Genomic DNA, 72,089 nt, shown 5'->3' with positions numbered 1-72,089 from the left:
AGTTTACAAATTAAAAATTCACATGAAGACCACGTGGTTAATTAATGAAGAATTTTTACACTTTTTTATTAGAGTAAAGCTTAGGCTCTAAGCATTATGATTTAACTATTTTATCCTAATACTTTAGGAGTAGGGGCCTAAACAAAAACGCAGTACAAACGCTATGGGGTTTTAGACGGAAACAAAGAAGAATAATAATAATAATAATAATAATAATATGTTCATGCTGTTCGTGCATGCTGTTCGTGCATTTGCAGGCATCGCACACAACTTTCTTAAAAAAGAAAGAGGACTGACAATCGAAAAAGAATACCGTATATCTGATGGTTGTGCGGCTCAATACAAGAGCATAAACCCATTCGTTGACATAAGCATGTCTCAGAAGGACCTCCAATGTAACATTGAAGCGTGCTACTTTGGTTCAGAGCATGGTAAATATGAAAGTGATGGAGCCACAGCAGTAATAAAGAATAGCCTTGAAACAGCAGTGAAGGGAAAAGTAGCAGTGATGCATAAAGCAGCAGATGTGTATGATTTCTGCAAGGAAAACCTCTCTGAAAACACATGCAATCTAAGAGAACTTTTTTCCTCGTGAAAAGAGATGAAATCAACCGTGATGACAAAAGATACAAGTTCAAGACGGTGCAAGTTACAAGAAACCTACATGTAGTGAAGACTGATCAACAGAATAGCATCAAAGTGAGGAATTTGTTTTGTGTATGCAGAAATTGTTTGAGAGGAGAGGCAGCCAATTGCTCAAGTCAAAGCTATGTTCAAGATTGGAGAAAAGTTAAGCTGGTATGCAAAGAAAAGGGACAACACAACAGGCGAGTATTTTGACCGTGTAACTGTAGTCTTAAAACTCACATACTTTAACAGGTATTCGGTCTCAGCGCTTAAACCAACTGTTAATAATGTGTTTATTTTAAACAATAGTTTTCTTTTTATTCTTATTTCAGGATTCAAGATAAGAAAACCTCCTCTGTTGACCCTGGTGCTGCACCACTGAGTAGGGATCAAACTTCCCAGAAGACATCTGTATCTGTAAGTTTGGAAGCTAGAAAACCATTTCACAAAGATCTTTAAATGTAACTGGTATTTGAATTTAAATAAATTACAAATAAATCTTCTTTTGAATGATACGCCACAATCAATCATTAAGAAAGATAATTATAAACAAAATAATGTTTTGCTAATATGTTCCCATATCTTCAGCAGTCTTCAATTTTCAAGCCAGGAATATTTGTTGCTGTGAAAGCAGGGCCCACGAAATGGTATGCTGGAAAAATCGTCACCATTGGAGAGGAGAACAGTGAAGCAGAAGTCAAATTTTTGCGTAAGGAACCTGGTAAGAAAAATGTAGCTGTTTCTGTAATTGTGATCATGACTTTGATTACTTTATCAATTTTTGTTTTAACTATTTTCCTCTTAAACCAAAGATTATTTCATTTCTTTACATTCAGGTTGTAATTACTTCGTATGGCCAAGTGGAGAAGAGTGGAAGTCATCATGGGTGTCCATGGGAATGATGATTCACATACCGAACCCTACAATGACTCCAAGGGGTGCACGAAAGTGGAGCGCTGATGATGTGGTGAAGATCAAACAAAAGCTGGCAGAACTGTAAACCATGCACTTAGAATACACGTAGGCCACGGGAGCCATGGCCTCTAATGCCCCTGGTTGTGGCCTTGGTACCCCTCCAAAGTTTCCTATTGACTTAAATGTTTTCAATTGAAAGACAATTTTTTCCAAATAAAATTTAATGTTTGATGCTAAAAAAAGGGCAGTATCCCATTATCTTCAAGTAGGCTTGTCGGTCCATCCATAGCAACAAGAGCGTGACACGGCCCATATCACAACCTACGTCTTGTGTGTTCTATGTCATGGGCTAAGTTTGCTTGAAGATAAATAACGTTTTCACACGCGCGCGCTCTTGGAAAACGAACAAATGCTTCTGCTTCCCATATCCATTTCTACCTTCAACCTCGTTGGATATGGGCGCAGAAGCGCGACATTTTTTACATCCACTCGCACTTGTGTAATAACTTAGAATATCAGCCCCTTTAGATTTTGGGCAACATTTTTAATTGTTTACACTTAACTCATGGCAGTGAATACCCTAATATCAGCCCCTTTAGATTTTGGGCACCAATTTCAATTTTATGATGTAGCAAAAGTTCAGCCAAAATGGACACTGGACATGGTTTTAGTGCTGGGCGAATAGTGAAATTTTGATATTCGGATAGTTTTTTCGCCGCTAGAGGGCGCTGTTCGTTTGTGAATGAGATCTTTTGGTCGGATTGATATTAGTTTTAGACAGTGTCACTCGGTTCATTCATAAAAATAACCGGATCTAATTTAAAGATGGCGATTTGCTTTTTCTTTTGATCGTGATTGACTACATGAAGGAAAACTTTCGAAATCTTTGAACAAACTACGTCAAAAATGTCATTGTTTTAGCTCTTCACGGAGGTGAGCATAATTAAATACTTAATTTATGCTGTTTTATGCTGTCTTAATAGAAGTTTCATAAGGATTTAGACAAAACATTCCTATCAGTTGTCGCCCGATCCGTCCGCGGATATGCGGATATTCGGATATTAAAGAATATCCGGTTACTTGGTTGTAATTATAGAACTATCCGGTTTATAAATAGGTATTCGCGCCCTATGCGGATATCCGGTTAAGAAAAAAAAAGGCATTCGCGGTTACGGATAGGAAAACCTATTCGCCATTAACCGGATATTCGAATAATTCGCCCAGGCCTTAGGTTATGTCCGAAATAATGATCAATTAGAAAGTTATCCAAAATATAATGTTATGATTGCAATAAAATAATTCAACATCATTATTTACACGAAAATCATCATTTATAAATATCTAAAACTAATGTCTCACGAAGTCATGTCCATGTAAAACTCTGTATTATGGTAAACCTACTTGACGTATCAATTATCATAATTTTTTTTGAATTGCATGTAAAGTTGTTGAACTCTTTCTTGAGAGGTTTTTCCATGGATTAGTGTTAACATCAAACTACAAATTGTTTTGGAGGTCCATTTCGCCCGTTTTATCATAATTGAAGTACATTGCAACTCAAATGTGAGATGTCCACAAAAAGTTATGTCCGAAATTTCCATATTGTCCACAAGTTATGTCCGAAATTGTCCCATCATAGAAAATGTATCTTTTTAACCATTTACTCTCTAAACTTCAATGATTGTATGAATGATAAGTAGGTTAGTATGTGTAAACACAAGCATGAGACTAGGGCCATTTGTTTTTGTAGTTACACTTCAAAACATGTGCATGTGTCATGAAAAAAACCTCTGAAATTCATGAAAATAGCCATAATTTTTTTGGAAAACAACCAAATTGTACGTATTTCGGGCAAATTGTTGCCAAGCATATTTGTAACAAGGTGTTAAAAACATTAGCAGTTTGAGTTGAAGAGGTTTTTCAAAATGATCTTGGTTTTTTTCATATTAACTGCTCACTTTTTACAAGTTGTTAAACTTAAAATATTTTTTTTTAAATATTCGAAATAGTTGTAGCTCCGACACTATCAAATTAATAAATTACAACAATTGGACTATTTGACTGAGTTGGAATGATTATTCTGAATCTATTTTGATTTTTTGACCCAAATTGAACATAATTATGGCGGCTTAGTGAATTTTCACCCATGTACTAGTAGTTTCACACGGGTCATTTGGCTGAAACTGATAATTTATAACTCCAAAAGCAAAAGAGTCTGCGAGCTAAAATTTGGGATATAATAGTTTTGTATGAAGATGTATCACTCTAATTTTTTAGAAGATGATCTGAGAACCCATGAATCACCACTTGGTACATTCTTACAGGCAGTGACTCTTAAACAAACCACTCAAAATAGCATTTAAACCAACATGTTTGGTCATTAAAAGTTTGAAGATAATGATAGTTGAAAGCTTCCCTACAAATATTACTTGCTGTGGTGTTGTAGCTTTTGAGAAATTAGTGAAAAAAATGTCAACGTATGACTGGGAACGAGTTAGTTTGGGACCGAGTTGACCGGGTTCGTTTCAGGCGATGAGCGTGGACGACGAAAATAGAATGCCTTGGATTTGGACAATTTGCCTAAACTAATTCAAGTATTTCGCTTTCTTTTCGGAAATTATACCATGACATACAAAAACTCTTTGGCAGGAATACAAAAGCAGCGATGTTATTATGCTGACTTGAGTGGGTCATTTGTATAGAGCTGCTTATAATAAATAGGCAAAACATTTTGCTTTATAAAAATGCAGAAATTGAGCAGAGCACCTGGATTCACCTCTTGTAAAAAATGAGGAATGGTATTTGCTGTGTTTAGCTGCTTTTTGTGTTTTAAAAGCTATATGTAGTTTGGTCTGGTCCTGTGCCAACGACTTTTTAAAGGAAGAAACGCAGCGCTTCCATAATCAGGGACTTGTGCTTACGCTAAGCGCAATTAACAGCTTAGCAGGGAATGTGTTCTTGAGCGTCACAATTCGCAACAAAATTTACTACAGTTGAATAATTGTGCTCAATTCCTGTGAAACTGTCACTACAAAAGCAGTGACTTAAAAATTGGATTTGCATTCACAGGACAACCGTGCTTTATAATTATTTGTTGCTTAAGTGTTAAAGTCGCGACTACAAATTATTAGAGAGGTTTCGCAATCGTGCGGATAGAGATACAGATGTGGATATGATAACCGTAGCCGTTCACATCAGCCATGTGTTGAATTTTGTTTTGCAAACTATAGGTATGGTTATGCCCGCACTTTGACTACAAAACTAGTCCCGACTACCTGTTTGGTGAAACAGTTGTGTTGCTTACTACTAATCGCAACATAATTAATGTTGCGCTTACAGCACATTGCGGCACAAATCTTGAGAATCAGTAATTTATCTCGACAAGTGTCGTAGTTGGGTTTGAGGTGCGTCGAGCAGTAAATTTCACTAGTCACCTAGGCCTATCATGATGGGAACTTGCATACTGAAAAATCCTCTGCGAATGAGCCAAATATGCTGTGCTCTGAAAGCAATCATTCAGTGCTAAGCAGAAGCAGTGTTTTTTACACTTACATCAAGCGAAATAGACTGCTAAGCAGGGATTTATTTTGTTTGTGTGCTTCCAAGCTCGCACTTTGTATTTCGTGAAAATGGTGATCGTAGCGCAGAGTTTGGTGGCCGTTACAGGGTACGAAATTAACGGTTGCCCGGTTGCCCGGGGCAACCAAAAAATCATCCGGGCAACCTGTGATTGTGTCGCCGTTGCCCGACGGGCAACCTTATGAAAAACAACAATTTAGGCCTAACCTGCTTAAATTGTGCCAGCTCCAAAGATCGTTTGAATTTTCCACACAAAACAAATATTTATGATGTTTAACCATTTTTGTATATTCCACGACGTCAACCGGCGGACCGCAAGCCATGTGAGAACTTTCCAGCATCATCATTCACGTATTAAATAATATGCGATGGCACACAGCGCGGTTAAAATTGCAGTGCTGTGTAATAGCGGGACAGTAATGCACGTGCGTAGGGTACACGTACAGCATTTACAATTGAAATTCACGTTCTTGTTCCGTCACAACTATAGATTCAGATATATGGGCCTTTACTTACCATCTTTGCTGTGTAGCACAACACATAGTTGGGTCATTTCTATAGCTGGGACTGAACGTTTGCACCGCTGATCCTGGTTGCACACGCGCTTTCCAGCAACCGCTGGTGCCGCGCAGTTGTCATGCTGCACAGTGTGCCGCGCGCGGGACCAGCTTGCAAATGATAAACACGATGAATGGAGGCTGCGGGCACACGCGCTTTATAGAAATTGCGCTTTTCCGGGGATCACTGGTGCCACGCGTGTTATGCTGACGCGCACATAACAAGCGTGTGGGAACAGCTAGTGAGCATGTGTGAGCGCAGATCCACTCGCTAGTTTAATTTGCATGGTTGACACTGACAGTTCTAATTATTTACGAAAGTTGCATGACACAAAAAATAACAATGAGCCTCCTAAAGTTTGGTTTCACTTTGGGTAAAAACCCAAAACATGTAAGAAGTGATACCGACGCTGGTTTTGTCAAGAGTTAGAGTTAGACTTACCTTTATCTCATTTTTTTTCGGGCAACCTATTTTCCTTGTGGGCAACCTATTTTCAGTTGCTGGTTGCTCTTAATTTCGTACCCTGCGTTAAGAGTTAGGAGAAATCCACTCGTGCTAAATAAAACATCTAACCACTGACAAGGATTTTATCCTTAATGTAGTTTTTTTTGTGACATGACATTGGACTCTTAAATTACTGCATTAAACTCAAGAAGAAACCAACAAATCAAACAATCCTGTGTCAAATATTGGTTTTATTAACAATTATTAAACTTTTTAATTGAACTTTTAGAGACACACATTTCAACTGGACATTTGATTAGTAATCTCCTCTAGTATACAGATCACTCATATTACATACCGCCCTCTAGTGACAGTAAAAAATATGTAATGGAAGACAATAGCAATATGTAAACGCTTTTTGTTTCAGCCTATTCTCCTAAACCAGAACTTGAACAGAGTCATATCATATATCAAATTAAAGACTAGGACCTAAGCTTAATTCCTCATGTAATTTTGTTTTCTAAATTCTTGCATATTATATATATTCGTATTTAATTGGGAAATCTTTGTAACGCCAGATCTTACGAAGTACTGGGCCGAATTGTTATCCTGTTTTTAAACTGAACATTGGACTAGAAAAAAGGAGATGTTGATAGTAAGACCACTCATCTTACATACCGCCCTCTATAGACCCGTAAAAATATTTAATGGAAGAAAACCAAAGCATTAGTTTTTAAAACGTTTTTTGTTTAAGCCTTATCTCCCAAACCAAAATACGAAAGAGTGCGGTTATTATACCAAATTAAAGCTTAGATAATCCAAGAAAAACAACACGGAACAGCTTCGTGTTTGTTTACAGACACTCAATGTCTAGTTATTCTTTGTTTCCGCCTAAAACCCAATTGCAATTGTACACGTTTTTTGTATATTCCTAATCTCCCAAACCACGAGGTCAAAAGAGTTAAATCATATATCAAATTGAAGCTTAGAACTTAAGCTTAATTATAAACGTCACAAATGTTAAAATTCTTAATTAATTAACCACGTGATCCTCATTTGCATACTTAATTGTGAAATCTTTGTAGCACCATATCTCATGAAATTCACGGCGGATTCTTACCCTGTTTGTTGGTATACACACCCCTTGGGTATTTGAGATTAATTTTGAAAAACCGTGACCTCAAGTTGACCTCTACTTCCGGGTCAACCGGAAGTGGGGCCATATCTCAAGAAGAACACGGCCGATTTTTAGACTGTTGTAATTAAAAAACCCTTAGGGATTAAAGATTCATTTGGAAGACAGTGACCTAAAGTTGACCTCAACTTCCGGGTCAACCGGACGTGGAACTATAACTCAAGTACTATACAACAGATTTTCAAACTTTTTTCAGTTTTTGACCCCTTTAGAGTTAAAGATTATTTTTGACAATCTTGACCTCAAGTTGACCTCTACTTCCGGGTCAACCGGAAGTGGAACTATATCTCAAGTACTATACAACCGATTTTCATTTTTTTTTCAGTTTTAGACCCCTTAGGCATTGAAGATAAACTTTTAAAACTTGTGACCTCTAGTTGACCTCTACTTCCTGGTTAACCGGAAGTAGGACCATATCTCAAGAAGTACACGGCAAATTTTTAGACTGTTTGTAGTTATAGACTCCTAGGGGATTGGAGATATGTTGCCAAAAGAGTTTACCTCAAATTGACCTCTACTTCCGGGTCAACCGTAAGTGGGACCATATCTTAAGTACTATAAAACCAATTTTGTTACTTTTTTCAACTAAAGACCCCTTAGGCGTTGAAAATAAACTTTGTAAAACCGTGACCTCCAGTTGACCTGTACTTCGGGTCACCCAGAAGTGGGACCATATCTTAGAAAGATTTTTTAGACTGTTTGTAGTTATAGACTCCTTTGGGATTGGAGATACATTTTTGAAACACCGTGAACTCAAGTTGACCTCTACTGCCGGGTCAACCAAAAGTGTGGCAATATCGATTTTCAAACTTTTGTAAGTTAGAGACTTTTTGGGCATTAGGTTACCATGACCCCATGTCGACCTGTACTTCCGGGTCAACCGGAAGTGGCACCATAACTCAAGACACTATTCGGCACTTTCGTCCTTTTTCAGTAATTGACTCCTTGGTAATTTTAGCACATAATCCAAGGAAAAGAGTACGGAACAGCTTTGTGTTTGTTCACAAACAACTAATGTCTAGTTTTCGTTGAGTTATTAATTTAAAATGAATGTAATTTTCTTGTATTCATAAGTCGCTTTCTTGTCAGTCGTTTCGATTATTTCTTGTCTGTGGTTTCAGTGGTGTTAGTTTTTGAACCCGGGTCACCATTTGCAAAGGTTCACAAGAGATTTAAGGATAGGTGTTCGCTTAAATTGAATAATGGTAACAGTTTCCATTGGCAACTTAAATCTGCTTTCAAATTGCACAGCGAGCCTAACAGTCTGAATCACTAACACTAACCTTATTATGTATCCGCTCATTATTAATACTTGCAGCAAGTTCGTACTGAGTGTTTCATTGGTGACAACAACAAATGGGAAGCATTAACTAAAAAAATTAATGGAGTAGTAACAATGATTAGCCAAATGGCCTAGTAACTACCAGGAGCTGCACGATCGATTGCGAAAGCTTCTGTCTGCCTTCAGAGCAAAGGAACTGGTATCACTGAGAGCGTGAGTGTCTTTTTATCGTCCAATTTAAATCTTGAAATGTTACGTTTTTGTCGCAACTAAGAAACATGTTTTTATGTTTGACCAGTTCTATTTGTATAAGGCCTGTACACTCTGTACATGTAGAAGCTGGTAACCCCATGCCCTTACCAACTTTCCAGACAAACCTTCCCCTTGTGCAAGTACCGATACTTTCCAGAAAGGCAGTATTTTGCAGTATCTAAAAACTTACAAGTGGGGTTGTGTGGGGAGGGGGGGGGGGGGGAGAGGTCCAATCAAAGGAAATGTGAGCCAAGGCAGAAAGAAAAATGCTGGGGCAGGGTGAGATTGTTAGGCAAAAAGCCCTGCAAAGTCTGACTGAGAAGACGGGAGGATCGAATGGTGAGTACATGTACTAAAATGTCCATGTCAAATGAGGCAGTGTGTCCTAAATAAATTTAGTTAACCCAATGTGTATGAGAATCTTCCGGATTTTTCCGGAATTCCGGATTTTTTATTTGTGAACTTGATATTGAATTAAAAATTGGGGGGGTAGGTCTAGTTGGTGTAAGGTCAAATATATTAGAAAAAAGTGTGAACATTAAAATGTTGTCACCCGATAAACTAGTTGTTTTCGACAATTGTTGTATTGAGAAAATGCCGGATGAAATAAAAGGAAGTGCGCTTTCTCTCGCGCGCTCTGTCCGGCCGTACAACCCCATTACCAAGAAGACCTGTTCAAAGCGATTCTTGATTTGGATCCTCACTATTGACAACACAAGAATGCGCATGTATGGAGAATTTGTCAAGAAGTACATTCTGTGAAACACAATCTTTCGTTAACACACACAGCGCGGGGCACTGTACAGTCGGCCAAATTCTCACGACATCCTGTAGACTGGAAAGAACAGTCCTACTTGTGTTTTGAGTGTGGCCATAGCCTAACTTGTCGCCTTTTGAAGAAACTGAAGTCTGAAAGTCCTGCATGCCTTTCAGAGAAGAGGAAGATCAGTATGAGCTGCAGGTGCAGAACTTCCAGACTGATAGAATGCTACCAGTGTATAATGATGGTGCTAGGGCAGATGTGTGGTATGCTGATGTTTTCAAGAAGTATCCAACCTTCGGAAAAGTTGTCAAGGCTTCTCTTTAGATTTTCCTCGGCCCACAGCTGGAAAGCAGCTTCAGTTTGATTGGGCATATCCTGGACCCCAAGTCTTGCAAAATAAACATACCTACTGTTTCTTCCATCCAGACAGTAAAATACCACATGCTAGCGAGAAGTCAAAATGCATTGACGGCATTTAAAACATCTCCCCATCTAACTCAAAACATGCGTGGTGCAGCTGCTGCATATAAAGCTGTGCTTGAAGCAAAAAAGAAAGGTGTGTTATCTGCTGCAACAAAGGCTGCTTTCAAGAGACAGGCCTCTGTTGATGATAAATCAAGCAGAATGGCGTTTGAAGCAAAACAAAGAAAGATGGTTAGAAAGAAGGGTTTGGAAGATCTTGTAAAGAAGAAAGCATCGGAAAGGAGATCATGAATCCATCATTTAATTTTAGTTCTGGGTTTATTAATGGAACAAACACCACTGTTAATATAAGGTCAAGTTGTTCTACAATATAATTTGGTTATTTTTTTTACTTCTTGGACACACCCCACCACCCAACTGCTCAGACCAAATGTAACTTGGAGCTCAGTAGTATATGAAGGGTTAAAGGAACACGTTGCTTTGGATCGGTCGAGTTGGTCTTTGAAAAGCGTTTGTTATAAAATTGATATGGTTAGAAAGATGTTGTAAAAGTAGAATACAAAAAATTGCGTGGTTTTCGTTTTACCCCGTCGACTAACACGGTCGGCCATTTATGGGAGTCAAAAAGTTGACTCCCATAAATGGCCGACCGTGTTAATTCGCGACGTACAATGAAAACTGTGCAATTTTGAGTGATACTTGTGTGGATCATTATATTCTACTTTTAAAACATCTTTCCAACCATATACATTTCATAGCAAAAGGTTTCAAACGCTTTTTTATAGACCAACTGGTCCGATCCAAGGCAACGTGTTTCTCTAATGGACAGACATTTCCTGCCCTATCTGTTCAGAAACTAAGTCTGTATACAAGAATATTTAAATGTATTATCAATATGGATTGCTTAATGAGTGATGTTAGATTATCTAAGATGAACATTACCAATAGTGATTACAGAGATGCTTGCATCTTCTACACCAAGTTTCCAGAGACAATGAAACATCTTTTTTGTGTGAATTTTTAGAACCTAGTTGTAAAGACTTTGAAGCCTGGTTAAAAAGCTTGTAAAAGGAGGAAATTACTTTTAAGTTTTAAATCCATTCTCTTTGGTCTAAACACCAAATAGACAGACTTACTATTAAATCTCTGTATTCTGCTGACTCAGAAAATGATGTTCAAGAGAAGATTAAATTTCATTTCCTAACGAGAAAAGGGGTGTTTTGTCTTTCATAATTTTCTACTAACTCTTGAGAATTTTACTACCAACAGTGAAATTGCTGTCTGTGAAATACAAAACTGTTCTGGAATCTACCATGTATGTGTTATTACTTGACTTGAAGTACTGGTAAACGTAATAAAAACATAGCTTTTGTAAGAAGTCAACATTGTTGGAACTTTAATTACAATTTTTAGGAATAAATAAATTGGAAATATAATTTTGTACTGCATTATATGTATTACTTTGAAAAACAATCCAGATAAATTTAAGGGTTCAGAAACGTGTCTGAAAGGGCCTATATTGCACCAGAAAGCTTCTACGCCCTAACATTTTTGCCATAAGCCCTTCGCACTCGCAATTTACTCTTTTTATCACCAATTTATTTGTCCTTTTTCATGAAACTCCCTTCTCATGCCTGATTACATGGGCTGGAATAATTTGTTGAACATCTATTCATGTCCAACCATCATTTTTATATTATGCGTTGTGTTAGTGCACTAACACTATAGTGTCCATTTTTGTCACCCAATCATAGGTGAGGTGATCATCCAAAAATTCTCGTTTTCTCTTTTAGATGGAGCCACTTTGCAGACCCCCCCCCCCCCACTTCAGATTAGGAAGGAACTTTATGATTACGTCTAGTACTTAAGGGAAAAGTTCGATAAAGAGTCTGAACTCAAACAGCAGCAGCGTCAGTTCGTTAGAGAACGATTTGAGCTTGAGAAGAAAGAACGACAAGCTAAGCCGGAACACGATTCACAAATGATTAAACCTTGATTGAACCAAACAATGAACCTTGAATGAAATGATTTTTTTCTCTTGTTGTCCAGTTTTAGCCATCAATAGTTCACTAATATTAATCAAAAATGTAGTTGAAAAACTTAATTGCGTATGATGCAGTTGCTTTGAAGTACATGTTGTAGACTCTCACATCTTTTTTTTTGGTTCAAGTTCTAAAATCCGTTTTGTTAAGGCTAATTCTAGTTGCGAAAATCCTTATAGGTTGGGTCTGGTCAGTACTGGAAACTCTGGGGTTTTCAATTTGAATGTGATGTGGAAAATTTGGCAGTCTAGTCTTAAGGGTGAGTTTAAGGGGGACACTTGTGTACAGTAGTGTTATGATCTTGGGTTCAGGTTTGAGTTTAGTTGCGATAACTTAATAGACTGGGTAAATTTTCAAAAGTCAACCCTGAAGGCAAATTGTGTTAATTTATGGCATACAAGTTTTTTAGGGGTATTGAGGAGTGCTGAGCTCGAATTTGCTGTATGCCAAGCTCAAAAATGTCCCATAATGCCTCAAAATCCCAATCCAAGATGGCCGTCACTGACGCGTTAAAATACAGTTATGTGCATACCTTTTTTACTGAACAAGGTAGAAACTTAAATTAAACGTCCTTCTGAAGGTTATCATGTATGGGGAATCCAATGCAATCAACAATTTTATAATAAAATGTGAAGAAATTTATTAAAACGAATATTTAATGCAAAAAATTGTTTACATAAAAAAACAAAAACAAAAAAACAAATTCAGTACATTAATCCTAAGTATCCCGGGATAACTTATTACCTTTCAGGTGTCTGTTAGGCAAAAAATTATATGTGGAATAATTGACGTGCCAACTTTGCAATTTGAATTGCAGATATTATTGTATTATCAAATACGCCATAATAAAATAAAATAACTGATGCACATGTAATGGATCAGAAAACCCCATTCGTTGTTGTTCATTAATATCCCAGGCCACACTTCCATCAGCTGACCTTCTTTCTTTCTTTTGTTGGCCTAGTTTAGATTGATTTGTATTACTTTGTAATGTAATATTATTTTACTCTGTAATACTTAGTATTACATTGTATTAGTACATGTTGTATTGCCAACTCTTGTTAATGCAGAGTGTCTGAATTAACCTATCATCAGTAACTGACAAAATGGCTGAAAGCACAGAACGCCCTCGAAAAAGACCAGTGGTAATTGATCCAAAATTATGCATAATATGCCAGCAGGCTAGTAACCAAAAGCTTATGACTGTAAGCAGTGATGGTCTTCCTTCAGTCAATACTATAAGGCAACTCCGGTCAAAATTAAGTAATGACAATTTCCGTGAAGCAACTGATCGACTAACTGGAATTTTTAGTACAGCTTTACCTTCACCATTCTTGTGGCATAAGGACTGCCGGTCTAGTTATATGAGTAAATGTAAAGTTGAAAGATTAAGGAATGCCGGTTTGAAGCAATGTTCGTCTGCATCCACATTAACTCATCGGCAAAATGTTAGCTTACGGAGCAAAACGCCTCAGATAGATTGGAGGCAGTGTATCTTTTGTCAAAAAGTTCAAAGTGAAACGCTTCATCTCATACAAGAAATGAAAGTCAGTAAAAGAATATTAGAAGCAGCAAAGTATGACCAAATCTTAAGAGTTCAACTAGATTGTGTAAATGATCTTACTGCTGCAGATGGAACATATCACAGAAGTTGTTGCATTGTCCAGTTCGAACGTAGGACCAAGCGCATAGCAAAATATCACCCCAGAGCTCAGATATTACCCTAGCGTGGCTTTGCCAAGAACTTGAACATTCAGCAGAGCAAGGTGATATACTGGATCTCATCAGTGTGTGGGAAAGATACTGCACAATAGCTAGCAATGCTCAGATAGATATACCACCTTCATTTCTCAGTCAGAGGAACACATTCAAGGACAAAATAGCTGAACGTCTTGAGGGCTTATTTGAAGTTATTGTACTGCATGATCAGCCTAGAAATGAGCCTCGTACTGTATTGGTTCCGACAAAATTTCGGCATATTCCAGTATCAGCAATGGTGAAAGACAGCATCACCGATAAACTCATCCCGTCAATAGAACAAGAAGATACTGATACATTCTTGACCATGGTTCACGTGGCATTGCAAATCCGTGGTGACATGTCACATCCCAAGCCAGAAGGGATAGACATCAGCGAAGACAGGGCAATAAACAGCATACCCGATAGCCTGTATATGTTTCTGAACTTGTTACTAGGTGGTCAGCGTCTACTGGAGGAGGATGAAATAGACGATGATAAGAATGAAGCCAGACGGCGGCTTAGAATCATCAGCATTGCTCAGGATCTTATGTACACAGCCAGTGGAGACAAGTTCCTCACTCCGAAGCATATAGGGTTGGCCAGTACCCTTCATCAAGCTAAATGTTCGAAAGAGCTGGTGAACATGTTTCACAGCGCAGGTCATGTCATGAGTTATCGAGACGTAATCAAACTCGACACTGCCCTGGCAAAGAAGACATTAGAAACCATAGATGACGAAGGTTCCGTTGTTCCCCAAAATCTGGTTGAGGGACGCTACGTCCATTTCTCTACGGACAACGTGGACATTAATGAATACACTCTGGATGGAAAAGGAACCTTCCATGCCACTCAAGTGGCCGCCTGGCAACGTGGTCCACCTGAAGATGATATTCTCAATGGAATAGATATTTCTAAGACAGGAGCAATCCAAATCCCTGAGGCAATGACTGACCTCATACCTGTATCAAACAGGAATTACGGAGCGTCCATTCAGCGGTCTGATTGCAGCCGATTGTTTCACACAGTCATCTGAGGATTGTCTTTCAGCACAGAAAGCGCACGCAACTGACATGGCGTTCATCTTATCGCGGTCGGCTCACAAACCAATGCCTTCCTGGACATTGTACAATCAAAAGGCAAGCACTGTTAATCCTGAGAAAACTACAGTTGGGTACCTACCTATCATACAGAATCCTGCATCTGAACTCGAAACATTGAACACAGTTGTTAAGCGAGTGCTTCATGTGGCCAAATCGATGGAACAAAAGCATGTTGTACTGACAGTGGACGAGGCACTCTACCCAAAGCTGCTTGAATTGAAATGGTCAGTAGAAGAGTACAAGGACGTGCTTATACCTTGCCTCGGAGGACTTCACATTGCCATGAACTTTCTTGGTGTAATAGGGCGACACATGAGTGAGTCTGGCCTGAGTGAGCTGTGGGTAGGGTGTGATCTTTTGGGAGCCAATGCTGCGCAGAATGTCATGAAAGGAAAGGGGTACGCACGTGCCATCAAGACACATAAACTTGCCCTTCAGGCCCTTTGGCAACTACTCCCACGGCTTTATACGTACCTAGATGGAGTTGATGTTACCCTGAGAGACGAACTCTCCAATGTCTGCACAACCATAGACGCTGACCACATTGCACAGATAGTAAACAAACTGACAACCGATAGATTTCAGCTACCCATGAAAGAGTTTCCGGCAGCTCTTGCAGTTGATGACCCGAATGCTGAATTCTGGTGGAACTGTATGACCATGGTCAGCATCCTACTCTGCTTCACAAGAGCGCAACGTGATGGATCTTGGGATCTCCACCTATACGCCTTCAAGCGTATGCTGCCATTCCTTTTCAGGTACGATCATGTTAACTACGCCAGGTGGGGTACTGTATACTTGGCTGAGATGTCAGTTCTCCCACCAGAAGTCCTCCATGAGTTCCAAGAAGGCAACTTTGTAGTAAAACGGGCCGATCGACGCTTCAATCAGGTTTCAGCTGACCAAAGTACGGAATGGCTAAACGCTACAGGAAAAAAGAGTGGAGGCCTAGTAGGTATCACAAGAATAGCATCCGCACTCAGTAGATGGACATTGTCATACAATCTGAGAACAGTCATAGCTTCTCAAACAAAAACATTGCTGAGCCTGACAATGGACGATGAAGACGATGAGTACACACATAATGAGTGCACCAAAAGCAGGATGGAGAAAGATGACACCGATGAAGGCAGACTTGTTGTATCAATGAAACAGCATGGCGTGTTTCAAGAGGGCGGTGGCACATTGAAGAACATAATCACCAAGGATGTGGTCACGCCTGTGATTCAAGAATCTCTGCTTAGTGCGGAAAACCTCGGACAGGCGCAAATGACAGTCTTCGTAAACAAACGTCTGTGTGAGCCTCCAGAAAGTAACCAGCACATGGATCTAAAATCACCCATTCAAAAAAATAATGCTAAGACATTTGCCTCGTTGTACGATGTTGTGAAACCTTCCAAAAGCAAGCAAAACACTATCAAAGTGGACAGGAACATTCTGCAGAGGCTTTTAACAGCTTATAAAGCGGGGCGTGAGGTTAACCTAGAAAACATCCTCAAGCATGAACTTATGACCATCCCACTATCTTTGGCCACAAGTAGTGGTAGTCTACATTCTACCAACAAGTCTGTGTTAGCAAACATTCTGACACAAGTCCAAACTCCAGCAAATATTACACTCAATCAGCCCAGCTGCCTGCTTATTGATGGCCAAGCACTGGTAATGGCAGTCGGAAAGCCCCCTGGCATTAGAACGTTTGGAGACTATGCCAACACATTTGCTAACACTGTGTTTAAGATGGGAGCAGAATACCAGAGGATCGACGTAGTCTTCGACAGGTACCAAGGAGAGTCAATCAAAGCAGGTACAAGGACTAAGCGGAAGCAGCGCCACCGTCCAGTACGACGTGTGATAGAAAATGAATCATCAGTTCCTCTCCCGTCAGACTGGTCCAGCTTCATGGCTCTCGAGGAAAATAAAGCAGACCTCGCACAACTACTTTCAAACCACCTGATTGAATACAACCCGGCAGATAAACCAGTGGTTGTAGTAGCTGGGGGGCTCGCTGAAGCAACCACTGTCAAGTCATCTGATCCAGATCTTGAAGTCTCCTCTCTGAGAGCTGACCACGAAGAAGCTGATACCCGGCTGATTCTGCATTGCATCCATGCTAATATGGAAACGATAGTTGTGTCAATACGTGATACAGATGTGCTTCTTCTACTTCTAGCACATTATGACAGAATGGGATGTACATCTCTCTACATGAAAGCGGGGACATCGAAGGCTTTAAAGTATTTCCCAGTTCATGAAATTCGAAATCTGTTATCTCCAGATCTAGTGGACACACTACTTGCATTCCATGCTGTAACCGGCTGCTATAGTGTTTCTCAGTTTAGTTGTCACGGGAAGAAAACAGCCTGGAAGGTGTTCGAGCAGCATCACACTGATCTGATTGGCCTTGGCAAAGGCCCTCTCACAAAAGAAACCGCTATATCAACCGAGAAATTCATCTGTAAGATATATGGCGTCCCTGCCACCAACCTCAGATGCTGCAAAATTTCACATCATGCGTTCACACTATCAAGCAAGTGTCTGGAATCAAGCACACTTGCCACATCCTGATCTTCCTCCAGTCACTGAAATGGGATGGATGCACCTGGACGATCAGTTAGTGCCACGGCTACTCTCTCTGCCACCTATCCCTAAAGCTTGCAGGGAGATCACCTCATGTGGTTGTTCAAAGGGGTGCCTTAGCCTGCGCTGCGCCAGGAAACTTAATGACAACTGCCGGAACACCCATGACGACCAGGAATGAGTTCACGTGTGCACATCTACATCTACTGCAGATATGGTAAGCTCATGTCAATTACTCAAAGTTAAAGTCTTGCCATTGCTGTCGCTTTACAACAAAACTTGCATGTCAAATTTTGGTTTAGGTTAAAGTGTGTGTCAGTGTTACTTGGAGGTTTTCCACTTAAGCCAAATGATATATGCCCTTTTAACCAAATGAACTGTCTGTTTATTTGTTGTTGTTCAGATGTGCTTCCTGTCAAGCCGTCTATGTTCCTGGTGAGGAAAGAGAGCGAAGAGCCTTCGGATCTTTGGTAGAAAAACTAACAATCTTCAGAGAACTATTTGCATAAAATACAAGTTTAAACCAGTTTCTTACAATGTTATCTCAAAACTGCTTCTGGCATTGGATTCCCTGTACATGATAACCTTTAAAAGGAAATTAAATTTGGTTTTCTAATCTTGTGTAGGATTCTTAGGATTAACCTACTGGTTTTTTATTTTTTTTATTTTATAATTAATGTTAATTTTTAACAAAAAACTTATTTGTTTGCATGAAATGTGAGTTTTAATCAAATTCTTCACATTTTATTGTACAATTGTTGATTGCATTGGATTCCCCATACATGATAACCTACAGAAGGACATTTAATTTAAGTTTCTACCTTGTTAAGTAAAAAAGATATGCACATAACTGTATTTTAACGTGTCAGTGGCGGCCATCTTGGATTTTGGGATTTTGAGGCATTATGGGACATTTTTGAGCTTGGCATACAGCAAATTCGAGCTCAGCACCCCTCAATACCCCTAAAAAACTTGTATGCCATAAATTAACACAATTTGCCTTCAGCACTTTAAATATGCACATTTTGACAGTATGTACCCAGTCTATAACCCTCTTCGAGACTGTTTCGAGCGGAAACGGTTGATCTGGTCCAACACGTACAATTTTGACAGCTTGTCACCAGATTTTCCCCATTTTTACCACTTTCAAAAATCATGACACAAATTCTGAGGGTACGAACTTAATCCGCAATATCTAATGCAGCTTGCCATAATACTCAAAACAAAACACCATTGAGGAAATATTTCGAAGATAAAGGGAAAAAAACTTACCAAAACCGAAGTGAAATTCACAGGAATGGATAGTCTATTGTATTCTTCTCTCTGTACCGCTGATGTTTCTACTACTCGTTTACCTCACCGCCAGATCATTTCGCAATATACGACATTCCATAAACCTTAACGGTTTTAGGATCACACATGTATACACACAATTGATAAGACTGTATGGAGAAGTTGTTATTAATTTTTCGGAGCGTGTCTCAAGTTTTGATTTTCAAGAACTTTGGCCATCATTAGCGGGATCCCAATCGTCAGAAAATTCAGGTCGGGGTTCCTTAGACTTGATGACAAGTCGTTAGGCGCTGCCTATTTGTCTGCCTTTCATGCAACAGTCACAGTGCGATGTTACACATGCAACAGTCGTAGGTAGCGCGAGGCAGCTCTAACGACTTGAGTCGCTTGTTCCTAGCCGAGTATTCATTTATTGTAAATTATACAATGCATATGCAAAAGATACCATAGAGAGGGCCAATGGTAGCTTGTCTGGCAAAATTGGAAGAATTCATTATCAACATAGGAATGTATCTTTTCTGTAAGTTTTGTTTTGTAATTTTATTAATAACATTCTATTTGCTAACATCGATTTGGAAAACAGTATTTATTTTAATCATCAAAACAATTTTGTGACTTCTTTTAATATAAATTTGACCAATGCATTTTCATAAAATGTTACTCTCAATAATAAATCCCCCTATCAAAGAATGAAGTGTGCGCCCTGTTAGCTCCTTTTGCTCCATGTGATTTGCCGTTGTTTGCAGATTACTCCGGAAAATAAACTCGTTCACAGTCCCTCGTCGGTCTCGTTTTGTATTGGCAATCATAAATCATTGTTCTCAAATAATGAGCCGGTGAAAATAGCAAGGATTATCATAAAGGAAGAATATACAATTACACTAGCTTACAATACCACTTTCATGGCAGAATAATAAGCTTGCCAATGTAGAATTTATAAAACAAAACAACGGATCATACCACGTCTATGTTTACAACCCGGCTGCACGTACGTAACTCTGCGTAACTCACGTGTTGCATGGGTACAAATCGCAATATTGCGTGGTTGTAATATTGGTGAAATGGCCACCAGTACTCGCAAAATGTGGCGAGTTTGTCTAGTTTGAAACTCACTTTTACTTAGCTGCAGAATCTACTTCAATGTTGACAAATCGAATCAATCTTCATTTGCGGTTGAAAGCATAACGTCGGGTCATATGTTTTCGATAGTCACATATATTCGCGACCCACAACTTTGATTCCCGTTTACCGCAAGATTGTGCAAGCTCCCATCCCCTGGTGACAGAAGCTCTGCTGTTTACTCACTGTTCGATTTTCGTCAGGCTTAATCATGATGAGAATAAAGTTGCCTGTCATTAGGATATGCTCAAACATAGTGAAATGGACTGGGCAATTGAGCATACGATTTTTGTTTTAAAGGTTGGACAAGCAGCACAACCGATTGACCAAATTCAGGCAATGTTCAACACAAAGCCAGGTCGAACACTACGTGCCTTTCCAGACTTCCCTTTCCAATATTTTGAGCCTTCTTAATCTTGCAGACATTCATTCATGTATAACAAACACTTTGACAAAACAATTCTAGAGTGAAAGTAATCGAAAATAAATAACTCGCATTTCTCCATAAACTGCAGAGTAAACATTTATTTATTATTAACATTACCCAACTAAATACATACTTTGGCTGAAGACATTTAGTTTCCTAGGCATGCTAGGTGAAATTCAGCATTTAAAGGGTGTGCCACTCAAATGTAAAATGACAACCAATACAAAACATTATTTGTTAATCGGGACATACATTTTTTTAATGTAACAAGCCAAATGTGTTTATAAGAAATGAAAGACTTTTCAATTTATATTAATATAAGGGAAAAACCTTCAGTAAATTACAAAAATACTGTCAACAAATAAAATACTTTCTGTCAAATAAAATACTTTCTCTCAAAAATAAAAAATAAACAAAACTTTTCAGTACTTTGCAGAAAGTATTTCACCTGATGAAAATTTTGACTTTGATTTGAAAGAGCTAGGGTGGAACTCAAAGTAAATTTTGGAAGTGGAGCAATCAAACAGTTTTATCATATCATATTCAATAGGGGCGTTTGAAGCTTTGCAGCAGCATGGTGTGGGAGAATAAGTTTGTACTATAGCTAGTTTTGTGTGTACAAAAATGTATTTGAAGTCCTCTGAGAAAAGGCTAACACTCCTCATTTAGTCACAAGTGATTAATAGTTTACTAATAGTTTATTCATAACCACCTCAGATAGTTTTGCTATTTCTATTGGTGGAGAGCACGTCACATGGGGGTGTTTAAACGGCTGAATGACCAGCTTGGGCTGTTTTAACCGGTTGTTTTTGGATATGTTTGTGCGGGCTAGCCCATAACCTCGTTCCCAGGGGTGATGGATCTCGCCACGCCATTATAGCCCATGAATACGATAATGTTTACTACACAACACACACGAATGCATATATCCGAAAAATGTCTCAGTCATAAAAATGCAACACATGTACAGAGCTCGAGGACCTCGAAAAACAGTTAAGTTTTAGAGAGTTTATTACTTTTTTACGCCTTTTACCAAAAAAAGGCATTTATGAATGCGATAAATGAGTAGTGACTTAATTAAGGCCCAGTCCCACTGAAGCAGTAAGCAGAACGATAACAATATCGAAGTAAAGATAACACATTCTATTGGTTGAATGAGCGTGCACGTATTCTACGTGGAGCAATTCAACCAATAGAACGTGTTCTATCCGCATCGTCATCGTTATCGTTTTTGTTATCACTGCAGTGTGACTCGGCCTTTAAACTGCAGTTCTTGCAGGGTCAAACTCCTGCAATAAAGACCCTTGCCTTCGGCTCGGGCCTATGTTGCACGGCCATGACCCTGCAGGTTTTAAAAGGCAGTTTAAGAACTCGTCGCTACCCTATTCCCTTATTCTAATAATTTGTATTAGTACAACTAATACTCACAATGAGTGTTTACAACAGAGTAATTAATATTGGTTTGCTCTGGGGAGACTGCAGTTAAAGTTCCTACATCAGACATCCCAAGAGATGATTCATTGGTCTTCCGCATATCAGGAGAAGCTGTTTCTGTCAGAGCCATCCCCACAACACTGCGCGACACAAGGGAGCGTAGTTCAGCCAAATGACTATAGCAGCTCCGATAAGCTTCAACCTCAACAGATATCATTCCCCTGTTTTGGTAAAACAAATAAAAAGAAACAAAATGTATTTTCTTGTAAGGTTACCTACATTTGAAGAAAGCTTTCCAATTGAAACTTCTGTTGACAAAGAGTAACCACATACACAAACTGGACATGTACATTCATGGCATAAAAAAAAACAACTTGCGACCATAATCTACTGTTCCTCCAGTACATAACAACATTTGTGCCTTGCAAATTGCACAAAGAAGTTATCAGAAAACAATGACTTAGGTGAAAGACGATAATTGGATTCACTATTGCTCTCACCTTAAATTTTCATGTATTGTGTATTTTCTAACCAAATACTTTAATTATAATTGCTTACCATTTTGCTGCACAATGACCTTTGTCAACAAAAAGGTTTGGCTGGTATTCATAGGAGGAGGATGTATTGTCAGTAGACTTCTGCCAAAGGGCCCCAGGAGGGTTTCTGGGCCAGAAGAGACCAGCAAACATTTTCTTTGTTGTACTTGAACTCTCTCAATTGCATCCTCCTTTATGTCACCAATGTACTGCTCTAACTCCATTCTCTCAAGTCTTAGCATTTTCACTTCTTTCATCAAAGCAATGAGAGGAGAACTGACTACTGCAATGGCCGTGCCCTCTGTAGAAGTCCCTCGTCGAGCCTAGTGTGGGGTAGAAAATTAGTGTGAATAATTAGAAAATTATGAATGCATGAAGTACATACTTGGTTACAATGTCAATGATTTGTCCTTTCATGCAAGACATACTGGGTGCAAATGGAAAGTTAGTAGTGTCTTAGTTCTCTCACTTTTAATTACTATGGTCACTATTGTTTACTTATTATTGTATGATTTTTTCTTTAAATTTAAGGGTCAATAAAGTTCTTTTCTCTATGATTCAATCATTAATCGACCTATCACAAACTTCAGGAGACCCAGTAGCTGTGGCTCTCCTCATTTTTCTAATTTTATTAGCATGTTTGTGTCTAGAGAATACGAACCGAACATGCAAATGTCAAAATGGTAAAATAACGTACAGAGCCTCTGCCCGGCCCGGAGAGGCTGACTGGGGACTGGGTCTACCACATACATAGAGAATAGTAGAAAGGGTCTACAATTACAAATCAACAACAAACCGCTGAAAGAGTTTTAGTATGTCATATATTTATAAATTATATTGACTGTTAAATTAATTGGGCAAGTCAGCTTGAAATTAGGTTAATTCTATACTAAATCTAATTACCTATCTGGGCTCAAATTTTAAAAGCTTCGTGAGTACACATGGATAAACTAGACCTACCTGGTAAATTGCCGACTTCCCATACCCACACCACAGTGACCAGTCATGCCAGCTGGTAAATTTACGAAAGCATCTCTGTCTGACCCTCTGTCTATCACTTCTATCAGCCTCCATTCAGCTCCACGGAAACCCCCAGTTTATACTTTCTTCACCCTTCACAGGGCTCCATGTCACTCTATTTCTACCTCCATGCTCTGAAGAAATGCTGTATAAGTTCGCTTTTTGGATTGACCGAGTACATAAACACACAATGTACACACGGCGACCAAACTCCATGATGCCATACTCTGCAAGATGTTTTATGAATATTCATGTTTTCGCGATTCTAAACCAATCAAACTGCTCCGTCCAATTTTGGTAGGAAGTCCCATTGCATGTGTACAAAGCTGGATATAAGTTCGCTTTTTGGATTGACCGAGTACATAAACACACAATGTACACACGGCGACCAAACTCCATGATGCCATACTCTGCAAGATGTTTTATGAATATTCATGTTTTCGCGATTCTAAACCAATCAAACTGCTCCGTCCAATTTTGGTAGCAAGTCCCATTGCATGTGTACAAAGCTGGGTACAAGTGATTCAAGACGGTAATTGCGACTGACTCACACACACATACTGGGATCGAGGGTGTGTGTATCGTCCCCGCAGCTACAACGCGCTGTAACTACACACCGCGCTTAACAATTACCGTCTTGACTTCAAGACTAGGGTTCCTTGGTTTGATTGACCCTACCGTGTACTAGTTTCAGGTAAGCAAAATTTAAGAAGAAAAAAAGGCTAAGCACTACTTTTAAAGTGTCTGCAAATTCTTTTACACATGTACCTGTTTGCCACTCTTAACAAGCTTTAAGATGGAACCGTCATACTGTTCCAGATTTTGATCAGTGGAACACTTAATCTCAATGATTGTGTCATTATCCAGAATGCTATCTGGCTTGCTCCCAACCTGTTATCCACAGGATGTACATGAAGTCCAGTAACTAAAATGTCTTTCAGAATATCCTTACTACTGTTTTCGAGCAATTGGCTCACATTACGTCCCATGTCGTGTCGCAGCATTTCGCCAAAATCGGTTTTTCAACTTTCTGGCGATCCGTTTTTTGGGGTCGGCCTTCTTTGGAACACTTGAAGCTTCACTGCTTGTAATTCGGATCAATCTTTGTTGTAACCATAACTCTTCCATCACCTACATACTTCATGTAGACATCATAACAGAGGTCACATTCTTGCATTGAAGATGCACCATGTGTTTTGGGCATGTTGATTTCCTTAAGCAGTGTACGTTCTTGGGCCGTGACCACATGGTGCAGATTTGTCCATTGAGATTTTTTATTACATCTGCATCAGTTTCTGTGGCAGTGGATAGGCGTGACATTGTTTTTGTGGCAGGCCGTACTCAAATCTTAAATTTTCAACAGTATCTGGTAAAACATTCCAAGAGTTTCCACTATTCCAGGCGCATTACACATCCGTACATTCTTGTCCAGTATAACCCGTGGCTACTTGGTGGAGTTTATACATCATAAGGCCTGCAGCATGGCTGCAACACATGCCTTTGTTGGCCATGCAGTCACACTTGGTATCTAGTTCAACTGCGGTCTCTGTGGAGGGCGACACTCACATCATGGTTTTTGCTGATCGTCTGAGAATATCTTACCTGTCCCATTAGCAGGATGTCCTTGCCATCATTTAACAATTTATGTTGAATCTTATCAACCCAACCAGACCTAAAATAGTTTTGACCTTCAATCAAAGATCTGTAGTTGGAGTGGGTTGACTGTCACAGACTGGGGTCGCAATGAAGTAGTTCTGATCTACTGAAGAAAAAAGAAATACTGAACATAAATATCTAAAAATGTTTGCCAGACATCCCAAATGTCTACTCTAGCACAGGTTGGACGGAGTCCCATCCCAATTGTCCACTCTAGCACAGGTTAGACGGAGTCCAGAATATAAAGGTGCTCTGTCGCTGCAAAAAAAATGTATGACAACATTTTTTTGATTTGTGGGTTGAACATTTTTTGAAGAAGCTGAGACTTGACTCGCATACTCTGTGTCCTCAACTTTGTGCTTGTATTCAGTTGTACATTTTATCTTTGGATGACAATTTTGTGAAAATAAAATTGAAGTTTATGCATTCGTTGCGACAACCTCAATTGACATGGATGACGGACCAATTGAGCTAAAATGTAAACTACCTTTGTAGTTTAAGTGGTTACTGTTGGCATTGATAACATTTTACGACGATGGAAAACACTTGAACCCCGGGCAAGATACTATCTGGTAACAAAACTTGTTAGCCTCATACCTGGGAAAGGTCTCTCATCAGATTTGGCTCTAATGGGAAAGCTCTGCCCCAAGAAACACGTTTGACTATTGTGTTGGTGCCTGTGAGTGCTTTTGGATCTGGGATATTCAGTTTACCAGTGTTTAGCCGCTTCCAACATTCGCTTTCACTGAACACCCCGCCATCACTCTCCCGTCCAAACGCACTAATGTTAAACCATTACAAACTTGTACTGTGCATCGACAACTGTAATCAGTAAAATGGAGAATGTTCCTTCGTAGTTGAAGAAGTCACTTCCTGCAAAATTATAACACAAATTTATATTCTTAAATATATAAACGGAACTGACTTTTGTTTGCCGTCTGTATGGAGGTTGGGGTAAATTTGTGCGAGCTACACTTTTTATTGCACCTTCTGCAGTATCCTCGTACTTTTATGTCATTGCTTGTGTAACCCCTTTATTTTGTTTTGATGCTAATTACAGTGGATACATTTGATATTGCGGGGAATAAACGAACCAATAGCAAGATATCCATCGATTTCGTAATAATAGGCCTACTACGATCTCCACGAAGGCGCAAGAACAAAGTTGATAAAACTACAACAATGGGAGACTTAACACCTTTTTCCAATCACCAAGAGAGGGCGCTCGTCACCAGGTAGTCGAGATGTGTGTGACAGAGCTGCACATAAGTCGTTCCGTGCTTTACTAATCAAAACAACAACAAAACAAGTTCTACTACTGCCCGTTTTGTGTGTTTTAGTTCAACACAATGCCAAACACGTCGTGTGCAGTACCAAATTGTTCTGGAACAGGATGGACTGGACATGAATTCCCAAATGACAAAAAGCAGTGTGCTGAATGGCGGGTAGCTATCCGTAGAGTTAAAAATGACAAGGGCCGATCTTGGTGGCCAAAGGCCTGTGACATGGTTTGTTCGAAGCACTTTTTTGAGACGGACTACGACCAGTATGGAAAATGTGGTAAGTTTCACCTTTGGTTTGGTATGCAAATTCAGCATTAGGACTTGGTCATGTCCTATCTGTAGTACCTTTCAATTCATCGCGTAAATTTGCGTAGGCGAACATGACACATGACAGTGACATGATTGATAAGATTATTTTATAGACCAAACAACTAAACGTCATATATAGGTTTAACACATGTTTACAACTAAAATACTATTGGGTATTTTATACGAAAAGGGATATTTCAATCAGGTATTGTTCCTATATTATTTCACATCGAATGAAAAAAGTGGTGGCGCCATACGGAAAATTTTCCCTGCTAGCGTAGTACTGCTACGAACATGATTGAAAGTATGTGTATGTTTCTGATTTGTACAATTTCATGACTGACAGTTCATGGTCTGTAAACATGGTGTCATCCAGAGACTCATGATTAGTTCCACCAACTTGTAAATCAGTATAGCACTTCGCACTAGTATACTTAGTACGCGGATCTTTGTAGACAAACTGACAAAATCCACAAACATGCACGCACATACGTGTCCGCGTTTTATGTTTACTAGTGCTACAAGTGACATGTAGTGTGTTGATATATATGGCGTGATTGTCCAAGTGTTGATATTTCTAGCAATATAAGACTCCCTGCGAAGTGCTAATTGCACTAGAACCAACTTGTGTGTGTATTTTATTGTCAACAGTCAACACTATCAATCAGGGCACCTTACCTTCTTGAGAATATTATTATTGAAACACTGGTTATTATCATTGGCAGACTTGTTTCTGTGAAATACCCACAGTGTCAAACCTAAATGGACCAGCATATGTTTAATCCTTTTTGTAAAAAGTTTTGACAACTATTAGTTACAACCTTTTGTAAGTTCTATGCAACAAAAAATACTGTAATGTGGCTTTTGTTTGAACTGTTACAGGCTTAAAACTGCAGCAAAAAAAGCTGAGAGATGCAGTGCATGCCAATTCGTGTGGAAACAGAAACCCAAACCGGCTGCCGTAGCCAGAGCAAGTCGTTATGCTAAACGTTGTACACAGAAGACTGAAGATGAATGTACTCCACAGAAGACTGAAGATGGATGTAATCAAGAGCGTCTACTGGACATTGACATTTTGTGTGATCTCAATCTTGCAATGGAGGTAAATGTTGAGGGTGACGAAGAGAGGGTACATCAAGCTACTCAAACTGACACATTTACCGGCAAGACTACACATCTACCCACACCCAAACATACAATAAGTTAAAGGGATTCACCATTGATGACTTTACTAATGATCAAATTTGAGTACAGTACTACACAGGGTTGCAAGATTGTCTAACTTTCTTGGATGTTCTCTCCTCATTAGGTCCTTGTGCCTACAAGTTGAAGTACATTAATAGCAGCAGGTCATGTTTATCTGTGCCTGATCAACTGTTTTTGACATTGATCAAGTGTAGGAGGCACACACCAAATTTCGAATTAAGCCGATTGTTTAAAATCTGTGAGTCAGAGGTGTACAACATTTTCACCACATGGATAAGTTTTATGAATCTACAATGGCGCGAAATAAACATATGGCCAACAAGGGACAAAGTATTATTTTATGCTCCTTCTGATTTCCAGATGAAATTTCCAACTACACGCACTATTCTGGATGGGTTTGGATTCCCTGTTAAAAAACCCAAGGCACCTGCTGCTCAGAAGTTTACCTTTTCATCTTACAAAAATCGCAACACTGCAAAAGCGCTTGTGGGTATACACCAGGTGGTTTAATGTCGTATATGTCAAATGCATTTGGTGGGTCAACAAGTGATAGACAAATGATTGAAAGGAGTCAACTGGTTAAACAAGTTAGTCCTGGAGATTCTATTATGGTAGACAAAGGATTTGATGTGCAAGACATGTTTGCTCCAGTTGTTGTTACTATTAATATTCCCACCTTCTTTAAGAACAAAAATAAGATGTCTTGTCAATCTAATGTAGCAGACAGAAAAAGGGTGCATGTTGAAAGAATAATAGGGCTAGGGAAGACATACAAAATACTCACACAGCCGCTTAATCATACAGAAACCATTCAAGCTTCAGATATAGCATTTGTATGTTTCATGCTTGTTAACTTCAGGAAATGTATAGTGCCAAGACACTCATAATATATACAGCGTTTCAAAATGCATTATTTAATTCTTACAAGAATGAGCTATATAATCTAGCCCTGTGTTGTCGGTCTCTCATTTTCGTGGGGGGTGGTCCTACTTGTACCAGTTACGGGGAAACTTTAAGTTCATGAAATTGGGAAGTTTTCTTTTGATGTCATTTGTGTTTTGTTTTTTAAGCAGTACACTCCAAGACAGATGAATCAGATATAAAGATGTGCTTTGCCTAAAGTGTAAAATTAAACAATTTATCTTCAAAAGTTAAATTTAGTAGCTCTTACAAGAGTGTCAAGCAAGTCAAGGAGAAACACAAACGTTATAACATTCTGTCAGTAACATAAAATATTTATTTATACCATTATTTACAAGATATAAAATGTGTATGGTACATAAAAACATTCTGTATACAACATAAATATTTATTTATACCGGTCATATACACTGATCCATAACGCGTACATTGTAGACATTTAGCATTGACTTGACTTCACACAACCAGTGCTAAAAATGAAAAATGGAATTGCATACAAAACCAGTACATATGGTGTACAGGATATCCACCGACTACATGTACTAGAATTCTTTTTTTTTAAATAATGTCAATTGCATAATTTCCAGATTTATTGGATGTCCTGGTTGTGCTGACCGTAAATAATATTATACTATTTAATAAATTACTAAATATATTAGTAAATGCTGTCTCCTCTAACACTGCATTTATTTATTTCATGCTTGTAAATTTCAGGAAATGTATTGTTTCAAGATATTTATTCTATAACTCATAGGGCGATGACAAACAAGTTACATTTTATGCAACTACTATTCCAATTAATATGAATAATGTATAGTCATACAACACAGCCAGTTAATGTTCACTTGTACCCATGGCGATCTGTGATGAGGCTGCCCCGATAATAAACCATTCTATTAAATTAATGAATAAATATTTGTCTTTTTAAATATAGAAGTAACTGTTGTAATTATTTGAATAATAATCTTTTTTTTTGTAATAATACAACTGTACATCGATGGTGATTCTAAAAGTAAAACAATTAAATTAAATGAAAAAAAAAATGGATCTTGTCTCGTCGTGAATATGTATGAGGTAAAATGATATCTATTATTTCATTGTTTGTATCTACATTTTAGAATCAATGTGGGAGTGTGGAGCTGTAATCACGCAGTGCTTACTATACAGAAGGACATTATAGTTTACACAATTTTAGTGCGGAATCTTTTAACAAAGTGACACCACACTAAAAAAACATAAGTGAGTCTGTAGAAACAAAATATGAAGCAATAGCCTATTAAAAAAACATACATGCATCAGTTGATATTAAGTCTACAGGAGAACCACAGACAACCAAGTAAATCTCAGAAATGAAAGTTATTTTCAGCATTGTTGTCATTTATTCCTCCATCGGTTTAGAACAAAATACACACTTGTAAGTTTCCCTGTAAAAAGACTTGTTCAACACTGCTTTCCTAAAGTGATGATCGAAGAAATACTGTAATTTAGTGGTGGCTTCTTCAATAAATGTGTTATTTCGTTGGATCCTCATTATGCTCACATCTTTAAATGTCCACACTATAAAATCACACCATTGTCTGCCGGTGCAGAGCAAGTTCCCCTGAACCTGGTAGTAGTAGTTATGTTTCTCCTAGTTATGTTTCTACCTGGTGACTAGTTCATGTATACGTCCCGACTGTTTGGCATTTCTTCTCTTTAGCTCTGCCCTCAGATATTTTAAGGACTTTGAGCCGTTGTCGACACGAATACCGGAAGTAGTAGCCATATCCACAGAGACAGAACCACCAGTGAAGATCATACGGTCGTCGTACATTGAAAATTTCCGCGCGGAAAATTTTACCCGGTAGGTCTTCTGCCCTCTATCGACAGAGACCTCAGAATGTCTCCCATTGAAGAAAAAAAAATGAGTTCACAGGTGCCCGTACAACATGTTTGCCATCAATTGCTCCAAGGCACATGGGAAAGTTCCAGTACGACCACAACTCTGGAGCAATTCTCTGCCAATCTTGCTTTTTTTGGAAACTTTAACACATCATTGTGAAGTGCATCCCAAATCTCGGCTGTCGTTCCCTTAAAAATGCCATTAACGGTAGACTTTCCCAGTTGGAAACTCTTTGCAACTGTTTGTTGCGAGTCGCCTGTTGCTAGCAGTCTCAACGTTACTGTTAACCAGTGAGAGGGGCTGATGGGGTGCCGATGAGTTCTAAAATGAACTACTCAAGGTCCCACTTCTTGCAAAAGAGCATCAAAGCGAGCCCTTGGCATCCTGGAGTAGCGATGGTGGGTTTCTTTGTCATACAATCTCATTTTACTGATGAGAGTATGGAATTCACCTGTTCACTCCTTAGTTGATTCCAAGGGTGAATGTACAGCCCCTGTTGATCCCACCTGGTTGTGAGGCGCTACGCTGCCCCTACACCCACCCTCTGACCATGCCCTCGACAAAATTAGCCGGCATCGAATTTGGCCGAGGTACGACCTTTGTTGTACGTTCGTACGTTCACCTACTGCTGCTATAATGGATATATGTAAGTTTGTACTGTTAGAATTCTTTTCGGAATCGCCACCATGCATCGAAATTGCGGAGATAAGCTTGGCTGGAGAACAACATTGGAGACAGTAACTGTGACAACTGGGTTGGGGCAGAGGTGATTTGCAACTGGCAAAGCCACAAATCGAAAACGAACTCTTCACCAACGGGAAGCGTGGGTGTGCAGAGATGTGCAGCTCACGTTTTGTTCTTCAGTGGTAAGCTGAGCTAATTATCATATTATATGTATAGGTCTGTACTAATTTGCATCGCACATGTGATGCCCTGCAAAATTTGATGACCATCAAAGAAGTATGAACCAGTTTGTTAACCTGCTTAAGCCAGCAACCGCTTGTGAATTAGGTTAACTCATCTTACCATTAAGCAGCCCTATGCAATTTGGTTCTTTACACACACACACACGGTGCAACTTAATTGAAAGCGGTTTTATCTGCCCTCGTGGAAATACACAAAATATAGTGCTTCTGCATGCCATATCCAACGATATAGAACTCGTTGGATATGGACGCAAAAGCGCTACATTTTTCCGTGTTCCACTCGCGCTTGTGTGATAACTTATAATATTAAATTGAAACATTTGAAATAGTGAGGATCATTCAAGAAACGGGAAATCTTTTATGCTCACGATTAAGGTGCTGTTTCAGGATGGCTTTAAATTCTGCAAGTAACTCATTGCGCTATTGCTGTATGCGGTTGGCCTGTCATTGCTGTTCTGGGAACAGCATCCATTGTGTTGTCAGGACCACCTGCAACTTCCGAGTAACCCCTCTGCATTAGGGCCTGGCTTGCGTGCCATTTTTTCTTCTTTTTTGGCTCGTTTGATTGGCATTCCCCCCCCCCCCCCCCTTCCGGCTCAGTATCATTGTCCACCAGTACTGGCTCAATGTCTGGCAGGAAGTTATCACTGTTGATTGGCGGAGATGTTGAGTGCTGTGTTATAGCCCTTGCTGTTATTATGGTTACAGGCTCAACTGCAGGATCATTCCCCAGCATATCGTCCATTTCCTCATAGAGATTCCACTTTCTCCTCCCATCCCAGTTTTCTTATTGTTGTTACGGATGACTCGATATCTGTAATGACATGGTTTACTTCAGATGATTAGTTGAAATTAGCGCCCCTGAGTATTGGAAGTTAGATCCCTCGGCTAATCTAGGATTGAGTTTTTGATTGTCTCTGTAATAGTAAATGTTTGATTTTGTAAGCATGTCAGTTCTAGTAATAATTGTGATAAAATTTACTTTTTGCTGCTCCAAAACATGAAACACATTACAAACTATACCTGTGTTTCAGGCTGCGCATTTTTTTATCACATGGTGTTTCAGTAACACAGTGATGCCCTTGCCCTTGGCCTGTAAGTTTTCTGCCACCATTGTCAAAGCTTCTTTTTTTTCTGATGCAGCTGCTCTCAAAATTGTTTTTGAGACACATGTATGATTCAATGAGAGCCAAAGCGTCATCTGTAGTCCATTGGAATCTGGAGTCTGTTGATAAGTTTCAGCGAGGGTGAAAAAACGTAAGGGAGAAAAAAAGGCAACCATTGTCACAACTTTTTAACAGTCGCTCACATCATCATGGTGGCAAAAAGAAAAAGCCCTGTAATAAAGGTATCCAGTGGCAACACCCAGTAATTTTATTTATTTGTTTAATTACCCGTCTTCTTCAACTGGTCAAGCTCTAGGGCTTTTTGGTTTTTCTTGCAGTCTCCAAATTAGTTATTAATAGTTCAACTGTGTGTACAAGTACACAAAAGTAGTAAACCATATTTGCAAAGCAAGGTGTGATTGTTTCGGTGGTTTGCATTGGTCGAATAAATAATAATACAAATAATAATAATAAACATGTCAACTCTTGTTAAGATAAAGCTTAGTGGTTAAACTGACTGCTGTTGATTTTTCTGTAAGAAGTTTTAGGACATCAGACCGATGAATTTGGACTGCTACTCTACAAATATTCAGGAAGCTAGTCATAGTCGTAGTCCCTGACTGACTGTGACCACCTTCCAGAAGATTGTGTACACGGGCAGTCTTATACTTACCTTTCTCACATACTGCTGAATTGTCTGTCACGTTGTTCGTAACTTCTTGCAGAACTTCTTGACCTGCAAATGTGAGAAATGGTATTCCAACATTGAACAAACAAAAGCTCATGATAGCAAGTCAAGTCCAGACAAGATATAATTCATTTTGATTTTAGCAACTTTTCTTTGACTTTGTTAAGGTTTCACATGGTTTTCGATGTTCAAAAATATCTCTTTTAAGGTACGTGTATAGGCTGTCCATCCGTTTCGGTTTAAATAATTTGGGTACTCTTTGATTTAGGTACTCAACAGATTTAAATTAAACTTGAAGATAATAATGGTAATAACACAAGTCACAACATTTGTTTTAGTTTGAAAAATTCATTTACCAACTACAGTAATTGAACGTAACTATGGTAACTATAACATATAACTGGTAAATATGTTTTACAAAGTAAAAATTAGGCAAGCGATATTTAAAGAGAAGCTTTCTATCATCATATTCAATCTATCTGTGTAAATTGTTCGATATTCATCTGTGGACATTTGTCTTTGTTTCGTGATTTGGCTCGCATTTTAGGGTCACAGGGATTTGGCTCGCACTTTAGGGCACGGATTTGGCTCGCACTTAGGGTAGCGTGAAATTGCATAGTATGTTGTTTTGTTCACCAACCTATTGACCCTCAGTCCGAGAATTAAAGCAACAACACAGTATAATGCATCATGTTTGTGTATATATTTGTACGGTTTGGCACTAGGCTGTCAATCAAACATGAAAACAGCAACATAGTAAAGCAACAACATGTTTATATATCCACCCTCCATGATGTGTCCACTTGTTGGTCTGGCACAAGTAACAGAAACTAAGGAAACAATTTCTACTCCTGTAGTGGTTAATAACTGTAACATAACATGATGATTTACGCACAACTGACCCTTGTTTATAACAGCAGCCACATAAGTTGGCTGGTCTACCACAACTGTACAATGAGTTCCATCGGGAAGTTCAGTTGACAACTGCTTGTAGTAACTATGTATGGGGCAAAATAAAGAAAACTGCTAGGGAAATATCAGTAATGCAAAGTACTACAAAAACTGCGCGAGATCCCTGAATGAATGTGGGGGAAAAAATTTGAAGTAAAATTTTGTTCTAATATTATTAGCCTATTCATTCTCCCAAACTGCACATTCATTAGTCACCCAAATGTTAATTTTGTTCAGTGATTTGCAAACTTAAACCTAGCCAACAGTGTTTTTACTTGCACTACCACGTACCAGCCTACCAGTACCTTCTGTATACACCTTATTTTTCATGTATTCCTGTGAGCTTTTTAAGGAAGAAGAAGAAAAAACCTTACCTAACGTTCAATTGCTAACGTTATTTATAACGAAAAAATAGATCACCGTCTGCTATTTACGTAGTATCCTTGTACTGTGTAGAGTCATCTTCTTGTTGTTTATATACGTTGCTTTGTTTAGGCCAAATAACAAAAAAAAGCTGATCATCCCCGCCCGCATCCTTTTTGTTGGCAACATTAGCGCGAGTGGACGCACCCCAGTACTCTTGGCTTAAAACAAATATATATAGTCACCAACACGAATTAAACATTAAAGTGTGGATCTGCCACGGCTATGGCTAGATATTGTCTATCCCTACAAGAAAGTACGAGTCCACAAACTTGAGGCATTTGAACATGATGATCTAAGCAACATGCATGCCAGGTTGCTGCATTGCTCAACAAATTTGGAGCACCCATCAATGTTTAGGCAACAACAAGTTGCCAGAATTGGTAGTTTAGATTTGTCGAAGCACACCTTATTCGTAGACCATCTCGAGGTCAGCATTTTCTTTGGCCCATATCATTTCCTCTACTATTTTTTTTAATTCTTGGGACAAATTTACATCGTGACCTGCTGCTCCAAGCCCAATTTCAGAAGATGATGTCTTTGCACAGTCAAGGAGGACACGGCTCTTCCTTTTCAGTTTCACCCAGTCATTGTTGCGGACTGCTTCAATTTTCGTGTTGAACCCCAGATTTGGAAAATATTGAATAATTACAACAATTTAAACTCTTACACCACCTTACTCAAAATATTAGTAGGAGAACATCACGACAATTACTAGCTCTGATTGAAGCTTTTCCCCCTATTTATAGTTTATTTGATGGTTTTGTAGGAGACCCGCACGATTGTGTTCATAGCGCCTGGGATTACACCTCCGGCCCCCAGACACAGCATGCGCGGTATGGTATAATACCCCGATGCTTACGTTCAGATTGCTCCACGCCGTGGGGCCATATAACAAGCTTCCGTTACACGGACTCTTTGAATGCGAATCTTACGCTACATTTTTCACCATTATTTACATGTTGTAGCAATAATTTGAATACATGATCTTTTTCGACAAATTATCGATAATAATTTTGTCCAAAAAGATTGAAATTTGGTTACTTTTAGACGGCTGTAAAAACTAGCCCGGAAGGTCACGCGATTGTTTGTACCCACTTTTTGGTTAGAACAATCACGCGAGCTGCCCTTATGTCTTAAAATGCGCAAAACAGCTAAATTTGATGATTTTTTTTAAGGACTATTCTTCTTCAATCTTGGAAGACCGTTTAAGTCATATCTCAGTCTAATAAGTGGTAATTATCTATCATAACAATCAAAGTGTAAGACTGAAAGTGAAAAATTATAAAGTTGCTGACACCAGTTAACTTTTCACAAAGATTATCCAGCCGGCAAATTGTTCCATGCCATCTATAACCCACTTACTTGTCTTGTGTGAATTTGTTACAAAGTTGGCTCAGAAAAAAATTCTCACTATAAAAGTTTCTATGCACCAAAAAATGGTAAATCCGAGTGTTCAGTTTGTTTCAGCTTATTAATGTTTACTACAGTGCAGCAAAAACCAAGTGCAGGAAATATATAAAAACCAACGAACATTTTTTCAAAGCAGAATATAAAACAAAGATTACCAATCTGGTTAAGTTCCTGTGGTGAGATGGCCCTCGCATGGTTCTTTGCCGTTCGTGGGCCGCAAGAGGAACATCATCCGTCAAATTTTCCAGCACGACCTTCATTGGAGCCGCAGTCAATGCTTCAATGACTTCAACCTGTTGATGGAAAATGCAGCTTTTGTTTAAAACCTTAACTGAACTTTATTTGGAGTTTGCTACATGGTCCTCGCGATTTAATGCATATTGCTGGTACTTACAGTGCAGCATCGATGAACATTGTTGCCCACAAATGACTTCCGTGGTAGGCCTGTCGCTGAACATAAAACTTTTGTCCAAGGAGCTGACAAAAGGAACAGTTCCATAGGCAAGGTCAGCACGGATTCATTTTGATTTCGTGCGAAAAACAAACGGACGCAATAATTTTGCATGCTAAATTCATGAACATGGAGCAACTGCAAATCAGGAGAGAAAAACTGCAACATTATTTTAAGAATATTGAGACTGCATTTTGTCAAACTCACCAGGCCATGTACATCCACTCTCAACTGATATGTCTCAGTTCCCATCTGACCGAATTCAGCATCCACATCTTGCTGCTCAGTGTGCTGGAGTACACACAGGGGTAAATCATCCTCGAGTTCTTCAAGGCGTGATTTTTTCTTCAACAGTTGTTCTGCAATGTGGTTTCGCTGCTTAACAGAAGTGGCAATTTGCACATCAAAGTTAGTGTCACGATGTTCACCTTCATCCTCATCTTCCACTTGAGCTCGCAACTTGAAGAGGTGCTCGTCTAATCTGTGGCAGTCACTCTCAAACAGGTCAAAGAGCTTCTTAAAAACTCCAAGTGAGATGTGAAGACTGGGAAGTATAACCTAATGATAGAAGAACGTGTACATAAAAATTGCATAGTTCCCAAAAGATGTATACATGTGTACATGTAAGTTTATAAACATGCAAACTATTACCGGTAAGTCATTAAATAGTAACAAAGCAGGCCTGTGACTCTACATGGAATTGTTAGCTTTTCAAGCAGAGAGTGTGCGTGTCGGTGCTGTAACTGGTGAGTTAATAATTCCATGTACAACAGACTTGCTTTGATCATGACAACACATCCCCTTATAAAAGTTAGTTAAGTTACATTTGACCCACATGATCAACTTCTATGGGGATAAGCGGCTCACTGACAACACTGAGGAAATATCTTTGGCTTGACTCCTTTTGGCACCACTTTTGAGAAAGTGTTGGTGGTTGTCTTTAATATCATTCAATGATCATGCAGGGGATAGTCCACGTTCAGCTAGGGGTTTTTGCATCATTTCTTTGGATGCTTTGCAATAAATGCAACAGTAACGAGCTGTAATGATGTAACAAACAATTTAAATTAATTTAAAATCTACACTTTTTTTTCAAAATTATAAAAGTCATATTATTATTATTAACCAGAAATATGCATGTATTTACCGCGGTCCTACTAAAAGCCGACAACAAGCCGACAACGCCGACAACAAGTCCAGAGCGCCGCCAACACGCCGCCAACACGTTTTAAATACCTCAAAAATGGCAAATAAACCATATACATTTTAGAACTATATGTGTTCTGTAATATAAACATAAAGTTAATGTAAAAACTTCACAAAAAGTGTGAATTTTTAACCAGAAAAAAACTTCACTTGCACGGAAAGCGGTCGGACGCCATCTTGGCTTAAAAACCGTGTTTGGACCAGACCATTATGATACGGGTAGATTTAGCACTTGTCAACAACAGAGGGCGGGCTTCATGTGAAGACCTTCACTGCAGTGTGCACAGTGCATGACGCCCGCCCTCTATTGCTAAGTCTGACTCACCCGCATCATAATGGACTGGTCCAAACACGATTTTAAGCCAAGATGGCGTCCGACCGTTCTCCGTGAACGTTAAGTTTTTTTTCTGGTTAAAAATTCACACTTTTCGTGAAGTTTTTCCATTAAATTTATGTTTATATTACAAAACACACATAGTTCTAAAATGTATATGGTTTATTTGCCATTTTTGAGGTATTTAAAACTTGTTGGCGGCGTGTTGGCGGCGCTCTGGACTTGTTGTCGGCGTTGTCGGCTTGTTGTCGGCTTTTAGTAGGACCCATTTACCGTTGCAACCATAAAGGCTCGTAATCTCCAAAAGCGATTGCGACCTAAAGAAAACAAAATGGTAAACAAGGTTAATTTTTGGCATATTTCATCGCGTCGAAAATGTTACATGTTCTACATAACTGTAGTAAAATCACAGGTTAAAGTACACATCTCACCTCCACTTTACTGTTGCCAAGTCAGCTATCTGTCTCATGAGTTTGGGATCACTCACCTCAAAGACAATGAACACAATTGTGATGCTGAGTGAATTTGGACGAGACACATTCACTATCTGGAAGTTCATCTTCAAAGATGTCCCTCCCTTGTCCCCGCCAATTTTCAACCAGACTTCCTCCTTCGGAATAACTCCATCATGCCACACCAAAAGCCAGCACTGTCGAGAAAAAAATTCAAACTTGTTATTTAAAAACATTGTCAGGCATACAATGTACTTGCACAGCTTCAAGGGACACACCGGCTCACCGTTTACGCAATTTAGGGCTGTAGAATCATCAATAATGTTTTATAGATGGTTGCTGTACAAAAAAAACCATCAAAATGTCACTTAATTAGCGAAAGATGATTAAAAAAACCAAAAGCGTCAAAAGGCCAGCGTGTACGTGTTTCCAGCCGTTGCAACTGTCAAATCTTCGTGACATTGTCGCACAATGTTGTACGTAGACTGGTGCTTTGTTTATAGCAACGTTTTACTACTTCGCAGCATAAGGATCCAGTCTATCCATGAATTATAAACAACCAGCATATGCGGATCAGGCAAATCCTTCAATGGTGGAGGTAGTCATGCTTCGACGTACATCTAAAGATCGTCACGAAGAACACTAAAAACTAACCCAGAAAATGATGGGACAGTGACAAGTTAATAGAGCATTCCTGGCACAAACTAGGCATACTACTGCAGTGCATAGGCATGATGCAGTTTGGAATGCGATCGTGGCGTACAATCATGCTCCCGACGTGCTACTCCACAACTATTTCCGTTTCGTCCGGCTGAAACCGAAATAGTTCTAGGAGTACCGACGTACCAGGACCCATTCAATGCCTGTACAGCGGCACCTACAGAGGCACAGAAATTTGCTTAGCACAAAATAGTATTGCATAGCAAAAACCAGCCAATTAATTTTAAAATTTGAAATGATGTTAACTTGTGGCTAGTGCCCAAATAAATTTATGAATAGAAATAAATTTTGGATGCAGAATTTTTGGCTAAACAGATAAACTGACGGATAAATGGGCGCATAATGGTATAATGCCCCGAGGCTTACGTTCTGATTTTTCACCATTATTTACATTTTGTACCGATCACTTAAATAGCTGCTCTTTTTCGTCAATTACTCGTTAATCATTTTGTAAAAAAAGAAAAGGATTTAAATGTGGTTTTGTAAGTTTTTTTTTGACGGCTGGAAGTAAAACTAGCCCGGATGGTCACTTAATTGTATGTACCACTTTTAGGTTAGAGCAATCACGCGACCTAAGATTTTGTTTTGAAGTGTTTAAAATCGGCCAAATTTGAAGATTTTATTTTATGGACTGTTCTTCTTCATTCCTGGAAGACTGCTGAATTCATTTCTTAGTCTATTTTGTTGCCCAAATAGCCCAATTCGGCCGGTGTGTCCCTTTAAATTGTACCTTTAAGTACACGTACCTGTCAAGGCGGTCAAGGTAGTCCAAAGTTATGGAAGGCAGGTTGTTGATATAAACAAAAGGGGTTTCTTTCGTTTCAAAGCCATTGATGCCATCTGCCTTGGTGGAAGGAAACACAAGCTTGATCATTTCCCCACACAGATTATCCTTGATGAAGATGTCGTGTTGCTTCCTTGTTTTCCTTTCTGATGAAATTGTGAAGCCTTTAGGTATACACCTGTACAAAAAATACAAACATTGTTCATTAAGTCGGTGATCAAAGAGTGTAATTGGAGATGGCGGAATGCATTACAAAAATGATGCATATACTCTAAAAACAAATAATAAATTTGCAAACAAAACAAGTGTAACTTTCTGAACTAACGCAGGCTGGAAAATACAATTTAAATCATTTTTAATTCTTTAAATTGTTAATTTTTTTTGTAATGCTATAGGTTTTATTAATTATGGTTAGCAATGTTTGTAAAACACGTATCATATATTTATTGTACATGTTTTGTTAACTTAAATTGAAACGTTTTGGGAGCAGCTTGTGCAATATTATAATGACGTACATGTACATGATCAAGTAAAACAATTATGATGTTCAGTTAAAAAACCTGTTGAAATGTTCCAATTGAAATGTTCCAATTATTCTTCAAAAGAAAATTTGTAAACGTGACAAGTTCCTTCTTATCTGTACATAAAATTTTTATAAAGAACTTAAGCCTGCGTTTACTGTTAAAATATATATTTGAGTTTACTTTACCAACGATTTTGTGCACTTGTGTTAGTCGCTGTCTTGCTACATTTATGGATGCTTTTAAGTCGATGTTATCCTTTTTGAGCTTTTCATTTGATTAATGGAATCATCCTTAGCTGTTTTTTTCACAGGCAGCTTTATGAGGTTGATATCTCTGGGCAAGAAAAGACACTGGCTTTCCTTTATTGTTATCTTTTTGAAGGACATTTTTTTTCAGTTTCACACATTTCATACTAGTACGAACATTAGATGGCTCAAATGCAATGCTGAAGATGGAAGACAACACTGCAGCAACGTCCTTCCGTTTTGTGTCAGGCTTCTTCCTTGCTGTCATTAAAGAGAAAACCTCACGTATTATGTCATTTGTTAGCTGATCCGATGATAATGTGTGCATAGGGAATTCCGATCTTCAATGCTTGATCTGAAAGGAAACTTAGTTTATTCCTCTAAAATAATTACAAAAAGGAGGCAGTGACATTTCTTTGAACGATAACTTTTAGGATGAAAGTAGGAGGCTCCTACCCAAAATCTTAATTCTTAAACCTACACTATTCTCTTACCCTACCCCAAACCGTACCCCTAACTCTAACTAAACCCACGTGATAACTGCAACTATTGGGCTTATGCCTGTTGTGCGGGAATAAAAGTAGGCAGAAAAGTAATTACAAAAATATTGAGTTCTTCTGTCGCAGCCATGTTTCAGACGAGTAGGAAGTATTATGTTAGTTACTCTGCTTTGTTCATAATTACAAAAGCATTGTACATTTTTGAATGTAAGAGAGGTGTTGAATGGTTTGAAGAATATCAAGTGTTAATCTACGGATAACACCTCCATTTTGTGCAATACAATATGAGGCAGTGCTTATCGATTACCCGTAAAACACATTTAGAGGGGCTCTTCCAAAAAAAAACGGAAGAAAAAAAATTCAAATATAGTAACAATTCAAAGGAACACGTTGCCTATGGGCGAGCGTACATTTTGTGGAACCAAATTTTTGACTTCATAAAATGACGGACGGTGTCAATTCACGAAAGTAAAACGAAAATCACATATTTCGAAGCATATTGTGTGGATCGTTATGTTCTATTTTAAAAACGTTTCCATCCATATTCGTTTCAATTCATTTCATAACAAATACTTTTTGTAGCCAAAATCTCCTATTCTAAGGCAACGTGTCCCTTTAATTCAAGGAACAAACATGATTGGGTGACAGTAATTAATGGAAGAACACCCCGGTCCTGCAAACGTGCTGTAGCTATAGTCATAAGCAAGCCCCCCCTATTCTTTTACGAGTAAGGTACAGACATAAAACATGAAGTGTTAATGGTGTGGCACGGATTTGTGATTTTGGAGTAGTTTATTTTAAAGGATCTATTTAAATTGTCAACGTGAAAGTTTAGCAATTCTAAAGTGTAAAAATAAACAAAACAAATGGTTTTTCAAAAATGAAGTTTCGTTGTTAATTTTACTTAATTTTCTTCAATAACTCTTGACAATGGTTTTTCCCTCGATAAGCATTAAAGTTGAAAGTTTACAAGTTTTTACGACATAGTTCTGTGTTACAATTTATGTTAAATTGCCAATTTGTATGTTCGATTGAACAGGTGCGTAATGTTTATTATCCAATCTCACGAACTCAGGTTGTTAAACCCACACAGGTTAGTTAAGATAATGAACAATAAAGAATTGATGTTTACTAGTAATCGGATGTGCTTGTTTATTTAAAATGAGATGTTTTAATTAAGAGTTCTAGTTCTAGGAAAAGTGTAAAGTGTATATTAGTTATTATTTTGAGTAGGCTACTCTAAAAATTCAAGATTTACCTTTTCGGTAGATTTCGGAAAACTTGCTGCCAGTTTTTCTTAGTTGGTATTCCACTGCATGAAACGTGCTGATTCGCCTTCTTGTTCAATTCCTCCATATTTGCGTCACCGCCTTGATAATGCCCACTATGCCCTGTTCTGCTGAAAGTATACGTCTCGTACAGCGCTGTTCGAAGCTCCGATGGCATTGTAATCTTGTGTGTGCAAATGAAAATACATTATACCATCATGTTTTTCGTGACCCTTCCTATTCCAACTCTCATAAACGTAAAATCAAAGCCATTGGACCCTTTTGGTAAACAGTGTTGTCCAAGGCCCACACTTTGTGTACCACAACTTCTATATCAAATAACAAACCTGTGAAAATATAGGCTCAATCGGTCATCGGAGTCGGAAGAAAACAACGTGAAAACCCACCTTGTATCCGCGCGTTTCGCCGTGTCATGACATGTGTTTAAAGTAAATCCGTAATTCTCGTTGACGAGAATTTATATTGTTTTGCTGTGTTCTCAAAATGTAAAGCATTTCATGAAATAATATTTCAAGAGAAGTCTTTCACCATTGCCTTCTGTGAACCCTGTAAGTTATTTGTTAATCTGTAAAAGTTTGTTTTTTTCTGAACCAAAAGGGTTCAATGGCTTTAAAATCACCATTTTTCTCGGGTTGATAAAGGCTGCTGGCAGTTTAATTTCTCGTGCAACAACCTTTTGTTTAAAAAAAATAAATCGCCCTACCTCATTTTTTCAAACTAGGCCAGTGCTATTATAAAGTCTAACAATTTGTTTGAAATGCCCTGAAAACAAGTTAAACTTACCTAGTCACGCAAATCACGGTACAAGATGTCCTGGTACTTCGGGTGGTGTCATGCATAAAATAGAGGGGAGAATCTCATCCTTCCTGCTAGCAGAGTGCGGACATCATTATGTCTCACACCAGTGCTGAATAACATCAGCGCATGAAGGTAAGTAAAAGTCATCTGTTGTATGTAGTTTTAGTTGGCATTCTCTAATTTTCCAGAGCAGTTCCAGTATTCTTGGACAGTAACTGATTTGGCGCCCTGCTTGCATAATTTAACGAATGTCACAAGAAGCTCTTCTGTGAGAGAAATGTACAATATTTCCAGTACATTCCATAGCTTGTGATAATCGCTATCCTTACGACAATAAAATTGAGCTTTTGGACTCTCAAATCCAACAACAAAAACAAGCCTACTCACAAATACATCCCAGTTTAGAGAGACCAATGAACGAGCCGCGTTCGTCTCAAGATGTAATCCTACAATTGGTACAACCCAGTCAAATTCTCGGACTCGTGAAGAGCAGCACCCCTCCTTGTCTAATCTAATACTACGATGATCTGATGAATCTTCAAAATTGTCAATACCAAAGAACAATACTTCATATCGCTTGCATAGGAAAACTTTGTCACAAATATCTCTAACCATCTTATAAGGGAGGCCGTCCCACTCCACAAACAACCACTCTCTCATCTCCGGCACGTTTTCCAATTGCGCACATCACGGTGATTATAGTTTCATATGAATTTGGATTCACAAATTCAGGTTCACCAAGAAGTACGCTGCGGTTGATCTTACTAGAACGTCGCTTTTGTAAGGGACATAAGGGTGGATAGATTTTCTGATGCTGCAGCTTTGACTCTGACATCGGGTGGATTTGGTGTCTGGATGGAACCACCACACACGCGGCAATACCTGGTATCATTTTCTGATCCACACTTTACACTGTGGTGACACGAACAATTGTGTTTTTAATTTTTTGTTGCAATTGGCATGCCATACCACTCGGTGTGTCAGAGGTCACCGGTTGGTTACAACACTGCAAGTACCAGTGACACTGTGTATATACCCAGATAGCATCGCAACATTGGACCAACGTTGGGCCAACGAAACACTTTCATTAGACCAACATTGGCTGTCATCATTGGCCCAACGTACTTTTGCTCATCGGTCTTATGTTGGGCCAATGTAAACGTTGGCCCAACGTTGGCCCAACGTAGACGTTGGCTCAACATTGGGCCAATGTCTTCCCCATGTATGTTAAAACATTGAACCAATATCAGGCCAACGTAATCAAACATTGAGCCAACATTGAGCCTATCATTCTGCCTACAGAACAGTTTTATTGGGCCAACGTTGGCTGTCGATGTTGGCCCAACATACTTTTGCTCATATGAGTTACGTTGGGCCAATGTTAAAATTGGGCCAACGTTGGCCCAACGCAAACATTGGCCAACGTAGAACCAACTAAATGTTTATGTTGGGCCAATGTTGATCACCAATGATTGGCCCAATGTACTTTTGCTCATCGGCATTACGTTGGGCCAATGTTAAAGTTGGCCCAACATTGGCCCCTGTAATAATCTTTGTTGGCTAAACATTGCCCCAACATTGGGCCAACGTATCATCATTCAAAAATATTGACTTTGAGTTTATTGTTATGTTCATGAACTGAATGATCTTTATGAATAATTCAAGTATTTAGTGTCTGTGAAATATCTACTTAATTACCAGTGGTATTACTAACATGTATACGATACCACTAACTAAATACTTTCTACATCGACTACCTATAACACAGGCCTATACATCCTTCTGCACTGTATGTTTTGTATTTATATATATACTAACCAATCATGGTTTGTTTTTCATTCAAACAGCACTTCTTAATTAACATGTTTGAATCACAAATGTTTGTTCTTTTGATGTACATATTTTCTTACAAAAGAAAGTACAGACAAAAATACACAAATTTGACTTGGATTACTAAAATTAACCCAAATTGATGTACTATTATCAAAGTAAATATTCACACAATTCGAAGCCCCGCCCATAAATTTGCATTTATGTCAATGTTGGCCCAACGTTGGCTCAACATTGAGTGCCAACGTAAAACCAATGTGGTTATGTCGACCTGGAGCCAACATTGGTCCCACGTCAGAAACAAACAACGTGCCAATGCCGATCGTGGCGACGTAGTGCCAACATGGGGCCAACGCCAAAAGCTGACACAATACCAACGCCAACGGTGCCGACCAAATACCAACATTGGCCCAATGTATGAATGTTATCTGGGTACATGTACATACGTATACATAGTTTGTTTTCATGTCGGGCCATGTGAGTTGCAAGGCATTGTTTTTTTGTATAGTTCTTTTTCTACTGTGTCACGTTCGACTGTTCCTCTTCGGATTTACATCAAGGTTTATTTCATCAGGAGTTTGTTTCCAGAGTACACACACCTGTAGAACAGTGAATATTCTACAGTTAGTTGTGCCATTTTGGGAGAGGTATTGTTCATCACCTAAAGTTTTAGTAACACTTCAAGATCAAGTGGAACTTTTGTTTTTCACGCTTCGCCATCTCCATTTACATTTACTTTACGCGAACGTCACATGAGGTAACTTCTGCTTGGAACAGAACTTCATCGTTGTATTGTTAGTGATCTCGTCTATGTATCTCGTCTATATGTTTGTAACTTTATGAATATTACTACAACCATGCAAACTACTTCGCCTGGTAGCATCTTTGGACTGCCGCCCCGACTTGTTGCATGAACACAGCAATAGCAGCGTGGGGTAATTAAGTGACCTATTTCCATAATCCCCACAACACATAACCTCACCTCTTCTGCTTCACCTTCTTCCTGTATGTGGGTGTCAATATAATCAAGATTCTCTTGGGATAATTCATCTTCCATTTTTTTTAAAATAGTGAGCCAGAGTCTCTAGATTTTCGAAATATCTTGTTCATATGCGCGTCTGGCATTCCTTGCATCTCCTCCTCCTCCTCCTACGTCATCTTCTCCCACATCCAGTGTTCTGGTTTTAAATTATTTTGTCTTTGTATATCACTCGCATCGAGCTGGACGTAAGACGTGCTGGTCATTATACTGGATGGGACTTTGTTGTCTCCTTGGATTCTGTACGTTCTACCAATTATCTGTTTTTTGTCAAATGCGCATCTAAAGCATCCGTCAGGCATCTGTACTGGGGTGCTCATCTCCTCGGAAAGAAAGCGGTTCACCGTTCTATAAGATGAGCTTGGCGTAGTTTTGCAAACTAATGATAGAGCTTGTTTACTGTATGTAAATGAGTACAAAAGTATGGCTTCTCTAAAGTATAACGGGAGTATCAATTTCGAATCACGGATGTGATATATTTGCTCCACAACTTTTGCCAACTTGTAGGTTTTTAGTCATCATCGTGCAAACTGTCCATGCCAAACATTGATGTCAAACTTCAATCATTTCTGTCGGACTATCACTCGACCATTTCTTAGCGTTGTACGCAACAAATTGGTCTAACCTCTATCGTCCGTCTTTAAGCATGTTGTATCTCTCTGAATGGTAGTTTGAAGATCATGACCTATGGGAGTAGAGGTTCAGTCCCTCGTAGAAGTTTAGCCCTTTTCCTGCTGCCGTATTGGTGGCTGGGGAAAATGTTGTCTAAGCAAGATTCCCAAATGTATGCCCTATCCTGTTATATTATTCCTTTCTCTATTAATATTTGTATGTGCTCTCTTTTCACTATTTTCGCGTCTTTATATAGGTTGATAAAACTATCTCAAGTTAACGAGGCAATGTTGTGGAGGTTGGCTTGGCATTTGCGTTTTGGCGGCATCTTTAAACAAAGAATAGTGAGAGATTTGGTAAGAACTTTATGGCCATTGTTTGCGTAGCAGTTGATGCGAATCTTACATCACACTGCAGGCCTATCAGATTCACAAGATATCTCACAATTGTCAAATAAAGTAGTTACAACTCTTAACGGACTGACCTTGCCACACAACTGTTTCAAGATGCCTCAACTTTCATGGTTTATAGACCATGATTTTCACGTTTCAATTTTCATGGTTTATAAACCATGTTTTCAAGATGCCTCAACTTTCATTGTTTATAAACCATGATTTGTAAACCATGTTTTTCATGCCTCAATTTTATGGTTTATAAACGATGATTTGTAAACCATGATTTTCATGGTTTATAAACCATGATTTTTAAACCATGAATTTTGTGATTGCTATTTTGTGGTTTATAAACCATGATTTTCATGATATATAAACAAATTTTCATGGTTTATAAACCATATTACCAAAAATGAAACTCTATATTATTTGCCGAGTACAATCCATAATTACTTGGTTCATAAATTATTACCTTTTAAACTCACAACCAATGTTTTTCACAGAAATAAGCCGTCCTGAGGGAAATATAAAAATAATAACATTCTTAATCAAGTACATTCCATTCATAGCCATGTAACTTTGAAAGTAACTGCTCTATGCTAAGCAATGATAAGCAGGACACCAGTGACATGATATTTTGACAGGTAACCTGGTTAGGACCTGTGTCTTCACTTCACTTGAGCTATTTTATACATAAAATGGCATAACTGTCAAAGTTTAAGTTCAAAGCGTGAAACTTAAATAATGTTTGTCACAATGTTAGAACATGTATGTTAATCTCAAAGATTTTGTTACCCAATGGACTGGTATAGAAACAAACTCCAGATTTTTTACCACAGTAAACAACGTAAAGTGCAACTGTTATTTTATATTGAGCAAACTGCTCGGTAGGTCTTGAAAAAACCAATGACATGCTCGACACGTAAATCCTGCATTTATAATGCTCCTTATTATACACATACATGAACACGTTCATCAGCATCTTTCTTATGTTTGATCTGATCCCCTCGTGTCATTACCGGGTTCATGTTCTCATAGCCGTAATTCCAAAGAAGAACTCCATCCGGAAAGTCCAGGTCAGGTCCATCCGGAAAGTCCAGGTCAGGTCCAGTGGAGGGCACTTGTTGGTACTGGCCGGCATCGCTCTAATGTCCAAGGAACCCAATGTGGGCGAAGCCAATATTTCTTCAATGATTTAAATAGTACCAAAGTAAAGATGCTGTTCTTGTTGGACCCTTAATAATTTTTTTTGTCACCATGCACTCTTTCCACTTTCTCTTCGAGGGTGGGATTATTCTTATGTTTGCCCACCAGCCATATCAACGTATTATTCTGTTGCCAGTCTCTCAACGATTTCCCGTATTTTCACCTAGCCACCCGTTGCCATTTTTACCGCCCCTTGTGAAATATTATTGCTTGTTCCCCCCCCCCAATTCCTTTTATTCGTGGATACATTGCATTAATTTCTTTCATTAATATGTCTGTTTGTGTTTCCTGACAAACAGAGTGTGTGGAAGTAACACAACAAAACACTAAAACTTAACCTACTACAATGAAATTTTATCGAAATGTTCCACAAACGCACAAAAAATCATATTGTGAATTTTTCCCTGCTAAATAACAAAGAGTGTCAGTACAGATGTAAACATTAATGAAAATTAGATAAATTACCAAGACTAATTCATATGACAACGTGCTCCGACTCGCTTTCTCATCTTTCGAGAAAGTCGCCTCCTCTTTATGGAACTATACTCGTTTACCCAGTATACGCAGTTCTCTCTGGACTCGCACTCTACATCTGAGCTTGCTTTATCCAAGTCTGAGCCTGGGGGAACAAAGGGTACAGCAGGAAACTTTGGCAGTAGGCCTGGAAGCTGGTGCTTCAGGTCAGCCAACCCTTCCTGGAGAAACTGGTCTGGCAGGAGATGGTATTGATTCGTCGTCTGAGCTGGGCCACCTCTGTCCAAATTCCGTCTTAGACGATTTTAGTGATTCTTGGGATGAAAGATCCTTATAAGTTATGTTAAGTGAAAATGGGCATTAATTTTACTTACAGGGCGATTACATCAACAAGAAAAATACGGGCAGGATTTCAAGGCCTACAATTACAAGAAGGTTGCTAACAAATTGAGGCACATGTCAGACAAGATGAGGACAGAGTGAGTATGCAATGAATTGTACATGCATCCGTACACACAAACACAGATCTAGTTGATTGCAATGTTCTAAGCATCAGGAGTCTGGCAGGAGTTGTGCAGTGAGATGGCAAGTTTTCGCAACAATGGAAAATCTTGATTGTGTACAAATACTTGATGCAATGATTTTATTTGTACAAATAGTGACATATTTGCTACTGGCAAAAGAGCCAGGGCTGACGTCACTAACATCTATGTTTGCTATCAAAGCTCACACACTTGCGATGAGATCGCGAGATCGCAAACCTATTATCCATCACAACCGCAATGATGCTAAATTTGCTTTTCACTAGGTCATTGCTAGTCATCACAATAAACATGAAAATAAACTTTTTCCTACCTGGCTAAAACTAGTGACCTCTGATGACATGACCATGACTGCTCCGTGTAGTTCAGCCGACGTCGCTGGGTTCTTCCAGTAACAAGCAAACAGTAGGTCAAAAAGCGAAACAACTAAATTATGCAAATCAAATACAAAGAGGGCGCTTTAATGTGAGCAATTACACGTGGCGGCGCTGTAAAATTGTGTAAACAATTACTCGCTTGGTTTGTCGTGATCGCAAGTGCATCGCCGTGCTATTATCATGTACATGGAAAGATGGAAAGACAGCAACTATGTGTATCCAAGTCCGGCTGGTAACAATTAACGCGGGATAATTTGACTAAAATAAAGTGAAAGAATGACCACTTAAATCCTGCAGAAACACAAGTACATGAATCGACATATGCGGAACAACTTCACTCAAGAAGCAACGACATGACTTCAAATTTCCGAACATAAATACTGGTTTATTTATTTTAAAATGTTTTTGCAGCAATCTGCTGAATTGCGACCATTCACAATCGTATTACAACTATTATTAAATATCACAACTATTATTAAAAAGCTTTACAGAAGAAAATACTGAGTGAAAGTACATAGGCCTGTATGCACAAACGGATAAGATGCGAGGAAGTGGGGGGGGGGGTGCATGTTTTATCAAAGTGAAAGTTTCGAGGGGACAAATAAGCAAGTAAGAACAGTCAGGTCGAGTGATGAAAAATAAAAGCAGGAAAGCTGAACGCATGTTGAGAACTTTCATGAAAGTTGGAGATGTGGTGAAGTAGAATATGACGGCACCTTGATGCTGAGGGAACTTTGTGACATCGTTGGAACAAGTACCCTTATTCATGCAACGACAAAGGTGGGGGCGTTATTGGAAGTGGCCTGGTGGTGATGTAAACTGAGGCAGGTGTGGTGTGGTACTCATGTAATAAAGTAAAAGGCAAAGTATTACCTGCTGTTCCTGTAGGTTCAAGAGGGCAGAACAAGTGTAATGAGTACACTATTTGCTTTGTGCCAAATTATATAGATCATTCAATTTTATAATAAATATAATATTTGCTTAAATGGACCGCACGCCTTACCTATTGTCTACATAGACGAGCACATGAATCATCGCTTTCACAATACAATTACACGTAATTTTTCTTCATCGTGCCGTCCATCAAGAAGCTGTAAACACATGGTCTATGTTTTGCTTAGTGTCACTTTAAAACAACAGTTGATATACTGTATAACGATAAGTAGGCCCTAACAAACATTTCCGTTGATTGCATGTACATGTCTGTATCACAGATGACTTGATACTATTTATCAAGCACGTAACATTGGGAGACTTTCGAACGCTAGGTGGCAGCAGACTTGGAAGTTCCAATGTTTAGGTAGTTCTTAACATGCACATAAATCCGAGAACAATGGATTTACCTGGTAAGTCTGCTGCAACCTAGTGTCCAAGAATGTCTCCTATCACACAAGTGCGAATGGAATACAGAAAAATAAACCGCTTCTGCGTCCCGTATCCAACAAGGTCATTATTTCGCGATGAAGCGAACAAAGTTAAGTAACACAAACAAACACAGCTGACGAGCTTCTCTGTTTTTAAGCCTTTAGCCTTTCTTAACAAGTTTTAAACTTTGGAATCATCATGGTCTGCATCTGTTGTGCTTGTTGCTGCATGAATGGTTGCTGCTAAATTTGCTGTTGTTGCATTTGCTGCTGGTGTTGTAGTTGCAGAAGCTCGAACCGCTGTTCCCCCGCCTCTTTCTTCTTGCTTTCTTTTTTCTTGTTCCTTCTTCTCATCATTTCATCTTTTCTAAGTGGTTGATCCAACTCCATCTTTCTCTGTATGATACTGAACGTCTCCGTACCAGTGTTTCTACTGTTTCTCGGTGCGGTTTTGTCAACATGCTGTCTGAAAGAAAAATTCAGAGGCGAGAATTTACGTGACGCAAAACGTATGCCGACAAATTGGAGTCGTTTGCAGAAAACGGCCTCTGTTGTGTCGATGGTGTTATGTGGGCTTGAAATTCTCCTCTCAGGTGGGCATTGACCTCGGACAAATAAAACAAAGTTGTTCTTGGTTCTGTTAATTAAATTAAAATTCTATCTCAAGTCTTCAGTGTGTGGATATAGGAAAGACGAGGATACATGTATATTAAGTGTGTTGGGAAAGCTTGAGTTGTGTAGTAAAAAGGAAACTGAAGTTATTGCTGGCTAACGACCATAAAGTGTAATGTTCACCTATCATATTCATTATCAACGACCATTTTGATCGAAAACGAACAGCGTCAAGGAAGCCCAAAACTTGTCAAAATTACATATACTAACTTGCAAAGAGTTGTGGTTGCACTTGCAGGACTTTGTCAACTATAAACGGTTGCCAAACCGTCGGATCTAAGATAACGTGTAGGGTCCCTTTGACTCGTGCATGCCTTTTGTGTACACACAAAACAAACCACGATCACTCTCGGTCCCGAATCCGAAAACATTGGGTCGGGGCGCTGCTCCAAAAAGAGGGCGCGCTTTAAGTTTTTGGTTTCGTCTCTGAGCGTTTGTTAATGAACACCGTAATCTTGAAACAAACAAAATGAATACAAACGCGAAATATAGGACCTAGGTGAAATGTTTGAAGACAATGGGGTGCAATCATTAAGTCACTCATCTGGGTTAAAAAAGTCGGGACCGAATGGTCCGACATTCAAAAATGTCCTAGCTTTATGGTTTATTTCCCAACACTGGTCCCAGGAATGTGTTAGTGCAAACAACCAAACCAAACACTACATAACTGTCCAAACAAGACAAAGCGTCAGTGTTATGTTCATATTTGTCCCCAAGTTACGCCTTTTTAGTCTAGCGTCCTCTTGTGTTGGCCTAGTGCTCTTCGCCAATAAGTTTTCTGTAGAATTTAGTTTTCGTCAAACCATTCAGTAGAAAGTGCCTCCTTTTCACCTTGTAGGCCCTTTTTGGACTTGTTGTAGTGAAGATTAGTGGTACGCTTGGATTATATTTGTTATGGTATTGTAGATTTATTTTCAGTAAATGTTGTCTACTTAGGGTGTACTTTTTAGACTTGTTTTCCCGCCGTATGTCCTTTACAGCAGCTTAACTTTTTCTCTCATTTCCGTAGTTTTCGTTTCTTTTGCTCCCTCTGTTTACTCTTCAGGAAGTTCTAGGGCCTTTTTATGGTTGTTAACCTTGCTTGTTGTGTGAGTTTAAGACTTAGTTTTTGTGCATAGCAGGGCTTGCCTAAACCCTTCCACTCGCCATTTGTATTTTGGATGCTATGAACATTCATGAGCTTGTTTCCTTATTTGGGCATTGCCTGCTTATGATTGGAGGGCTTTCACTCGCTGTGTGTATTGAGTGCATTAAATAATTTATGCATTGTTTTTTTTTTTTTTTAGGTTGGAGATGACGAGAAGGGTAGTGTTTTGAGCAGAGGTTTATATAGTTGAGGACATCTTGAGCCCACAAGAGAACAGTTCTGTAAGAGAAATTTCATGCTATGGAAATTGTTTTTTCTTTAAAAAGTTGTGGAAGGTGTAGACACCTTATAGTGACTAACCCGTTTTCTGGTTACCTTTGAATGTTATTGACTGTTTTTGTAACCTTGATTCAGTGTGATGTTGGCATCATCACGGGGGGAGTGTTATGTTCATATCTGTCCGCAAGTTGCGCTTTTTTGGTCTAGCGCCCTCTCTTGGTACCCAAGCGCTCTTCGCAAATAAGTTTTCTGTAGAATGTAGTTTTCGTCAAACCACTCAAAAGAAAGTGCCTATTTTTCACCTTGTAGGCCCTTTTTGGACTTGTTGTTGTGAAGATTAGTGGTAAGCTTGGATTATATTTGTTATGGTATTGTAGATTAATTTTCAGTAAATGTTGTCTACTTAGGGTTTACTTTTTAGACTTGTTTTCCCGCCGTATGTCCTTTACAGCCTCTTAATATTTTCTCTCATTTACGTAGTTTTTATTCCTTTTGTTCCCTTGATTATCATTTTTGTGTCAAGGCCATTGTTATTAAGTTGTTAAGTGAACTATTTGTCCAGGCCCCCTTGCTTACGGATGTTTACTCTTCAGGAAGTTGTAGGGCCTTTTTATGGTTGTATAACTACACTAGTTGTGTGAGTTTAAGTCTTAGTTTTTGTGCATAGCAGGGCTTGCCGAGACACTTCCACTCGCCATTTTTATTTTGGATGCTATGAATATTCATGAGCTTGTTTCCTTATTTGGGCATTGCCTGCTTATGACTGGATGGCTTTTACTCGCTGTGTGTATTGAGTGCATTTAATAAATTATGCATTGTTGTTTGTTTTTAGGTTGGAGATGACGAGAAGGGTAGTGTTTTGAGCAAAGGTTTATATAGTTGAGGACATCTTGAGCCCACAAGAGAACAGTTCTGTAAGAGAAATTTCATGCTATGGAAATTGTTTTTTCTTCAACCCTTAGCACGCTACGAGGCTGTACACACAGTAATCCCCTGGTGCTGAATTTCCTGTGTGGGGCTACTAAAACGCACATACATTTTTCCTCAAGACCTTTACTCTGTGAGGGAAGTGTTTTGGGCTAAATTGCAAAATAAGTTTTATACTCGGTATTTTATTCCCAATCCAATGTAGTAAACATTATGTTTTTTGGATAAAGGATAACCGAGATCGCTTCTTTCATTACCACTATTCTATCACCGGCCGCCAAGCCTAGTTGCCATCGTCCGATCCAGACCCATCGCTGCTGCCATCCGACCCATTGCCGTGTTCATGTACATAGTTATCGTTGACAAATACATGTACACAGTACACATACACAGTACACGTACACAGTACACATACAGCATTCTCAATATATCAGAATCTCTCGAAAAAAGCTCTTCAAAGTCTGATTCTCCGGAGTCTGAGTCCTGAAAATTTCCCTGAAATGCCGCATGGATGTCCATTGTGCCTGCATTTTGTCTCGGCGTACAGCTTTTTGATCGAAAATTGTGAGAAAATTTGTGAAAAAATATCGTTTTTTTCCAGATGAAATATCGTTGCATACTTGTACAGCTAGATACATGCAGTTGGAGGAGGGTCAGGGGTCAATAGTTTCCCAGAATTTCGCCGATAGCGTGCAAAGGTTGGTTTTGTGATCTGTTGGTTTTGTGATCTGTTTTATTCTTTACATTATTCCCTATGTTGTTATTGTGCTAATCTTAACTCAGATTTTGTACTTAAAACTGTTGCTCTATGTACTTATAGTTGTTGTACTTTCTGCATTAAACTTTCAGTTTTACCGTTTTGTTGTACACTACACATTGGTTATCTGTTTGGAGTAGAGGGCGCCCCGGCTCCCCAAGTCCTTCACACTGCCCATGCAAACTGTTTAACATTGCAATCAATGGCGGCGTATTCGGAGGTTCCTATATTGAACCTCAATTTAACAACTGTGGAACAAAAATTCGTAAACTAAAGTGCCGGTTTAAGTTTGGTAAGGATAAGGTAAATTAAGTAGGATTTATTAAGTAACGGTTTCATATCAGTATGGATATCCGGCCGCATTTCATCTGGTAAATTTTACTAATACTATACCATCTATACTGTAAATGATTTTAATAATATACCCATGGCATGCTTAATAAGACACAGGAACTGAGGCGTTCTATTTATTATTTCAAATTTTGACAATATATGTCATCCGATGTCAAAATAAAAAAAAAACGCAATACAGCACCCCAGTTACTGGCTCTATGGCATGCTTACGCTTACCATTACAACATTCTCTAGGCTAGAGTCATACTACCTCCATTCACGGTCATACTGCATGCCACCAATTCATATCACTCAATTTAGGTCAAATTTTATCCTTCTGTGGATGGAATGTATACAGCCCTAGAGAGGCATAGGCTTGTAGTTCAAGTTTAACGGCTACGAACACACAAGAAAGGGAAAAGTTTCCTTATTTATGATGGTTCCATCACTTTTTTATTCGATATGAAATCTAAATCTTCAAGTACATGCTACTCCTCCAATCAGATCTGCAGAATTGAGTGGTGATAAAACCTGTATTGCACGGCTAATAGCACTACCATGCGTCTTGAGTGTTCCTTGTCACGTGCCACATTTGCTTGAAGATAAATATGTTATCACACGTGCGCTCGAGAAAATATATGCGCATCTGCGCATCTGCGTCCCATATCCAACAAGGCCTTCCCCCAACATCTTTTCAAACATCGTATGAACTTGAAACTTCACACATAGTTAGATATTTATTAGGAGAAGAAACCGTGTGAGTTACGCCATGATGACGTCATCAACTTTTGAGTTATGTATTCAAAGTTTATTAATTCAAAAATTAAGAACTTTTGATCTACATGAGGGATTCTTACAATCGAAACATCATCGGAATCGTTATTGAAAACTCCGTAAACGCCCCACAGACATGACCCCATTTCGATGTTGTCTTCTGGCTCAAAAAAGAGGTTGAAAATTTCAAAATTCACGTCTAAAGAACAGAACGAAAATCTCCTTTGGTATGTGCATAAGCATTGCACGTAGGCATACACACAACGTTAAGTGTATTAGCGGTGCAGCAGAGTCGCGCATCCATACAGCGCGAAAAAGCTTCATGAAGAATAGTCTTCGTTCAAGGCGGTTTAAAACATACATGCCCATTACAATCTTTTCTACAGTCGTCAATATTTCCTAAGTTCATATTTCCTAAACTACATGTACATAAGCTATTTTGACAATCTATACATCAAATGAAAGGGCTTTACGTACTTTACAGAAATGGATATGTTGGTGAAATTTTGTTGACCTTTTGACCTGTTTAAATCGGAAGTGACTGAAAAGATTTGAAAGGGCGTCGTTTATTGCCTTTTAGGTTGAAATCCTGGAGGAATAAAGAAATATACATCCTTTGATGCTTTACCATCACAGCATACAAGTCTGGCAAAGGTCTGGTTAAAAACAAATATTACCGATGACGTCACCAAACAACTTTTACTAGAGTTATCATGTTGTTTTGACAGTTTTTGCAATTTGAATAATTTATTACAAATCTTGAGAACAAAGCAAGGTGTAATATTTGTTTTTTAATCCAGGCTTTTACTCCCGGAAACCGAACACCTTGAGTTTGTTCACAAACTCTCAATCATTGAAATAGCACTTTGGTGAATCAGTTCTAAACTCGCTAATCCTCAAATTTGATTCGAACTAGAGATTGAATCTGAATCTCTAGTTCGAATCAAATTTGAGGATTAGCGAGTTTAGAACTGATTCACCAAAGTGCTATTTCAATGGCATGCCTAAGCTTTTAGATCGCTGTCCAACCTCTCGGTCACCACAAAAGTCAAAAAGGTTTGATTGGTTAATTTGAATATATTTTTATATATATAAAAAATAAAAAAATACTAGACATTAGGTGTTTGTGAACAAACACAAAGCTGTTCCGTGTTGTTTTGCTTGGATTATGTGCTAAAATGACCAAGGTGCCTATAACTGAAGAAAGGTTTGAAATAGTTGAATAGTTTCTTGAGTTATGGTGCCACTTCCGGTTGACCCGAAAGTAGAGGTCGACAGGGGGTCACGGTAACTAAGGCTAATCTCCAATGCTCAAGGGGTCTAAAACTGAAAAAAAGTTTGAGAATCGGTTCAATGGTACTTGAGGTATGGTCCCACTTCCAGTTGATACGGAAGAAGAGGTCAAAATGAGGTGTAAACATTGGTCCTGCACTTCTGGAGATATGGTGCTGCAAGGATTTTAACTGTCAATAGAGGGCGGTATATAAGATGAGTGGTCCCTAGTTAAATAATGTAAAAACTTGCATTAGACTCAGGATTGTTTGATTTGGTTGGTTTCTTGAGTTCATGCCAGTATCTTTAGAGTCCATTGCCATGTGACAAACTACTTAATGATAAAATCCTTGTATTTGGTTGGTGGTTTGATGTTTGATCTAGTTCGAGTGGATTTTACTGAACTCGTAACCACCAAACTCTGCACCTACGATCACCATTTTGTGCTAAATGTGCATGTGCGGAATAAAATGTGCGAGCTTGGAAGCACACAAACAAAAGAAATCCCTGCTAAGCAGTGTATTTCGCTTGACGTTAGCGCAGAATTCACTGCTTCTTCTAAGCACTGAATCTTTGCTTCCAGAGCAGAGCACTACATTGGGCCCATTCGCACAAGATTTTTCATAAGGTTTATCGCGATTCAGAACCGCAATGCATTTTGGGAAGGAATATGGGGCGGTTTCTACCACTTTCTACGACTCGCGCTCGCAACACCTATACCTTTCTGTGGGTTCAACAGCGCCCTTTCTCGAAATTTTGCGACTCGCGATAAAACCTTAATAAGCAAGTTCCCATCATGATAGGCATGGGTGACTAGTGAAATTTACTAACTGGACTAGTCGCACCTCAAACCCAACTACGACACTTGTCGAGATAAATTACGGATTCTCAAGACTTGTGCCGCAAAGTGTTGCAAGCGCACGTTATATTATATGTTGCGAATAGTAAGAAGCAACACAACTAAGTGTTTTACCAGACAGGTAGTCGGGTCAACGTTTGAGCACGATTAAAACAGAGTAGAGAAAAATAGTAGTCGCGACTCAAATAATAATTTGTAGTCGCGACTATAACACTAAAGCACACTAGTCGCCCCGGCCTACTTTTGCACATAAGTAAACCATGGGTATTATCCTGCGAATGCAAATCTAATTTTTAAGTCACTGTTGTTTTCGCAGCGAAAGTTTTGCAGGAGTTGAGCACAATTAGTCAACTGTAGCTTTTTTTTATTGGGAACTGTGACGCTCAAGAATGCATTCCTTGCTAAGCTGTTAAATACGCTTAGCGTAAGCACAATTCCATGATTACATAAGCGCTGCAATTCTTTCCCTTAAAAGCCATTGGCCCAGGACCAAGCTACACTAAAGCTTTTTAAACATAAAAAGCAGCTAAACACAGCAAATACAAGTACAAGTTGTGATTCAAGGTATTCTGCTCATCTGCAATTTTTTTTAAAGCAAAATAATTTGCCTATTAATTATAATAAGTAGCTCTATAACATAGCCACTATTTTGCTCAATTTCTGCATTTTTATAAAGCAAAATGTTTTGCCTATTTATTATAAGCAGCTCTAAACAAGTGACCCACTCAACCACAAGAGAAACGTCAGAATAATAAAATCGCTGCTTTTGTATTCCTGCCAAAGAGTTTTTGTATGTCATGGTATAATTTCCGAAAAGAAAGCGAAATACTTGAATTAGTTTAGGGTTATGGTCCCTGACTTCACCCGTAAAAGATTCCAAATCCCAGGCGTTCTATTTTTGTCGTCCACGCTCGTCGCCTGAAACGAACCCGGTCCCAGTCATACGTGGACAGTTTTTTCACTCATTTCTCAAAAACGAACCCGGTCAACTCGGTGCCAAACCAACTCGGTCCCAGTCATACGTTGACATTTTTTTTTCACTAATTTCTCAAAAACTACAACACCACAGCAAGTAATATTTTAAGGGAAGCTTTCAACTATCATTATCTTCAAACTGTTCAAGTTTAGTGTAATTCTGTGGACACCATGGTATGTCGTCGTCGTCAAAAACGTACGAAAACCTATGCCTTTGTGTACGTCCAGAACTCGGTTAGGAAACGAAGAAACAGACACAGCTCTGTGGTCCAGAACGTATTAGAAAAACAAGTAAAAGAGACTTGAGTAGACTCCTCTCAAGAAGTCACAACTCATGATAGGTACATACTGTATGGCGTTTACCAAAGAGAATATCTAACAATAACATGGAGCGACTGCATCCAGTTATATTCAAATGAAGATAACGTGGTTAATTAATTAAGATTTTCATTTTTTTTATATTTAGAGTAAAGCTTATGTTCTAAGCTACAATTTGGTATAATAAACTCACTCTTTCGTATTATGGTTTGGGAGATTATGCTTAAAGAAAAAAACGTGTACAAAAGCTATGGGTTTTAGGCAGAAACAAAGAATAAGCAAAAAAATAAAAATCTCGACAGAAACAATACCTGTTCCGACGGTAGGTCGGAACAGCTAGAAAGAGACTAGCCTTCACAGTTGGTGTATCTAAACATATGCATAAAATAACAAACTTGTGAAAATTTGAGCTCAATCGGTCATCAAAATTGCGAGATAAAGAAAGAAACAGACAACTTTTGTCACACGAAGTTGTGTGCGTTTAGATGGTTGATTTCGAAACCTCAAGTTCTAATGTTTTTTACCACCAACCTCTCCACATTACTTGTCACCAAGAAAGGTTTTATGCTAATAATTATTTTGAGTAATCACCAATAGTGTACACTGCCTTTGAAGAGAGAAAAACATGAGTTTCCTCTTCAGACCCCGAACAAAGAAAAAACAAACAATAAATTAAGAATGAATACAAATCATTGCCAATTAAATTACTAATAAAAATTCTGCTTGCAGCAACTAGCCAACAGGTAGCTAGCTAGCTGATCTGCTGATTGTTCTTTTTATCTTCAAGTACGCAGATGCGCAGAATGGAGGGGTGATACAAACCTTTGCTGTGAATGGTGCATTTATAGCGACATTCGGATATTTTCCGGATAGGTGAGTCGCACTGCTCTGAAGCCTGGGGGTTTGGAGGAGCACTTAGAGAAACATAAGCAGACAGGTGGGTTTCAGGAATACGACTGGCGTGGCCAGGGCTTACATGGTGCACTTCCCGGTCACGCCTGACTGGCTTATTGCATAACCTGAGTGGTGCAATTGCATATTACAACATTCCTTCCCGTTTTATTATTTTGTTTTAAGTGCGAATGCATATTTCTATTTACACAGCGAGTAAATAAACATACAAAATTCCAGCTTGGCAAATCAAAAAGTAAAACTCTGCAACATTAAGGAAAGCAGGAGGGATGAGTTAGATAACCTCATACATAAAAATGTTGTTTATAATCTAACCAATCTTGGCAGACCGTAAATAAAGCCGCATGGGTCGGTTGCCTTTTCGGCTCAGTTATAATTATGAGTACCTCTTCCTCCCACACAAAAGTGTAATTCAGCCCCTGATTTCACGAAACTCATCGCAAGTAGCGACGCATGGTAGGGTTTGCGATGCGTCGCAGACCTTAGACACGTCGCGGCTGCGATGAGTTCCACAATCCATTTCACCAAACATGTCGGTAAGCGCAACGAGTCGCAACTCAAACCATTTTCACTCTTAATAAAAACAACCTTTTGGACGAGGATGGACTGCTAAAGTTCTGCGGCTGTTTTATGTTGTGTACAACTTGGTCATGAAACAGTCGTCTATACAGCTTTTCATTGCACATTATAGACAGTGGACACCGTTTATAATTGTCAAAGACCAGTCTTCTCACTTGATGTATTACAACATATGCATACAATAACAAACCTGTGAAACTTGAGCTCAATTGGTCATCGAGGTGCGAGATAGTAATGAAAGAAAAAAACCAACCTTGTCACACAGAGTTCTGTGCTTTCAGATGCTTGATTTCGAGTCCTCTTTTTTTTTCTAGGTCTCAAAATCAAATTCTAGAAACTACGTTACTTCAGAGGGAGCCGTTTCTCACAACGTTTTATACTATCAACCTCTCCCCATTACTTGTTAGGTTTAATGCTAATAAACATTTTGAGTAATTACCAACAGTGTCCACTGCCTTTACGTAACACATTTTTTATGCTATTACACATCTTTAGTAATTACCAAACGTATCCAGTGCCAATGTTATTTTTATACCTGTTATGATTTTATGAAGTTGCATTTAGTTTTATTTAGGTTGGGGTGTTTGGAGAAGGCGTTCAAGCTCAGCTGCATGCACAATTTGAGGAATTTGAAATTTAACCCCTGCCCTCTTAACAGGGCACAGTGGTTTAAAACCCTATGTGACCCCGACATCGACAAGTTTCTGTACAATAATCGGTCAAAATACCTTTATAATCGGTCAAAATACCTTTATAATATCTCAAGCATGTCTCAATGTCATCTTTAGGTAGATAAAACGTGGTTGTCATTAGAATAATCCACAATTTATCGCTCCGTGTCGCGATTCACGAACTAGTGTGATAATTTTTATGATGTGGTTTTGAAGTCAACAGAGGGCGCTATATCTTCTGTGTGTAATGTTAATGTACACGATGTTTTTGGTTGAAAACAGCGTTCTGAAAACTTAGTTTTTGGGAGTGAAGGCGATCTTGCAGGATTTCGGCGCTATTTTATTTTCAAAGCTAAGTAGTCACTCTATCATTTTATGGAAACAAATACCAAAAATATGTTGGCCTTTGGTGGCCGATTTGGAAAATATCCAACGTTTTAATATTTGTTTATTTCCCGTCAATTTTGCGATGTAAACAATTGCTTTTTTTTTAATTCTCATTTTCAGGAGTAAAAACTCATTTTCGCTAGTTCACCGTGAATTTCTAGCCACAACAAATGGTTACTTTACTCATCTATTCCATATTTTTTGCATTTCGTCCAGGCCCTTAATGGCTTATTTTAAAGATGTGTGGCGGTATTTGTTTTTTTAAGTAGCATTTTTTGACATTTAAGTCGAAGATTTCAAAGCATTTTTGCCGTATCATCAACACTTCGGTCCGTATTTAATTTTCTACAGCGCGAAAGGTTACTTATATAGGTGATTTAAAAACAATATTTGTTTTCTCAAACAATTTTTATATGCCTACCCAGGTATTTTTTTTAACATAAGGGTTTGTGATTTTTGCTGAATATAAACGTGTGTCACAATATACGAACTACAATTCCTTAAAAAACCAGGGTAATAAATTTCGAAAAAATAAAAATTCTTCAACAAATGAGTTCTTGTTCAAGTCACCAAAGATATGTAGTTATCTCAGAAAAAAAAAATCGGACATGATGTCTGGGTCTTAAACCACTGTGCAGGGGGAAGTTGCTTTACACTATGGGCCCTGGAATTAAAGAAATGATCGATGTCATAAGCTTTCTGTGCCTTATTTGGGTCATTTATTAGTGATTGGTCTACTTCAGCTGAGCTTGAACTTCCTCCTCTCACCCTCGTCCTAGGTGTGGCAGTTGAAGATTTGGCAGGAGTGCTGCATGAGGCAGACATGGATGACATTGATGGCATTGATCGACATGTGGTGGGAAACAATGAAGCGTTGAACTCATCTTCACTTCTCGTATGTATCCTCAGCATCCAACTAACCCTGCTCATTTGGTAAGTTACCAGATGTTCTTGAGAAAAATAAAAACAGAAAATAAAAGAAAACACAAAATTAAAGATGAAGCTAAGGTCAATTAAAACAGCTATTAACAATGCAAAATTCACTTAACTTTTGAACAAATTCATTAAGGAGTGTCCACAGAGAAACTGCAACACAGCTGAATGTGTGTGTGAGATAGGTGTACACATTCAAACCAGGGACCTATAACAAAAAAGGACAATAGGGTTCACAGATCGAGAAGGTTGCAGGCGTATACAAGCTTTGTGTGTGTGTGGGAGGGAGGGGTGGGGTAGGAAGAGGGGAGGGGTGTTTAGCGACTGTCGCACAATTATACTGAACTTTCTATGTTTGAGATGTGGAATAAGAAATTCCAGTATTTCTGCCTACTTGTATTTTTTGACAGCTGGAAGGCTGCTGTCCCCACATTTTTTTTAGCAGCCTTCTTCTGCCTATAGTTTTGGAAAGCATCCCGGATGTTGGTTTGTCTTTTCCTGGCTGCATCTCCTGAAAAATAAACAAAGAAAAATATATGTAATAATAATAACATTATTATTTAGTTTATTCAGGTTTCTGGCAACTGGCGACTCGTACAAATCAATTTCATTCAGCTATCGAGTTGGAAAGTGAACTTTTGTGAGCATTGTTCCAGAGGTCTGTGAGTCCATCTGGCAACATCTACAACCCCTGCACATGCCAGTTCCAAAGGAGGCAGACTAGATGGCAATAGCTAAAGGTTTTCAGTACCAATGGCAATTCTCCAACTGTATCGGAGCGATCCATGGCAAACACGTCGTCATCCAGGCACCCCAAAATTCTGGGTCAACCTTCTTCAACTATAAAGGAACATTTTCTGTAGTGTTGATGGCAGAGAGATGCTTGTTTTGGACATGCAAAGTAGAACGCGCTAGCAATGTCGTGATAATTGCAGCTCCTTTGAGGATTCAAATAATACCGCACTTCAATGCTTATCAATGCCTGTCAGAAATTTCGGGCCTTAAAAAAATCTAAAATGATGAAAATGATGAAAGTCTTTAGGTTTGCCAGAACTTGTTGCATATTTTCGTTGAAGTCTGACCAGTCTATCTTAATGTCTATTTATTCCTTCCCAGCCTTATTAACTTGTATTTGTTGTACACTTTCGTGAGTTTTCAAAGGTACTTCGCCAAATGATACGTTTCTTACTCTAAGCTTGCTCGCTCTCGATAGGAGCTTGTGATTATGTGTCGCAGATAACGTATACTGGATGGCTTGGTTCAATGTATGTGGGTCACGTAATAATGCAAGCTCTGCTGCATTATCGTCAGCGCACCCCTTTAACAAAGCTTCTCGCACAATGTCTTTAAATACTTCTGTATGTGTATTCGGGAAAGCGCGCGTTGCTACCTGCCTTACTAGCTGCCCAAATTCTTCAACTGTCTCAAACTCTCTTTGTCCCAAGGATCCCAGCTCGGCTATATGAATCATAGGGTCTTTTTCCGAACATATTCAGCAGCTGAGACTTAATAAGTGCATAATTGTTTCTTACTTCTGGCTCTCGCCATGCATAACAATCGAGTGCCTTGCCAGTTAACGCGTCAACTAAATTAAGCAATTAATGTTGTTCGTACCACTGACAAAACTGAGCCATGACTTCGAACTTGGCTGTAAGTGCATGAAAGTCTGTACTTCCATCATATTGAGTGATCTTTGGGATTGACTGGCTCTTGGGTTGGCTCGTACTAGCGAACGTCGCGATCGAGTCAGACCCATAAGCAATTTGTTGTTGACTGGCAGTTATACTATTGCCATTGTCAGTGGTAGCCATTGTTACCGGATTAGTAATGGTAAGCTTTGTGTTGGCCTTGGAATTCGCCTTTGTTGCAGGATTCAGTAGATGCACTGGGAGGGGTGGGGCTTTTTCCTTAACCTTGGATTAGCGTCTGTAATGGCATCGCCCGTTTGCTCAATTGTAACAGACTTGGCTGTAGGAATGTGGCTGGGTGGCGCGCTACTTTGGGGTTTTGTATCTAGCAACTCTGTACAGCGTGAATTTTAATTTGCGCGATCGCACCATGAGGCATTGTGTCACCCTTTATTCGATTCGCAAATGAATTTCGGACTGCTGGGACTGGATTTTAAGGCCAGTAATGGCTCCCGTTATCGCTAGAGTGTTTTCTTGCATGACTTTCCCCAATTCGCCCACTTGTTTAATCAGAAGGAAAATAGGGTCCTTTGATTCCGTTTGTTTTTGGTGGGTCAGAATAACCAGAACCGTTAGTTGGGAGAAACCGTTAGTTGGGAGATGTGAAGAGAGATTTGCGATGTAATCGATTAAAATCAAACCCTTTTCATAAAGCTCGTTCACATTAGTTTGAAGTGCAGGGAATTCATTAAATTCATCAATAATCACATTCCCCTTCTAAGACCTGATCGAGACAATTATCTCGGCAAACTTTGCCCCAATGCTCGCTAATGTAGTTAACTGTTTAACAGATGCTATTAACAAATAGTATTAATTTACAAATATGTCGAAGTCTGCTATAATTGATCATAAATGGTTTTGCACCGTATCACTCGCTTGTTACTGCCAGCGCTACTGTCGGGAGTGATGGACGACAGCTTGACCTGACTAGCAGTAAATCGTTTTGTTAGTTAACAAACACACTTCTTCTAAAACGCGAGCTCTTTTATTTTAGAAAGGCGCGCCGCTTAAATGGGTTATAGCGAATACAGTAGATTTATATAAAATCAAACAAATATAAATATAAAGAACAATAGTATACAAATATTGACTGCTTCGAGTGCTATGGTTAAAACTATGACTCCCGAGGTGATCCACGGAGCGTTCTATTTTCCCGAGGCGAAGCCGAGGGAAAATAGAACGCTCCGGGGATCACCGAGGGAGTCATAGTTTTTAACCATTGCACGAGTAAAAGCAGTCAATATTTGTTTTATAACACCCCAAACATTTCTAAAACCTGTATTATTATTATTAAGTTACAGACCTGAATGCTACATTCCACGGACGACGCGAACACAGATTGCAAACACTTTTACCTACTGTGTTGCATGTAGTGTCGGACAATCCGAAATGGTTACAGACTATTAATTTATCATCCTCGTACACGCAACGGACGTCTGGGTACTGCACGCCGTGTGCTAGTCTGTCGGACTAGCGCACGACGCCATGTGCTAGTCTTCGGACTAGCGCATGGCAAACCGACGCTCTATCACACGGCCGTCGTCTAGCAAAACTAAGACATGTCATGTGACGCGCTCTAAACCAATGAGCAGGCACAATACCTGCAAGGGGTGTTATAAAGACTTATAGCTACAATCATGTGTATTGATGCAGTTGAACGCCGTACTTGCTAATGTACGAAAATTGCCGAAAATGAACATAAAATGCTCATAAAACTTTGCTACCAAAGGCGAAGAGCTCACACGTGGAAAATTTTCACCGTGTGTATTGCCACACCCTTCATGAAGCAAAATACGAATCCTCATCGAATTTAGACAAGGAGTTTATGAATTTTAGTACGTTTGTCCTCGTCAAATTTGGACAAGGAGTTTTTTAGTTTTAGTAAATTTCTAGAAGATTTTCTTTCTAATTGCACGCAACAATTTGTACTCGTCGCCAATGTTGTGAATGGCGCTATTTTACAGCGACATTCGGATATTTACTGGATACGTGAGTCGCACCACTCTGAAGCCTGGGGGTTTGGAGGAGCTCCAGGAGACAAAAAAGCAGACAGGTGGGTTACAGGAATAGGGGTTGCATGGTGCTTGGTGCAAGCCCCGGTCTCACCTGACTGATTTATGCATAACCCGAGTGGTGCAGTCACATTACAACAACTTTATAACACGCCTCTTGCTTGTTCTGCATTCTAAAAAACGGTCATGTGGGTTAAACTCATATAGTTAGCGGGAACTAGTTCTCAAGCGGTGACTAGTCTTTGAAAATAGTGCCCTGCGTAGCGCCCTCTCTTTACTTAAATGGTGAACAGCAACTACAAAATGTCCGTTCTTTTCCAGATTTCTGTTTTTTTTCCCCGAGTTCAAACCGAGCTGTTATAAACACATAATGACTGGCATAATTTGGTACCTAGTGTATGTCTACCTCCCCCCTCGGGTCTGTGAGTGACCCGAAGAATAGACATATACTAGTTACCTCATGGTCAGTCAATTTGTGTATAATATTGCACAGCTAAGAAACATCACTACCTGCATCTAGTGTGTTCGATGTCACGCGCCAAGTTTGCTTGAAGATAAAATACGTTATCACATGCATGCTCGTGGAAATACGGAAACTATAGCGCGTATGCGTCCCATATCGGCCTTAGGTCATAAATAGAATAACTAGATCTGCCGCGCGTACATACACGGGTTCTGGCATGGGGGCCGCCATTGCCTATCTCTCGTGTACTTTCTGTGCGTTGCCGTCAGCACGTGACTTTTTGCTGCAGCACGTGACTTTTAGCGCGTCAAAGGCCTATATCCCGTGTTCATTTTCGCGCATAACATTTCCAACATGAAATTATTACCGCGTCCATGGCGAACCAAAACTTGTTCTACACAAGCAATGGTGCGTGTCTACGCGCGGCCGATCTAGTTCTTATAATTCTATATCTATACCTTAGGTCGATAGATCTAAAATTAAAGACACTAGATCGGCCATGCGTTCATAAGCACTATTGCCTGTGTATAAATAAATTTGGTTCCCCACATGGCCGCAATAAAAATTTCACTTTCGAAAGGCAGCGCCAGGAAATGAACACGGGAGATAGTAATTTGAACCCACATATGTATGCCCAGTCGATCTAGTTATTCTATTTTATGACCCATTTTACCTGACGTCATCAGCAGAAAAATCTTGAATGCGCCATACTGGGGCCAATTTCATAGAGCTGCTTACGCAAAAAATTGCACGAAAATATCTCGCTTATTTCACACGTTACTGGCAAAACTGTCCAGCCATATACATTGCTTGTGACTGGTGTTTAGCTGTTGTTTACTTAGCATAACAATTGAGTGGAGTCTTGGCCGGTAATCCGATTTTACTATGCAAAGTTTTTTCTGCTTAAGCAGCTCTATGAAATTGGGCCCTGGTGGTCAATTTCCCTGTGCGTTTTCATATATAACTCTATGTTGCGCATTATTCAGTAAAGTGTGCATCATTACAAATTGTTTGCACACGCCGAGTCTCACATTGACCGTCAGTATTCAACTTTACTAAGTCGCTTCTCAATTTCGCACGGTGCGCGTGCAGCGTGACTTCTGATAAGCGCGCGAGGGCAGAAACCCAGTGTGTGTCAGTGGCAAGTTTATGAGTGCTCGAAACCGCGCTTCACTCCAATGGCGTACATGCCGCGAAGCACTCGCAAAATTCGGTCTAAATACTATCCGGGTTTTTATCGAAACTTGAACAGTTTACCTGAATTAAAAGGAATTCGACGGCAGAGGAATACAGTGAAGTGGCGGCCAACAGAAGTTTTTGATATAGAGGTTTGTAATTTTGTGTATTTCTTTCGTTAAAAATTGCTAGAAATTATGGTTTCAGGGCACGCTTAATACACACACACAGCAAGCTTGACAACGCTCAAAAGTTTGTGGAACGGACCATTTTTGCACAGGGGTAGGTTGTTCAGAAAGAGAGGGACGTTGTGTGTGTGACTGGCTGCCGGCTGTGTAAGCAGTTGCATGTCGGTTGTTGTGACTTGTTTTGTTTTTAATTTAAGCAAAAAAAAAGCAGATTTAATAATTATCTGTTGGACAAAATGTTCAAATCTTTAGAATCTACTGTTAGTGTTATTATGCTTTTATTTCATATGTTTGTTGTTTATTATTAATTAGGCCTATTGTTTTTTCTCTCTTTTTTTCTGAAATATCTGAAATATAGATAAATTTTGAAAATACTTAGCCTTACTCAGGCCCAGGCACAACAAAAGTAGTAAGGAGGCCAGATCAGTGTTTTCTTTACTATAAACTTCATGTAACAAATACCTCATTTTTCATATTGACATGAATTTATTTCAGATCACAGAAGAAAGCGCAACAGAGTACCGTATTCACTTCATTGGTTACTCAAAGGCTTGGGACCAGTGGATTGGCAAATCTGACGTCGTTCTTCGAGGTTCCAGAGAGTGGCAGAAACTCCTGTTGACATCAAAGCATCTGTGTTCTGCAAAAATCTTCAAGTGGAAATCAAGCACAAGTTTGACTCAAGCCGAAAGAACGATCCAAAGGTAGTTTTGTACGTGGATTGTGATCCTGATGTGTTTGAGCATTTGTTTGGAGAGAAACGCAGAAGAATTCGAATTTCAAATACTGTTTTAAGTGGTATATTCGACAAGGACTGGGATACTCGTTGCCTGAACAAGCTAGGCGATTATTGTTTTGTGACTGACAATACAATTGAGTTAAGTTTGACAAAACATCGTCCACTGCTGGAGTTCGTAAAAGGATGGGATGGTGAGCTTCATGAGCATCAGATCCATCGTGGCCACTTTTTGACCTTCGGTTTTGTACGAGGAGACGCCAAAAGATACACCGGTACAATGCATATGTAGTAGTTTGTTTTGAAATGCCAGCCATATGCCAGCAAGTATTCACCCGTCACTTGAACTGAATGTCAATATTCCTATAATTTTTGATTTTGTTAGAGCAAATTATTTGAACAAATCTTTGACAAGTTTGTCATTCGAAGTATTTGAAATTATATGTAAGACACATTCAGTTGAGTTAATATTTTCATCCCGTTTACAGAGTCGAATCAGGTGTTTGGTTTCAAATTTGATTAAACGCTGGAAAAAATCCTGGTCAGGTAGTGGAGCAAAAAAATCATTCAAGAATTGGTGTGATCAAACCTCATTTTGGAAGATCCATGTCCTGTCAACCGAGTTGGCAGGACATGCACTTGTAAACAAAGTCAAAACATTGAAAAGTCAAGCAAAAAAGCTTAAAAGAGAAAACAGGAACAGAGAAATTACAAGACTTGCTAGAAGAAGCCTCTCACATAAACGGTTCAAAGCTAGAGATATAAGTTCTTACAGTCGAAGTCAGCAATTTAAAGTCAAATCTAGACTTAAAGATCATTGCGCAGCAGTATTGAAATTTCTTGGACTGCATGGTTACGAAGCTCACACTGTTCAAGTGAAAAACAGTAACACTAAAGAATTTGAAACATTTACTGTTGTTGACACTGCGGAGAAAAACGAAGCATCAAATTCCTCCAAGCTATCAGAAAAAAATCTAGAAAAGATTAACCTTGCAGTTCTGGTTAAGGATTCTTATAACATTTCTGATGAAGCATTTAATGCCCTTGCTAAAATCTCAAATTTACCAAGGTTATGTGCTGTGAAAAAGCAAGGCAAACAAATTGGAAAGAATCTGTCTGTAACAAAAACACCATCAGACAAGCCAGGGATTCAGAGAAGTCTTGAAGAACTGCTTAAGTTGAAAATTGAAGATTTGGCAAGGTGCAAAAAAATTGACGCTGAACACAGTGACATCCATGTGAAACTGACAGGGGACGGAACATTCGTGGGAAAACACATTCACTTTGTTAATGTAACTTTCACTGTTCTTAATGATGAGGACCCTAACTCGCCTCATAGTCATCATCCATTAGCCATTCTTTGTGACCTGGAAAAATATGATAGCTTGAAAGTCCAGCTCTCTGATATCATACAAACTGTGGAGTGTTTTACTGAGTACATATTGGATGGTGTTAAGTATTCCATTGTTTACTATCTGAGTGGTGATTATAAGTTTCTCCTGACAGTTTGTGGCCTCAATAGTGCAAATTCTAAGTACCCTTGCATATACTGTAAACGAGAAAAAGGAACTCTCCACAATTTATCTGTTGAATCAGCATCTCGTACTACTGCAGAAATTGCCTGCCTTGCTCAGAAAACTTCCAAAGTAAACAAATACTGCTGTGCAAGAACTCCATTATTTGCAACAATTCCCATTGACAGAGTAATTATTGACGTTTTACACATGTTTCTGAGGATATCAGATGTGTTATTCAATTTGCTCATCATTGAGTTGCGAAGATTTGATGCCATTCAGAGTCGAGCATTAAAAGAGTTTGACAGGAATCAGGCAACACATTGTGCAGATTTGGAAAAACTCTTGTCAGACATAGGGATACCTGGGTTTTCTTTTTATCTTGGAAAAGAAAGTAAGGTGCTTAAGTGGCGAGATCTAACAGGGCCCGAGAAGATAAAACTTTTCAGGAATTTGCATAGAGTTAAAGACTTACTTCAAGGTATGTCTGAAGAAGAGGTGCAGCCTATTATTGACGTTTGGCAGGAATTCTTTGAAATTTATGAGTTGTTGCGATCATTTAATGAGTTCTGCACTGGAACAAATGACGGTCCAAAAATTGAAGAACTAAGAGTTCGTGTAAACCGCTGGCTGGAAATGTTTGTTGGTATTTATCACTACAGGCATGTAACGCCATACATGCACCTTCTAGTGAAACATGCAGCAGAATCGATAGAAAGACATGGTTCTTTGTCTATATTCAATGCACAAGGTCTGGAAAAACTGAATCACCTAATGACAGTAGACTACTTCAAAAGCACAAACCACTGGCAGGGTATCAAGGCACTAGACCAGCTAATGAGGAAGCAAAACAGAAAGTTGTGGCTTGCCAGAAATCAGATCAAACTGCCAAAAAAACACAACATTAAATGCGCCAAGTGCCATAAAACTGGCCATAATTCAAAGACGTGTCATTATCATTAATTTGACAACAACTCAGGAGCTAAGTTAATAAGAACTGAGAAGAGTTCGTAGTGCAAGAACAGCTAGTTGGTTTAAATGTTATGCTGTTAAGCAACAATGAATCTATATAAAGGTTTGCTGATATACAAATTGTGCACTCCTGTGTATTTTTACATGATTTATTTTCGTTAAAATAAACGTCTTCAGGAACGTCCAATATAAAAGGCTGGATTCTCACTGTGATATCATCATGACATGATATTCTTACTAGCTATTTTTAGAGAACAATTGTCCTGGGACGGGGTCTACCAAAGAAGTGTGTGTTTTCGATTTACAATTTTACTCATGTGACATACATTGTGTATAGAAACTCAAGTAATCCAGCAAGTGACCTAGCTGACTAAGT

At 38.9% G+C, this 72,089-nt stretch overlaps 1 protein-coding gene and 3 pseudogenes across 1 annotated transcript; 2 read left to right on the top strand and 2 right to left on the bottom strand.

Annotated features, from left to right (window-relative positions):
- Positions 1-5,489: 5,489 nt before the first annotated feature.
- Positions 5,490-12,034, top strand: LOC139942618 (uncharacterized; annotated as a pseudogene).
- An 8,424-nt stretch (positions 12,035-20,458) lies between these two features.
- Positions 20,459-23,575, bottom strand: LOC139943002 (uncharacterized). The gene is made up of 3 exons (XM_071939815.1): positions 23,267-23,575; positions 22,329-22,629; positions 20,459-21,991 (listed from the first exon to the last, which is right to left on the bottom strand). The coding sequence occupies exons 1-3, from the start codon at positions 23,378-23,380 to the stop codon at positions 21,984-21,986; spliced, it is 423 nt and encodes a 140-aa protein (XP_071795916.1). The 5' UTR covers positions 23,381-23,575; the 3' UTR covers positions 20,459-21,983.
- A 2,756-nt stretch (positions 23,576-26,331) lies between these two features.
- LOC139943304 (uncharacterized) lies at positions 26,332-28,839 on the top strand (annotated as a pseudogene).
- Positions 28,840-38,675: 9,836 nt separating this feature from the next.
- Positions 38,676-50,900, bottom strand: LOC139942617 (uncharacterized; annotated as a pseudogene).
- Positions 50,901-72,089: the final 21,189 nt, after the last annotated feature.

This window comes from Asterias amurensis, chromosome 10 (genome assembly GCF_032118995.1).
Source record: "Asterias amurensis chromosome 10, ASM3211899v1".
NCBI classification, from domain to species: Eukaryota; Metazoa; Echinodermata; class Asteroidea; order Forcipulatida; family Asteriidae; genus Asterias; species Asterias amurensis.
The sequence above is the reverse complement of the archived record's forward strand: the minus strand, read 5'-3'. Positions and strand labels throughout refer to the sequence as shown.

Bases quoted from the DNA above. Each gene is read 5' to 3' on its own strand.
- LOC139943002 (XM_071939815.1), bottom strand. From the start codon at position 23,380: ATGGAGGCTGATAGAAGTGATAGACAGAGGGTCAGACAGAGATGCTTT. The intron at 22,630-23,266 runs GTAGGTCTAGTT...ACCCCACACTAG, and splicing joins GGAAGTCGGCAATTTACCAG to GCTCGACGAGGGACTTCTAC.